The sequence below is a fragment of the Odocoileus virginianus genome, chromosome 4 (assembly GCF_023699985.2).
Source record: "Odocoileus virginianus isolate 20LAN1187 ecotype Illinois chromosome 4, Ovbor_1.2, whole genome shotgun sequence".
NCBI lineage: Eukaryota > Metazoa > Chordata > Mammalia > Artiodactyla > Cervidae > Odocoileus > Odocoileus virginianus.
The window spans coordinates 70083200-70155288 of record NC_069677.1 but is presented as its reverse complement, the minus strand read 5'-3'; the positions used below and the strand labels follow the sequence as shown (position 1 = coordinate 70155288).

The window sequence follows — 72089 nt, the reverse complement described above, 5'->3', positions numbered from 1 at the left end:
TCTAGATTCTGTTGAGTCACCCCTCACCCCACTTGGTTATTGGGAGCTAAGGCCAATGTTAGGAACCTACAGAGCCACACCATAAACTTGACTCATTTCTTGGGCACCACTTACAACATTTTTTTATTCATTTTTTAATTGAAGGATAATTGCTTTATAGAATTTTGTTGTTTGCTGTCAAACCTCAACATGAATCAGCCATAGGTATACATATATCCCCTCCCTTTTGAACCTCCCTCCCATCTCCCTTCCCCATCTCACCCCTCTCGGTTGATACAGAGCCCCTGTTTGAGTTTCCTGAGCCATACAGCAAATTCCCATTGTTGGCCACCACTTTTTGAAGTCTGTAGATGTTTGGATTATTGTTGATGAATTTTTTTGCTGGTATCATTATTCATTAATTTCATAAGATATGAGAGAAGGAGACTAGGTTTAGATTCTTTTTGCTATGTTTACTTTGAAGCCATGACATACTTTACTTTTACATTGTAAAAGTACATTGGCTGATTACTTTGAGATTTTGAAGTGTTAATATTAGGCATTTTTTCCCCCCACATGCACTTTTCTCTTCTAGGAAGTATAGGAAGACCTCTTTTTACTTCTTTAGTTCTGACAATTCCCCAGATACAGTAAAGAATGGTGATAAGCTAAGAATAGAAAACAAAACAAAAAACCCCCACAAATTAACTATAGCTAAAAACCAATATTAAACAAAGCAAACAACACCCTACAATTTTTTATTGAGTCCCACAACTGAGACCAAAGTCAAGATTTTCACAAATGGTATTATCCAGTTTGAGGTGAGTGATAGTTTCATTTTTCAGTTGAGTACAATGAGATTTAGAGACTTTGAGTCACCTTTAAGCTCAAGGTCACACAGCTAATGAACATGAGAGCTATGCTTTAAATGCAGGTCTGTGAAGCTCTATACCCAAAGTTCCCTGCCGTACTCCTCTAAGAAAGAGCCTAGAAGAATCCTGTACTCTTTGGTTGGAGGAAGTGCTGAAAGGAGCTCAGACAGCATCTTCACCAGACAAAGAGAAGACAGAGGAAGTCAGTTTGTTGGTAAAAATATCCTATTTGAGATAGTTCCCCATATAACAGATTCCCCCCAAAAATTTAAAGCATAATCATCTTTTAGATTGGGTTTCCAGAAGGAGGCCTAACAGAATTATAGCTGAGAGGGACTTAGAGATGTTTACATAAGTTGCAGGAGACCAATAACTTGTTGCTGTGGAACAAATCAGTGTCTTCAAACAACAATTGCTTGTTCTCATTCACACACCTATGAGTAGGCTGAGGTTCAGCCATTCTAGGCTGAACTCTCCTGGGCCTTACTCTAGGTTGCAGGTTGGGTTGAGGTTTCCTTCAGGTGTCATCTTCCTTGTATCAGTGGACTGACTAGATTATGTTCTTTTCATGGTAATGGTAGAAGTGCAAGAGAGCGTACCCATGCAAGAAAGTAAGTGTGTTTTTGCTTGTGTCACATTTGCTAACATCCAGTGGCCAAAGCAAATCATATGGCTGTGTAACAGGGAAGAGCAAAATCTGACTTCATGTTGGGTCTGTTTCTTTGACTTTAACCTTTTGCTTTTGTTGTTATAATCATACGTAATAGTCTATTTCAGGGAACACTGCCTCTCTGCCTGCACGTTAAACTAAAGTTCCTTTGTGCAGCTCACAGGGAGGCAACTTGACCCTGCTCACCTGTGAATGACTGCAGAAAAGAAGAAATGAACATATCCTCTCCCTGATGCTGGCCAAGCCAGGCAAAACTTATGACTTTTTTACTTTACTTCCCCACTTCCTCCCCCTCCCTGTTCTATAAAAGAGATTGGCATCCAGACTCTGATAAGATGTTCTTTTTTTGGAACGCTTGTCCACCATTTTCTTGGTCTGCTGGCTTTCCGAATAAAGCTGTGATTCCTTGCCTCAACACCTTGTGTCCCAATTTATTGGCCTGTCTTGTGGCAAGCAGAGTGAGCTTGGACTCACTAACAACTGAGTTCAAGGTCAAGGTCCTCCAGTGGGAGGAACCACAAAGTTCCTGGACAAAGAGGATGAATGCAAAGAGGAGTGAAGAATTGGGTCAATAATTTAATTTACCACAGGGATGAGGAAGATTTCTTTTTAAAAGTGGACAAGCGAAACAGTCTGAAGGTCCTGAAATAAAAAAGTATTAAATTGAGAAGATTCTATCATGTTTGAGAAGGTTATTTCTGGGAAGGCACAGGTTAGACTCTGTGGGTAACTCAGGGTGAGAATGAAGTTAAATGTTGAGGACAGAAATGGGGTCTTAAATAAAAGTCAGAAATGACCCATTTGTACAAAACAGGTATAAAAGAGTCTCTGTCTCCCTCATTTCTTGTTTTTAGGAAAAAGGTTTCAGCCTCCTAGACCTTTCCTGAGTTCCAAAGAGCAGATTCCAACAGTTACTGATTAGAGGAATGAGGGGATTCAGAAACAATGGAAAGGCAGTTTACAAACCATAGTGCAGCCATGGGTCAGGGTCCTAGTTCCTCCTCAAAGGATATAGATAACAGCCTGATATATATCTCTGAGTTCTTCTATAGTAACTAAGGCCCCCATCCAGGTGGAGGATGGTAACGTCAGGCTGAGCACAAAAATGTGGACCCCAGACTGGTTGGCTGACAATTGTGATTCCTGTAACACTACTCTGTTATTTCATCACCAACCAATCAGAGGAAGGTCAAATATACAGCAGCCCTCTCCTCAAATTTTGCATATAGAAACTCTTTCCTCTGAACCATCAGCGAGTTTGGGCTTTTTGAGCCCAAGTCACCTGTTCTTCTTGCTTGTTGGTGTTCAGTCTGTAAGTCGTGTCCGACTGTTTGTGACCCTATGGATGGCTTCCCCGTCCTTCACCATCTCTTGGAATTTGCTCAAACTCATGTCCATTGAGCTGAGGATGCCATCCAACCATCTCATCCTCTGTTGGCCCATTCTCCTTCTGCCTTCAATCTTTCCCAGCATCAGGGTCTTTTCCAGTGAGCTGGCTCTTCACATCTGGTGGCCAAAATATTGGAGCTTCAGCTTCAGCATCAGTCCTTCCAATGAATATTCAGGGTTGATTTCCTTTAGGATTGACTGGTTTAATTGATTGATCAAATTAGGATTGCTCTCCTTGCTGCCCAAGGGACTCTCAAGTCTTCTCCAACCTTCCTTATGGTCCAACTCTCACATCCAGACATGCCTACTGGAAAGACCATAGCCTTGACTATATGGACTTTTGTCAGCAAAGTGATGTCTCTGCTTTTTAATATGCTGTCTGGGTTTGTCATAGCTTTTCTTCCAAGGGGCAAGCATTTTTGAATTTCATGGCTGCATTCACTGTCCACAGTGATTTTGGAGCCCAAGAAAATAAAGTCTTTCACTGTTTCCATTGTTTTCCCATCTATTTGCCATGAAGTGATGGAACTGGATGCCATGATCTTCATTTTTTGAATGTTGAGTTTTAAGCCAGCTTTTTCACTCTCCTCTTTCACCTCATCAAGAGGCTGTTTAATTCCTTTTCACTTTCTGTCATTAGAATGTTATCATCTGCATGATATTTGATATATAATTCCAGCTTGTGATTCATCCAGAGTGGCATTTTGCATGATCTACTCTGCATAGAAGTTAAATAAGCTCAGTGACAATATACAGCCTTGACATACTCCTTTCCCAATTTTGAACCAGTCCATTATTCCATGTCCAGTACTAATTGTTGCCTCTTGACCTGCATACATGTTTTCTCAGGAGGCAGGTAAGGTGGTCTGGTATTCCCATCTCTTTAAGACTTTTCCACAGTTTGTTGTGATATACACAAATGCTTTAGCATAGTCAAAGAAGCAGAAGTAGATTTTTTTTTCTGGAGTTTGCTTGCTTCTAGGATCCAATGGATCCTCTGGTTCTTCTGTCTTTTCTAAATCCAGCTTGTACATCTGGAAGTTCTCAGTTCATGTGTTGAAGCCTAGCTTGAAGGATTTTGTGAATTACCTTGCTAGCATGTTAAATGAGCACAATGGTATGGTAGTTTGAACCTTGCTTGGCCCTTGCCATAAACCTTTCTCTGCTCCAGATTCCTACGTTTTGGTTTGTTTGCCCTTAGTGTGCATTGGGCACATAGATTTGGGTTTGACAGTGCGTTGTCTTGGGATCCTATTCACCTCATACATTATATTTCTAGGCTGCAGCCCTCAGGAGAAAGAATTTGTTTCTTTTTCTTTGTTAATTTTTTTGGCCCTTTACTCAGTGTCTGGCACATGATATGCATCCCACTGTTCTTTATCAAACTCATGAGGGAATGAATGAATGAAATATGGCAGCTAGGTCGGGGAACATTTTAAGCTGTTGCTGTTTTCTGTGGCTTGCATAAAAAATGTGAATAATTAGGCAATACCACGTTGGGGTTAAACCAGAATCCAGACTAAACATGGATTCCAAGTGTGACTCTACTCTTAGATTGGAGCCCTCACAATTTGCTGAGCATTGGTTAAGAATTAACCCTGGAGAAAATGTGTGGGGAAGGTGTGGCCTCAGAGTGATCCAGAGAACAGTTTCCAGAGAACAGGAAGTGAACAGCAAATACTTTTCCAGGTTGAAGAAAGAACCGTCCAGAGACCTCCCTTCACAAACCAGACGGCAGCCCCCAGCTGGCTGTCTGAGGAGTACTGAAATTGGAAATGCTCAGTAGCCAAGCCGACTTGCCCTCCTTCACATCTACAGGAGGTCCCGGATTCCATGGTTTCTAATTACCTCCCAGCTGAGCCTTTGTGAGCCAACACCGCTGGCAGAGCCGAAGCTACTGCAACATTTTCTCTATTAATTTGACATTGCCTCAAGTCATTTTTATTTTATGGATGTAAAGACATCATGCTAGCTAAATCAATATTTAGGCCCTGGGAGTGTTTTTTTTTTTTTTTTTTGGTATAGGATGGTGGTGGGAAGGTAGAGGAGAGGTGTTTTAAAAAACCATTTCTTTTTCTCACTCATACTTTCAGATACCACTGGTGGTGATGTACCCTCGCTTACCTTTTTGGAGTGCAGATGATGACTAGCAAAATTTTACATGTGCATGAACTTTTGCCTCAGCAGGGGTCTCCTCATGAGGGCCCCTGGGCCATGTTATGGTATCTTGTCCATATCTCAAGAGCAAAAGAAGCTATTACAATGCTTTTAAAGCAAGAGGGGCTGGGGGTTGATGACGTGATCAGATTTATAATTTGAAAAGGGATCTATTGAGAGATCATTGCAGAAGTTTAGGTGAAAGAAAATGGTAACTTAGACTCCAGTGGTGATGGTAGAGATGAGAAGAGGGCTGCACTTGAGCGAATTTAAGAAACGAATTCACCAGAAGCTGGTAAAAGTTTGAAATTTGGGGAGATATCAGGGAAGAAAGCTAGTTTTTATCTAAAAGGGTGATGATTCTCTTCACCGAAATGGGTTTGCTTTTGGACTGTGAAATACTATGTAGCCATTCATGGGATAAGGTAAATCAGTCTTTCAAAAATTCCCGATGCAGACAAATGTCCATAACATATTATTGAGCAAATTAGATAATAATAATAGTAGAAACAATTTCTTACAATTTGTTGATATGTATCTACCTATCTATCTATTACCTATCTATTTTAGATGCTTTGAAGGGTTTTGTGAATATAGGTACCATGCTAATTACACTGGTCATCTCTTGGGTATGGGTAAAGTGATTGGGGACTTTCTCTTTAATGTACATTAATTTTGTCTGATGTTTTGGTGATAAACATGTTGTAATTTGACAATATTCCAATAGCTTCCCAGCAGGGAAGTCAGAATGACTGGGAGCTGAGGATAAGTACTTTTGGGGACCTAGCAGAGGGGCTTACAGCTTGAAGGCAGAATGCAGACCATCAGCCTCAGCTCAGGAGCCAGTGAGAGGAAGGGCAGCTTTGGAAGAGATCCCTTATGCTTTTCTTGTGCCAAAAAAACTTAGGATGTGAATGACCATGTCCCACGGCATGTCACCCGGGGCAGTGCAGCAGAGTTGTACAGATGTTGCTCTGCAGCTAGTCTGTGGGGTGGCAGAGGCAGGAAGGGTGGTCATGGACCTCCAGTGCATAAAATGTTCAAAAAAGGGAATAAAAGTCTGAGCAGGCAGAGGTGAAAACTTGAAAGGTTTCTGCAGTTTATTTTTCTGAAGCTCTAGCCATCTGTACATGGAGCCACAAACCACGCAGACATCTGTACCCATCAGTGAGACTGATGCTTGTCAAGGACGCCTGCAGTCAGTCCAAATGTGAGCAGGTTTAATCCTCTAATTATAGATGACTCCAGTAGCAACAGGCACTCTGAGCCCCCAGCCAGGATCACAAGAGATGCAATCCTGGCTCCTCCAGGTAAATCCTGCGATTACCCAGCATAGGAAGAAGTTGGTATCTGAAGGGTTCTTTATGGGAAGCCCGTGTGGGCACTGGCTTTCTGAAGCTGGGCTTCACAGGCCTGTGTGGTGCCCACCAGTAGCTCAGTCTTCTTTTCACCACACAACCCATGCAGTGCTGTTCAACCTGCCAGCCAATTTGCACTGTGAGTTGCAATTAATACTCTTAGTTACATCCCTGAGTGTTTGGTGCCACATAGCACAGTGTGGTCTATTGGATCTGAATCCAGCCTCATCAATTACCCAGTTGCATGAGTTTTGAAAAGCTGCTTTGTGCCTCAGTTTCCCCATATGCAGAATAGTAATAATACTAGCATCTACCTCATATGGTGGCTGTGAATACTGAGACTCTTAGGGTTGCATCTACAAATAGTAAGCACTCAATAAATACTAATAATTTTTGTAATATTCTTAACCATGTTAGATGTCCAATGTCCTCAGAGTAAATTAATTCCACATTCATCACTGCCTATGTTATCAGTATTTGAGTGAGGGTCCTCTAGGATTTTGGAATTGAGAGAAATTTTTTTTTTCCTGAGGATGAAACAAAAAGATGAATACATAATATATTGCAACAAAGTCACCTCAAAGTGACAGAATGGGTTCTAGACAAGCAGAGCTCAACTGTAACTATTCATCATTCATTTAAGCATGAAATGACTTGTGAGTGCTGATGGTGTCACAGGCACCAGGTTGGGTGCTACATGAAAACTGGGACTTGTTGCTTGCCTTTTTGGAGTTTACCAATGTGTGAGGGAAAGTGGGAAATAAGCAAGAGTAAGCAATCAGTTGGAGAAAGAAATAGCAACCCATTTCAGTATTCTTGCCTGGAGGATTCCATGGACAGGGAAACCTGGCAGTCTATGCAGTTTCAAGAGAGTTGGACTTGACTGAGCGACTAAACAACAAGCGATGAAGACTGATGCTGTAACAAATTGTGTTAGGTGCTAGAAAGTAAAGAAACAGGATTTGGATATGTAGTATTCTACCATATGACTATACCATATGCTGGGCGATTATGAACAACACTACTATGAATATTCATGTATGTGTGTTCATTCATATATGACCGAGAGATTTGATAAGTTTTAGTTTTCTAGGAATTTGTCCATTTAGTACCGAGATCAGGATGATTGGGAGCAGACACCCTAGATGTATGCGATAAAGGAGAGTTACATACATTCTCTACAATTCTCTGCAGAGAATTTTAAGATGATCATGAAATCAGTGAAACTGTCAGCTATTCCAACCCCCCTCTCAATCTTTTGTTGGTTGTTAGTAAAAAAAAAAATAGCTGAGATTTCGGTTGCATTTTAATAATATATATATATGAGTTTCAAACTGGCACTTTTACAAAACTTATTCTTTAAAAATCACTATTTTCTATCTGGACATTAATTTGGAGGATTCTCAGTGATAGGGTTGGCTCTTAACACACTTGCACCCAGCTACACACCTTTGTTTTGAGAGTCAGGTTGTAATGGCTGGGAATCATTTGAGAGTGCCTGCTTTGCGTGTAGGTTGTTTTTCCAACCTGTGTGGTATACTACATGTTCCTGGATCTAAATAATTAACAACCATAGTGCAGTGACTGGAAAGACAAAAAAATGGAACTGGGGTTACATAAATTCTGTCATTCTGTGACCACTTGAATTTGATAAACCTCTTTACAGATGTTTCAAAGCAGCTAGATTGGTTCCCAAGAACAAAGGCATAAACAGTATTGCTGTTTCTGGACTTTATTGTGAAGTTATATTTTTATGAATTTTGACCATGCTTATTGTGTTTAAGGCTTTTCCTAAATGTGTATCAGTTTCTTCATATGAAATGTAGTTTTCAAAATTAAAATTAATAAAAAGTATCTTCTGCTCAACTCTAAGTTAAGAGAAATTGGCAAATCTGGGTTGACTGCCCATGCCCTAAATATGTTAGCAAGATAAGTTTTGATGAAGTCATTGACAAACATTTGGAAGACAGGCTCAAAAATAAAAATTATATTGTTTGTGTTTATTATTGTGATGGATCAGTATGTAAGTATAAGTATTTTCCCTTTAAAAATACATTGAGGCAATGAAAAAGTATCGCTCTAGGGACTTCCCTGGTTAAGTCCAGAGGTTAGGACTCCATGCTTCCATTGCAAGGACACGGGTTTGATCCTTGGTCAGTGAACTATTCTTCAAGGTGTATGATGTGGCCAGAAAAGAAGAAAAAGTCTACTCCATTACTTTCTTCATCTTTTATGATAATATTTATTTTATTAAAACAGCTTTTCTTGGTATGAGTCTGTGTGTGTACATTAGCATATGGAATTCAATAAAAGAAAATTTTACTGTCTCTGTTTTTTTTTCTGGCCATTATTATTATTATTTGTTTGATTACATCTGTAGGTTTTGAAAACAATATCGTTGAACAGAAGTTAAGGGTGTTAAAACCCCTCTGCTCTGCATAGCAAGCATGCCAGGTGTGCCACCATGTTCATTTCATTTACTTTTTCAAATTAACAGACATGAAGTTGTTCATAAATTTTTCTTATCTGTTTGACATCTTCAACATCTGAACTGATTTCCTTTCCATTCCTGCTGTTAGTTGTCTGTGTTATCTCTTATTCTAGAGGATCAATTTTGACTGTTTTTCCTTTCTCTTTTTTGTTTGCTTTAGGTCTCACTGATTTCTCATATTCCTTTTCTGCCCTTCTTTCCCTAACTTTTTGAGATGATGCTTAACTGATTAATCTTTTTCTTTACTAATAAATGAATTTTAATGCTATTACTTGCTATAGGTTTCAGTGTTATAGTATTTTCACCGTCATTTAGCTCTGTTTTCAAATTTCCATTATTAATTCTTCTGTTATCTGTTCAGTTCCGCTCAGCTCAGTTGCTCAGTCATGTCCAACTCTTTGCGACCCTGCAAAGAGTCCCTGCATGGACTGCAGCATGCCAGGCCTTCCTGTCCATCTCCACCTCCCAGAGCTTACTCAAACTTATGTCCATCGAGTTGGTGATGCCATCCAACCATCTCATCCTCTGTCATCCCCTTCTCCTCCTGCCTTCAATCTTTCCCAGCATCAGGTCTTTTCAAATGAGTCAATTCTTTGTATCAGATCGCTAAATGTTGGAGTTTCAGCTTCAGCATCAGTCCTTCCAATGAATATTCAGGACTGATCTCCTTTAGGATGGACTGGTTGGATCTCCTTGCAGTCCAAGGGACTCTCAAGAGTCTTCTCCAACACCACAGTTCAAAAGCATCAATTTGCTTTCTTTAGAGTCCAATTATCACAACCATATATAACTACTGGAAAAACCATAGCTGTGACTAGACGGACCTTTGTTGGCAAAGTAACGTCTCTGCTTTTTAATATGCTGTCTAGGTTGGTCATAACTTTTCTTCCAAGGAGCAAGCATTTTTTAATTTCATGGCTGCAGTCACCATCTGCAGTGATTTTGGAGCCCAGAAAAATAAAGTCTGTCGCTGTTTCCACTGTTTCCCATCTATTTGCCATGAAGTGATGGGACCAGATGCCATGATCTTAGTTTTCTGAATGTTGAGCTTTAAGCCAGTTTTTTTCACTCTCTTCTTTCACTTTCATCAAGAGGCTCTTTAGTTCTTCTTAGCTTTCTGCCATAAGTATGGTGTTATCTGCATATCTGAGGTTATTGATATTTCTCCTGGCAATCTTGATTCCAGTTTGTGCTTCATCCAATCCAGCATTTCTCATGACGTACTCTGCATATAAGTTAAATAAGCAGGGTGACGATATACAGCCTTGACTTACCAGTCTATTGCTCAATGTCCAGTTCTAACTGTTGCTTCTTGACCTGCATTCAGATTTCTCAGGAGGCAGGTAAGGTGGTCTGGTATACCCATTTCTTGAAGAATTTTCCACAGTTGTTGTGATCCACACAGTCAAGGCTTTGGCATAGTCAATAAAGCAGGAGTAGATGTTTTTCTGGAACTCTCTTGCTTTTTCGATGATCCAGTGGATGTTGGCAATTTGATCTCTGGTTCCTCTGCCTTTTCTAAAACCAGCTTGAATATTTGGAAGTTCACAGTTCACGTATTGCTGAAGCCTGGCTTGGAGAATTTTGAGCATTACTTTACTAGAGTGTGAGATGAGTGCAATTGTGTGGAAGTTTGGGCATTCTTTGGGATTGCCTTTCTTTGGAATTGGAATGAAAACTGACCTGAGGTTAATGGTGACCTCCTGCAAGAGGGCTTTAACTATACCCAGATCTACTGCACCCAGGGCCCCTGCCCCTGCAGCAGTTCCCTGCTGACCTGTACCTTCTCAGGAGACACTCAGACACTGTTCTGTCTCAGTCTCTGAGGGGTCTCTGGGTCCTGGTGCACACAAGGTAAGTTTGAGCATCTCTGGTGGGCATGGGGTTTAATTCTAAAGGTGATTTCACCCCTCCTACCATCTTGCTGGGGCTTCTCTGCCCTTGGAAATGGGGTGTGTCCTCACAGCCACTTCAGTGCCCCTCCAGTTCTTGTCCTGAAGATCCCGGATGAGACCCCAAGATGATAGCTTACAGTGAATGATGTCGGATTCATGATCTCTGAAGAAGATTTAGCTTCAGGACCAGAGACCAGGCTTGATCACTCAAGAACTTTTGTATAGCAGAGTTGTATTAAAGTATAAAAAGAGATAGAGAAAGCTTCTGACATAGACATCAAAAGGGGGATGGAGAGTGCCTCTGTTATCTGTGGTGATCAATATACTTTACTTTTCAAGCATTTCAGAATTTAAGAATGCTTTAATATTGTTTCTGGTTTAATTGCATTGGATTAGAGAATATATTCTGACCTCAGTTTTCAGAAATATCTTGAAAGTTGCTTTATAGATCAGCATTTTCCATCAAACACTGAAAGAGGAGTATTGAAATCTTCACAACTTGTGGATATTGACTTTTCTACCTGTTAAATTTCATATTCTATACTTTAGGCCACCTTACAAATGCATATAAACTGAAAATCATTTTCCTTCATGAATTGAACCTTGTTATTGTTTTGAAGAGATTGTCCTTATCTCTAGGAATGATTTTGCCTTAAATTCTATTTTGTCTGATATTAATCCAGCTATACCATATTTCTGTTTATTAATATTTTCATACTGTCTTTTACTTTTGTTTTCTGTATTCTTTTATCTTGTTTTTATAAAAATTATATAGTTGGATTTTATATATTTTCTAATCATTTTTCTTTAGTTTAAACTTTGTCGGTTTATATTCACCAAAATTACTGATATATTGGAATTTTTATGCTATGTGTTTTCTATATCAATTTCATGTTTGTTTCTTTTTTTTCCTAAATTTTAGCTACTTTGTTATTCTACTCCCCCTCATTTTGGGGGGGGAGGATATTATATACTCTCTTTTTATTCTTTTAGAAGTTTCCCCAGAAATTATGGAATGAGTATTTAAATCTTGAAAGAGTTAAAAATTTTCCCCATCTTTCAAATAATGCCTTAACATTCTAAAATTCTGTTTATCATATCTCAACCCCCCTCCCCACACTGTGTGTCTTGTGGGATCTCAGTTTTCTGACCAGGGATTGAATCCAGGCCTCCACAGTGAACACAACAAATCCTAACCACTAAACCACTAGGGGACTCTCCATTCATCATACTTTTGGCTTATACATTATCACTATCTGGTAATAATGCCTTAAAAATGTTTAACTCTATAGGCATTTTTACTGCTTCATGGCATCAATGTTTACTTACAGTTCCCAGTAGTTCCACTCAATTCCATTTCATACTTTCTTGTGTCTCGGACCTTTAATCTGGGATTACTGCTCACAGCACATCTTTAACATGTTTTTCAGTGAGGGTCTACTGCTGATGAAATTTTTCTCTATTTTCTGAGATGTCTTTCTCTTCTCTCTTAAAAGATACTTTTGTTGGATAGACAATTTGAGGTTGCAGTTTTTTTCCCCCTTCAGGAATTTGAAAAGATATTCTCAGTTATCTTTTAGCTTTCATTCTTGTACTCAGAAGTCAATTGTTGGTCTCAGTGTCTCTCTTTTGAAGGTCAACTTTTCATTTTCACTTGTCAGATTTAAGATTTTATATGTATTTGTTTTCTTCAAATTTTCTATGATTTTTCTAAGGAGTGAATTTCCTTTCATTTATCCTGCTTGAGATTCCTAGATTAAACTCTTGAATCAGTTCTTAAAATTCCTAGCCATTTTCTCTTTACAAATTACCTCTGTCCCTTTCCCCTTTTTTCTTCTGAGTTTACAATTTTGGCTATTATATTTTTATATCTAGAAGCCCTATTTCATTCTTTTCTAGATCACTTGTGATATTTTTATAGTCTTCTGTTTTCTTCAGATATGTTCAAAATTGTCATTTATATATTTAAGAATAATAAATAACTGTAGTAAGAATCTTAGCAAATTGTGTCTATTAGTTGCAAAATTTGAAGTTTGTATGTATCTATTTCTGCTCTCTGTGGGTTCTCTTAGTTTTTATATGTATTGTCTTATATTCTTATATGCCTGGTAATTTCTGATTGATTGCTGGACATTGTTTTTCAAAACTTATTTGTGGGATTTCCCTACTATGTAGAATAGGTGTGCCCTCCTCAAGAGAAGCCTTATGCTAGCTACTTCCAGGGACCTAGGTACTCTACTCTTTGGGACCACCAAGTTCAAGGATTTCTGAGGGTTCTGAGGGTTTCTGACTCACCCAGAAAATGGGAGAGTTGGAGTCCAATTGTGCATGAGGGTCTATAGGAAATACTGTTAATGTCTCACTTAACTCCTTCCAATCCCTATCACTGGTTCTGTGTGTTTATCCCCCAGTGTTGTTATGCTTTTCTGCTAATAGCTAGTACCTAGAACATTATTCAGAGGATTGCCATTGGACCTTGGACTATTGGATCCACCATGCCCACTGAGCTAGCAGGAATTTTCTGGGAGTTCATACCCTCGGGGTTGCCCATAACTAACAACTGATTGGTACAGAAATAACTGGGCTTCCCAGGTGGCACTAGTGGTAAAGAACCCACCTGCCAATGAAGGAGATGTTTGAGATGCGAGTTCTGTCCCTGAGTTGGGAAGATCCCTTGGAGGAGGGCATGGCAACCCACTCCAGTATTCTTGCCTGGAGAATCCCATGGACAGAGGAGCCTGGCAGGCTCATGGAGTTGCAAAGAGTCGGACACAACTGAAGCAACTTAGCATGCACATTTGCCCAGAAATAACTGGTTTACATCCCCTCAAGAAAGCCTATAGCCAATGAATAATTGGTGCAGGAGTACAAAAGCCAAGCTCCCTTGCCTGGAGATGAGAAAACCTGTGATATGCAATTTATACTTTAGAACTCCCTACAAATCAGGCTGAAGCTGGGACTCACCTGAATTTTCTTACCCTAGGTTGGCTTCTTTTTTTCTCTATCCTACCTCTTAGTTATCAGTTTTTTCCTGAGAGTAATTTCTTAACAAATCAGCTTCATGGAATCCTTGGCTCAGTGTCTTCTTGAAGAACCTGACTGCAGATAAGTCTTTTTTTTAAAAAAAGTTATTTATTTTTAATTGAAAGATAATTGCTTTATAGTATTGTGTTTGTTTCTGTCAAACAGTAACATGAATCAGCCGTAGGTATATATACATCCCCTCCCTCTTGAACCTCCATCCCACCTCCCTCCCCATCCCACCCCTCTAGCTGGAGAAATCAACATTCTTGACTTCAGACTATGCTACAAAGCTACAGTCCTTAAGAGAGTATGGTACTGGCACAAAAATAGAAATATAGACCAATGGAACAAGATAGAAAGCCCAGAGATAAACCCATGGGTACCTTATTTTTGACAAAGGAGGCAAGAATATACAATGGGGCAAAGATAGCCTCTTTAATAAGTGGTGCTGGGAAAACTGGACAGCTAAGTGTAAAAGAATGAAATTAGAAAACTTCCCAACATTATACATGATAATAAACTCAAAATGGATTAAAGACCTAAATTTAAGTGCAGATAAGTCTTGTCTACAGCTAAGACCTACCAGAGAGAGCTTCTTTGATCCCCTTCTGATCTGATTATCTAGGTAGCTCTTTCTACCATTCCCAGCAGGCAGGTCTAGCTAGATCTGATTTTCTTTCCCTAAAGGTATATCTCTTTGGGATCCCAAATTAATATAAGGAGAATCTCAAACAAAAGTCTTTACCCTGAGTGAAATATTGACTTTGGTTTTTCTCTGTCTCTTTCTTGACAGACAGACATTGACCAAGAGAACAAGTATTAATCTTTCTCGTATCTGCAATTGCCTTCATGATGCTCCAGCATGCTGCTTACCTGGTTGATTACAGCTGCAGTACATTACTCTTGTAGTTTCATGGGAACTCTGACTGAGTCCTGGCCAACAAAGAATTGGCCAGAAATGATAGATGTCTCTTCACACTCTGACCCCTTAATAAACCTACATTGGTCTTCCATGTATTTGCTTTTCTGTTGTCACCAGATGGATACAGAGGACTTAATGGAGGACTCTGAGGCTCTCAAAGTGATGAGTGAAAAAATATTGATTCCTTGAATAGCTATGTGGAGCAGAATTGTCTCCACAATCTTTGTCATCAGATTGTGATAGCAACAAGAAAACTTCTTTGGTTAAATTACTGAAAATTGGATTTCTTTTTTACAATTATTGAACCATGAATCATACACATTTTTTTTTCCTTGCTGGGGGCACTGGTGATTATCTTTGTACCACCTTGTTTCTATCTCACAATATATCTACTCAACTCTAGCTTTTTGATTTATTAAATTATTTATTTAAAAACATTTATTGGGTGCTAGCCACTGTTTTTGGAGAAGAACACTCCAGTATTCTTGCCTGGAAAATTTTGTGGCCAGAGGAGCCTGGTTGGCTGCTGTTCATGGGGTCACAGAGTTGAAAACAACTGAAGCGACTTAGCATGCATGCATGCATTGGAGAAGGAAATGGCAACCCACTCCAGTGTTCTTGCCTGGAGAATCCCAGGGACAGAGGAGCCTGGTGGGCTGCCGTCTGTGGGGTCGCACAGAGTCGGACACGACTGAAGAGACTTAGCAGGAGCAGCAGCAGCAGCAGCCACTATTCTAGGCACTAGTGATGCAACAGTAAATGAAAAAGTGTCCCTCTTCTCAAGGAACTTCCATTCTATGTGGTCATTTCTTTGCCGTGGTGGGGAATCTTTCTTATTATTCTTATAATAAGACTTACCTGTTTCTTATAAGATGAGATCTTCCTTTTCTCTTTTCTAATATTTACTTTTCTAATTATTTACCCATTTCTTATAAGGTGAGATCTTCCTTTTCTCTTTTCTAATATTTACTTTTCTAATTATTTACTTCTATCTCATACCTTTTCCCTTTTCAATTTAATCTACTTTAATCACTTCATGGCATCTGGTCCCATCACCTCATGGGAAATAGATGGGGAGACGGTAGAAACAGTGTCAGACTTTATTTTTTTGGGCTCCAAAATCACTGCAGGTGGTGATTGCAGCCATGAAATTAAAAAACGCTTACTCCTTGGAAGGAAAGTGATGACCAACCTAGATAGCATATTAAAAAGCAGAGACATTACTTTGCCAACAAAGGTCTGTCTGGTCAAGGCTATGGTTTTTCCAGTGGTCATGTATGGATGTGAGAGTTGGACTGTGAAGAAAGCTGAGCGCCAAAAAATTGATGGTTTTGAACTGTGGTGTTGGAGAAGACTCTTGAGAGTCCCTTGGACTGCAAGGAGATCAGTCCTGGGTGTTCATTGGAAGGACTGATGCTGAAGCTGAAACGCCAATATTTTGGCCACCTCATGCAAAGAGTTGACTCATTGGAAAAGACCCTGATGCTGGGAGGGATTGGGGGCAGGAGGAGAAGGGGATGCCAGAGGATGAGATGGTTGGATGGCATCACCGACTTGATGGGCATGAGTTTCAGTAAACTCTGGGAGTTTGTGATAGATAGGAAGGCCTGGCGTGCTGCGAATCATGGGGTCGCAAAGAGTTGGACATGACTGAGTGACTGAACTGAATCACTTTGTTGTGTCTGACTCTTTATGACACCATGGACTGTACCTGCCAGGCTCCTCTGTCCATGGAATTCTCCAGGCAAGAATGGGTTGCCATTCTTTTCTCCAGGGGATCTTCCCAACCCAGGGATCAAACCCGGGTCTCTCACATTGCAGTTTCTTTATTGTCTGAATCACCAGGGAGGTCTCTTTAAATTATGGAGGAAGGCTAATTTCAAAACAGTCAAACTGTTTCCTCCATTTTACTTCACTAAAGATGAATCCATATCAAATGTACTCCGTTTTGAATTTTTCCTATGCCCGTCACTATGTGATTATGTGGCCTCTGAATTTTAACCATTTTTGTCTTTGCTATGTGGTTTTAACACAATTCACAGTTCCATAGGCTTTTAAAAATTTATTTGTTCACTCATTTGGCTGTGTGTGGGATCTTTCATTGTGGCAAAGGGACTCTCTAGTTGCAGCACGTGGGCTTAGGTTTCTCCATGGTAAGTGGGATCTTAGTTCTTCGACCAGGGATCAAACCCATGTCTCCTGCACTGTAAGGCAGGTTCCTAATCACTGGACCAACAGGGAAGTCCTAGTTTCATAGGCTTTGACATTAGACAGTACCACCAGCCTTGTACAACTCATTTATTATTAATTTTTCTCATTTAAATGGACTTTATTTTTTAGAGAAGTTTCAGGTTTATAGCAATATTGAGCAGAAACCACAGAGTTCTCATATACTCCCTGTCCCACTAGTTTCCCCACTGATTGTTAATAACATTCTGAACAATAGTATACTTTTCACAATTGATGGATCCATATTGATACATCAATATCACCCAAAGTCCATAGTTTACATTAGGGTGTGCCCTTGGTGTTGTACATTCTGTGGATTTTAATCAGTGTATAATGACATGTACCACATACAGTATCAAATGGAAGAGTTTCACTGTCCTAAAAGTCCTGTGTGCTCTGCCTGTTCACTCTTACCTCCTCTTCTTCAGCAACTACTAATCATTTTACTGTTTCCTGAGTTTTGCCTTCTTTGGAATGTCATATAGTTGGAATCATATAGTATGTATGTATCATATATTATGTATGGCTTCTTCTACTTAGGAATGACCTTTAAGTTTCCCTCATGTCTCTCATGGCTTGATATCTCATTTCCTTTTAGCACTGAATAATATTTCATTATCTGGATGTACCACAGTTTATTTATCCATTCACATATTGAAGGACATCTTGGTTGCTCCCAAGTTTTGGTAATTATGAATAAAGCGTCTATAAACATCCATGTGCAGATTTTTGTGTAGACATAAGTTTTCAACTCATTTGGACAAATACCAAGAAGTATAATTTTTGAATCTTATGATAAGAGGATGTTTAGTTTTGTAAGGAATTGTCAAACTGTCTTCCAAAGTGGCTATACCATTTTGTATTCCCATCACCAATGAATGAAAGTTCATATTGCTCCACATACTCATCAGCACTTGGTGTTATCAGTATTCTAGATTTTGGGCATTCCAACAGGCATGTAGTGGTATCTCATTGTTGTTTTGATTTGCATTACCTACTTTGCCAACAAAGGTACGTCTAGTCAAGGCTGTGGTTTTTCCAGTGGTCATGTATGGATGTGAGAGTTGGACTGTGAAGAAAACTGAGCACCGAAAAATTGATGCTTTTGAACTGTGATGTTAGAGAAGACTCTTGAGAGTCCCTTGGACTGCAAGGAGATCCAACCAGTCCATCCTAAAGGAGATCAGTCCTGGGTGTTCATTGGAAGGACTGATGCTGAAGCTGAAACTCCAATACTTTGGCCAACTCATGCGAAGAGTTGACTCATTGGAAAAGACCCTGATGCTGGGAGGGATTGTGGGCAGGAGGAAAAGGCGTCAACAGAGGATGAGATGGCTGGATGGCATCACTGACTCGATGGACATGAGTTTGAATAAACTCCCGGAGTTGGTGATGGACAGGGAGGCCTGGTGTGCTGTGATTCGTAGGGTCGCAAAAAGTCAGACATGAACGAGCGTCATGTCATAAATTCATGAACTGAACTGAACTGAACTGAATGTCGTATGAGGGCTTCCTTGGTGGCTTAGACAGTAAAGAATCTGCCTGAAGTGCAGGAGACTTGGGTTCAATCCCTGGACCAGGAAGATCTTCTGGAGAAGGGAATGGCAAACTACTCAAGTATTCTTGCCTGGGAAATCCCATGGACAGAAGAGCCTAGTGAGCATAGTCCATGGGTTGTGAAGAGTCAGACTCGACTGAGTGACTAAGACAATGACATGTGATGTTGGAACATCTTTTCATATGATTAGTTGCTTGCAGATATCTTTGGCAAGGGCTTTCCAGGTGGCTCTAGTGGTAAAGAACCAGCCTGCCAATGCAGGAGATGTAAGAGACATTGGTTTGATTCCTGGGTCAGGAAGATCCCCTGGAGGAGGACATGGCAACCCACTCCAGTATTCTTGCCTGAGAATCCCATGGACAGAGGAATCTGGCGGCCTGTAGTCCATAGGGTCACACAGAGTTGGACACGCTAGGTTGAAGCAACTTGGCACATGCACACACATATCTTTGGCAAAGTGTTAAGGTCCTTTGCTCATTTAAAAAATAGTTTGTAGAACAAATAATTTCACAATTTGTATGGAAATACAAAAAACCTCGAATAGCCAAAGTAATCCTGAGAAAGAAGAATGGAACTGGAGGAATCAATCTGCCTGACTTCAGACTCTACTACAAAGCCACAGTCATCAAGACAGTATGGTACTGGCACAAAGACAGAAATATAGATCAATGGAACAGAATAGAAAGCCCAGAGATAAGTCCACGAACCTATGGTCACCTTATCTTCGACAAAGGAGGCAAGGATATACAATGGAAAAAAGATAACCTCTTTAACAAGTGGTGCTGGGAAAACTGGTCAACCACCTGTAAAAGAATGAAACTAGAACACTTTCTAACACCATACACAAAAATAAACTCAAAATGGATTAAAGATCTAAATGTAAGACCAGAAACTATAAGACTCCTAGAGGAGAACATAGGCAAAACACTCTCCGACATAAATCACAGCAGGATCCTCTATGACCCACATCCCAGAATTTCAGAAATAAAAGAAAAAATAAACAAATGGGACCTAATGAAACTTAAAAGCTTTTGCACAACAAAGGAAACTATAAACAAGGTGAAAAGACAGCCCTCAGATTGGGAGAAAATAATAGCAAATGAAGCAACAGACAAAGGATTAATCTCAAAAATATACAAGCAACTCCTCCAGCTCAACTCCAGAAAAATAAATGACCCAATCAAAAAATGGGCCAAAGAACTCAACAGACATTTCTCCAAGGAAGACATACAGATGGCTAACAAACACATGAAAAGATGCTCAACATCACTCATTATCAGAGAAATGCAAATCAAAGCCACAATGAGGTACCATTATACACCAGTCAGGATGGCTGCTATCCAAAAATCTACAAGCAATAAATGCTGGAGAGGGTGTGGAGAAAAGGGAACCCTCTTACACTGTTGGTGGGAATGCAAATTAGTACAGCCACTATGGAAAACAGTGTGGAGATTTCTTAAAAAGCTGGAAATAGAACTGCCATATGACCCAGCAATCCCACTTCTGGGCATACACACCAAGGAAACCAGATCTGAAAGAGCCACATGCACCCCAATGTTCATCGCAGCACTGTTTATAATAGCCAGGACATGGAAGCAACCCAGATGCCCATCAGCAGACGAATGGATGAGGAAGCTGTGGTACATATACACCATGGAATATTACTCAGCCATTAAAAAGAATTCATTTGAATCACTTCTAATGAGATGGATGAAACTGGAGCCCATTATACAGAGCGAAGTAAGCCAGAAAGATAAAGACCATTACAGTATACTAACACATATATATGGACTTTAGAAAGATGGTAACGATAACCCTATATGCAAAACAGAAAAAGAGACTCAGATGTATGGAACAGACTTGTGGACTCTGGGAGAAGGCGAGGGTGGGATGTTTCAGGAGAACAGCATTGAAACATGTGTATTATCTAGGGTGAAACGGATAACCAGCTCAGGTTGGGTACATGAGACAAGTGCTAGGGCCTGGTGCACTGGGAAGACCCAGAGGGATCGGGTGGAGAGGGAGGTGGGAGGGGGGACTGGGATGGGGAATACATGAAATCCATGGCTAATTCATATCAATGTATAACAAAAACTACTGTAATGATGTAAAGTAATTAGCCTCCAACTAATAAAAATTTAAAAAAAAAAAAAAAAATAAAACAGTCATTCCAAAATACAATTTCTTACTTGTTTGTCCAAAAAAAATAATAATTTGCATTCCTGTTAAAACAGAATAACTACAACATAAATAGTAATACTTTTGTACAACTGACTATAAGTTCACCAATTAAACAAAACTACTCACCTAAGTACAGCTATTAAAGGTGCATATATTGAATCTCCATCATAAACATACATATGATCCCAGCTACATTCTGTAGCAAAATGATTGAATCTTAATCTTAATACTGCATTTGGACTGAAAAAAATTAAAATATTTTAAAATTAATATGTAATATGTAAAGCATGATCTGAAGAAATCTTACAATATTTTATTAAAAATCTATTTACAGAAATTTAGCTATAAATCCCTAAGTCATCAGCATAAAAGATTGATAAGCAGTCATATACAATTTGTAAAAAAGACATACAACTTCAAAATCTATTAACCAGCCATAGGCATGCATCATCCTTTTCTAAAAATTTAGTCAACAGGAAATGTGCTATGTCTTAATTAAGGTAGAGATATATAAACTGTAAACTTCACTGAAACTTTATTTACCTGTACACTTAATACAGATGTATTTCATTATATGCAAATTGTACTTAAATAAAGTTGATTTTTAAATTCAAAAAAAAAAAAAAAATAGTTTGTTTAAACTTTAAAGTTTATTTTATTTAAACTATTTTAAGGAATAATTTGTCATTATGATATATTGTTGAATTTTAAGATTTCTTTGTGTATTTTGGATAACAGTTCTTTGTCAGGTATGTCTTTGGCAAGTATTTTCTCCTGGGCAGTGGCTTTTCCTCTTTCTTTTGATGTCATCTTTCACAGATTTTTTTTTTTCTACCTATAGCACTTTTATCATCAAATATGTGGGTTTTTCACACCAAACAATTCGCTGCAGAGAGCAGCTGATTGTTACACAGTTTAATTTAATTCTGGCATAACTATCCAGGGCTAGTGCAGACTCTATAGGTTAAGGGCTCCATCCCAGAAGACTGCCCCCACCTTCAAACTCCAATCACAAGTCCAGGTCACCTGTACTTCTGGCTATAAATTTAGGGGGTTCCCTCCTGAAGTTTGGTAATTTTCTAGAACAGCTCACAGAACCTAGGAAAGTGTTTTACTTCTCATTATCCGTTTATCATAAAGAACACAACTCAGGAACCCCCTACTGGAAACAATGGGCAAAGGATGGTGAAGTGGTCCCTGGAGCTTCCGTGTTCTCTCTGTGTACGCCACCCTCCCTGCACTTCAGCGTGTTCACTGGCTAAGACGGTCTCCAAATCCTGTAGCTTAGGGTTTTTATGGAGGTTCTATTTTACATGCACAGTTGATTACATCACTGGCCATTGATGATCAACTCAATCTTCAGCCCTTCTTTCCTCCCCAGAAGGAAGAGGGTGGGGCTAAAAATTCCAAACCTCTAATCACATGGTTTGGGCTTTCCTGCTGGCTAAGTGGTAAAGAACTCGCCTGCCAATGCAGGAGATGTTGGTTTGATCCTGGAGAATGAAATGGCAACCCACTCTAGTATTCTTGCCTGAGAAATCCCACGGATAGAAGAGCCTGGTGGGCTCCAGTCCACGGGGTTGTAAAGAGTTAGACACGACTTAGCATCCAGACAACGATGTGAAATATGTTCTTTAAAGAAAAGTAATTTAATTTTATTAAAGTTTTATTAGTGCTTTGTCTGTTTTGGTTAGTTTTCTGGGGAAATGGACTCTAGGAAAAGCAGAGTGCTTGGGTGGCAGACAATGCTTAGTCCTGCCCAGAGTGACAGGGGCACCTGACTGACCTCTTTATAGCACACAGAAAAAAATTGTAGCTGAAATCAAAGATAGTCAGCAGAGACTGAAATTTCCAGAATGTTTGGGAAAGAGTGATTTTTTTTTCCCTCCAAAGTACAAAAACCCTAGCAAGAGTTCAGATGGACTCTGTGGCCCTCTTTACCACTCTGGTAATGGGCAGCCCAGGGTAAACTCTTCTGGGCAAATGCAGTGTCTTGAGAGAATATACTCAGTATGATGTACACACAGCTCTGATTTCAGCCTCTGCTCCTGACCTGATGGGTGTGTCCCATGAGTGAGGTTGGGTTTTGCTGCTGAAACCTTCACCTAGATATGGTTGAGCCATCCATTTCTAGGAAAGTTGGATATCTTTTATTTGGAATTCTATAACCTTCCTAAAAAGGAGTAGATATTTGATGAATCACTCTAAATTTTCCTTTTCTCCTGAAGCTCCTCCTTATTACTAGCTATAAGACCAGGGGGTTGGGTGGGGAAGCGGGTGAGGGAGAGAGAACACGAAAGAGAACACTCACTTATCAAGAGGTTTGGACCATGGCCGATTTGAAATATTACTAACCTTGCATTTTCAAATTTGATGCACAACAACCAAGATGCTAATACTTTCCTTAGTTTAGAAAAAAAAAATCCTTTCACCCATCTCTTCTAGCCGAAGATTAGGAAAGAGGCTTTAAGAAGATTTAAAAAAAAAAAAAAACCCAACTTCTGAGCAGCGGAAAAAATGGTTTGTGATTCAGGGGCTTCGGGCAATTCATCATGGAAATTGGGTTTCTTAGCAGACATCGTGTGAATCCTTTCGTCCCTGTCAACTTTTTAATACATTACATTGAGAATGTAAATCGTGTTGGTGAGGGGGAGTGGAGGAAAAAAGGGAGCGAGAGAAAAGAGAAAGCTTCCTCATTTTGGATTTAGAAGGAAGGAAGCATGAGGCCTGTAATTCATATTAACTAAATAATAAAAAAATCTGTATAAATATATAGATATGCAGGTCTATCTGAGGAGGGAGTGAGGAGAAGTGAGTGAGACAGAGTAAAATTGAAATCGTTTTATCCTTTTGAAGGGCCTTTAATGGATGCTTCTTATAATTTATTTTTATTTCCTTTAGTTTTTATTCCTCTAGGTTTGTTTCTTTAGTTTTGTGAACCAACTTGTTTCCATCACCCATACAAAAGCAGAAGACAGAGGCATGAGGTCAGTAGTTCTACGACTGAGGGAAACAGAAAAAGGGAACAGAATTTAATGCCTTATTAATAGGGAATATTGCTGAGAGAGCTCAAGCTTCTGCCCTGTCTCTAACCACAGGACTGGGCAGAGCCCTTGACTGGCCTCTTTACTACCCTCATAGCCCAACTTCATTGCTTGTTCTGAAGATGTTTTGTTCCCTCTAACTAAGTGGTTCATGTCTACTCGGGGCTGTTGGGGATAAGATTAGTAGGTGATTGCTTGCTGGCTCTGTAGAATGTTCTTCTCCTTCTCCTTTCCTCAACATCATTTGCTGTCATTTTGCCCCCTATGTGGGTTTATCATCAAAATTCATTGTGCTGTTGTTCAGTTGCTAAGATGTGTCTGACTCTTTGCGACCCCATGGATTGCAGCACGCCAGGCATCCCTGTCCTCCACCATCTCCTGGAGTTTTCTCAACTGACATCCATTGAGTCGGTGATGATCTAACCATTTCATCATGTCACCCCTTCTCCTCATTGTTGAGGTCCTTCTTTGTTCTTCTTTCTAGCTTTCTTGGGTGATGGCATGTCTCTCTGATCCTCTCAAACCTGAAGAAGCTTCGGTCCAGTGATTTTTCTCTATGGATGTTGTGTGTGTGTGGGGGGGTGGTGTTCAGCAACATTGGGCATCACCTGAGAGAGGACAGGATGGGTCTTCCAGGGCCATTTTCCTGTTGACATTTCTGATAAAAGGGAAAGATAAAAGGGAGAAGTTTGATTCCATTGCTTCTTTCTTCTGATGCTCCCAGCATCCAGTTCAGACTCATATACACAGACAACTATGCATTGCTTAGCCAGCAGCCTAGTCACCTCTTGAATGGAGTTGGGGACTGGCTTCCTATTGATTTTGTTCTATACAATCAAGTAGGAAGATGGGGCAGGGGGCTGGGAATCTCATTTTTGCCTTACTTAGGCCTCACATATTTTAAGCTAATACTCTTTTCTTCTTGACACTGAGGAAAAAGAAAAAAAAAATCTTCCTAAGAACTGATATGACTCCTATGGGGCAACTGATCAGTAACTTGTGGAAAAGGAGAGACACCACCTGATGTTCAGGGATCATAATAGAATTGAATGGAGACTTTTAATCATTCTTATGTATATGGAAAATGGACTGTTTGAATTCACTTTAAAAAAATTAATTTAAACATTTTATATTTGTCAATGTAATGTATTTAGACATGACTAAATTAAGAAAGACAGAAGCCTCCTAAGCATTGCCCAGTCCTCGCACATTCTTTCTTTTTTTAAGGTTTTTTTTTTTTTTGATGTGGACTATTTTTAAAGTCTTTATGGAATTTATTGCAATATTGCTTCCACTTTATGTTTTGGTTTTTTGGTTACAAGGCATCTTATTCCTGGACTAGGGATTGAAACTGCAACCCCTGCTTTGGAAGGTGGAGTTCTAACCACTGGACTACCCACTCTTGAAGATGTTTTTTCTGATATTTTCCTCCATAAACCTAAATGCTGTGATCATTGTCTTCTTTATCCATGACAGAGATCTAATCACTCCTGTGTTGGTACTTGAAGACTCAGACCTGTTTTCCCTACATCACCACCCCTCACTCTTCCAGAACAGTTCTAACGGTCAGTGTTTATTATGATAAATATACAGATATAGCTTACAACTGAGCAAAGCAGGATGCTATTGCTCTCCGTTCCTTGGTCATCTTTTGAGTCCCACCAGTTCTCACTGCTCACAAGGCTGCTGAGGGAGATGGTTCTGGAATTTCCTTTCCCCTTACTTCTGGGCTGGCTCTTCTCTTCTCTGGATCTCCATGTCTTCCTTTTGGCTTTATATTTTTTGGTTTACACCTGCAACTAGACAAAATACATCCTCTAATGGAGTATGTAAATGAAAAACATTTGCGCTCTGTCTGGTATTTTTATTTTACTGTATGATTCACAGGTGTTATTTATAGACCCTAGGCTGAAAACCTTTTCTTCTAAGACTTTTTAAAGCATTATCCTCTCTTATCTGGCATCCAGCTTTGTTATTGGGAAGTGGGATGCCTTTTGAATCTTTATTCCTTTGAATGTACTATGCCTTGTTTTTAGGATGTCCTATTTAACCCAATATTCTAAAACATTATGATGAGGTGTACTTTTTAAAGCCCTCATTGTGAAAAAAAAAAAGCCCTCATTGTGCTGGGTACTCAGTAGACTTTAAATCTGGAAACTAAAGTCCTTCAGCTCTTATATACTGTCTCTGAGAATATCTTCTAGTCTCTTTACTTTGTTCTGGTAGATACCCTGGTTTTCTCAATAGTTTCTCTCATATTTAAAGTCTTTAATCTACTTTCTTGGAGACTTTCTTCATTTTATATTTATTCCTTTCATTGATTTTTAAATTTTTGGTTGTCATTTTTTCCTATTTCCTTTCCCCACTCCCCAAAATCCCAAACATCTTGTTAGTTCTTTGTCCCTTTATACCTTTTATATCTCTGAGATTACTCTTTTCAAGTTTTCTTTTAGGCCCAGTTCTCTTTTGTTTTGGTTCTTGAGGTTCCACCCCCTCTCCTTTGTTTCCCCATCCTTGTTTTGGTGTCTCTGTTTTGGACTGGAGAAAATAACTAAGGCTGATTAGAAGCCCCATGTGGGTGGCAGCAAGGCTTCTTGACTGGCGGTTCTTTCTGGGATGTAATAAATGGTGAGCCAGCCACATTGTAGGGGAGCCTCTAAACATCAATAATGGGATCTCCTCTTAGGAAGTGTTGTTAATTTCCTCTAGAGAATAATCTTCCTGTTTCTTGCCAAGACACATGTATTCCTGGCTGCCTGCTCCTGAGAGTGAGGTAGGGTCTGGTGGCCTCACAGCTTAGTATATAGGCCTCCATCTAATCCTTTGTGTTCAGCTTAATCCCTGACCTCAGATCTGAAACCTCTGCTTTATCTTCTCCAGAGAATAAACCTTCCGTCTCCTGTAGAGGTGAGAGATCTGCTTGATTCCCTTGGTGCCTGGGATGGCTGGGGGGTGGGGTTAGGGTGGAAGGGGTGGCAACTTCAAAGATCCAACTGTTCTTATATAGATATTCACAAGTTCATGGTACACCTCACCCTGGCTTCCAGAGTACTTAGTGCTTCGGGGCCCAGGTCTTCCTCTGATGGCAGGACCGAGTGGTTTGCTTGCCATCGGTGTAGCTCCCCTGCAGGCACAAGGATTTTACTTACTTTGTTCCTTTGGGGCAGTCACCACCCACTGGTCTCTTTCTGGCTTCCAAAAACTGCAGAAACGAATCCTCCACTCTCTCCTATTTTGCCATCCTTCTGGTCTTGTTGATTAGTGCTTTTTGATTCCTTTAATTTAGAGAATGAGGGGAGTGGGGGAGATGGATGTGTGTGGTTGGCCCACCATGTTGGACCAGATGAGAACCAGCTCATTCTCACCTAAATCTCTGCTCAGTTTGTCTCTGACAAGACTGGTGAGTGAGGACACTGGGAACCACAGTGACATGGGCCTCAGTTTCAGGGACTTTCCCGATGCTCCGAGCCCTGGGAGCAGAGCCTGGGAGCAGGCGAGACACTGGGTGAGTCAGCATCTTCTACTTGTGGACCTTAGTGCTCAGTCCAAGGCCAAGACCACCTGGCAGAATATTTGTAGATGAACTGAAGAGCTTGGCAGAGATAAGCAATCTCAAGACTTGCCTTTCTTTCCGTCAGTAGGGTTTCTCTACATCCAGGGCCTTCCCAGAGCTGTGATTAAAAACAAACAATAGCAACAAACCCTATCATTGGAGAACTTTGTATTCTCTACAGCTTGTTCAAGGCTTCAAATGAAAAGCTTAAAAACTATCTCAGGAAGTTCTCAGGCTGAAACCTTCCAAACCACACCCTCCACCCCCCTCCTCTACCACCTCAACTGGGAAAGTAAAGAGGGGAGGGGAAAAGAAAAATAAGGGAAGAAGAGATTGTGGTGGCTCCCAGCAGCCTTCATCCAGAGTAGCATCTTGATTTCATAAGCACCATTTTAGCATAAATTATCTCATTTTTAGCTTGTCAATTTGGATAATCTTGGCCCCAGAATGGATTCAGGGGGTCTTAAATGATCTGGTTTGGCTCTTCACAGAGTCTGAATTTGCAGATAATTGCCAGAGCTCTTTTGGCTGGGTAAACTTGTTATCAATTGCCTTTTTAAAAGTCAGCACTAAAATAATCATTCCCGTGAGCAAAACCCATTACAAACCTTCACTTTGAGAGCATAAACACATTTCCGTGCTGGGGAACAAATGTGTAAGATTTCATCACTGCTACATCTGGGAAGGCTTGTGAGAGCTCAAATATACATTAAGAAAGTCCCTGGGTGACTAAGCCTCAGGCCTAAGCTGGGGATCAGACACCTTCAGGGGGCCCTGACTGCAGTCTCTGGGCGCCTCTCATGTGCATCCCCTGCTGGGCAGAGATGCTGTGGCCTCCTGTGTTAGCATCATCTTAAGGACATCACTGTCTCATCTGTCACAGCACTGCCCCAAGTCAATTCCTTCCTTATGGCCAGTTGGCCTCACCTTCTTTGTCATAAGAACACCTCCTTATTTATAAAAGAACAAACTTCAGGGTTAGTCTGAAAGAGCAGCCATGGGATGATGGAAAATAGTGGCTAAACAGGCTGAAGTCTGGGTTCTGGCCTCCTCTCAGTGACCTTGGGCAACTCAGCTGAGCGAGGCCTGATTTTCCCCCCCTACCAAGGGTATTAATATCTGTTCCAGTGTTTCTCAGCATTGTTGTAAAAATTAAACTTTAAAGCTGTAAAAATTGCTCCATAAATAGAAAAATATAATGTTAATACATTTTTATGTAAAAGGACAATATATTAATTTTCCTTTTCATGGTACAATCACAGGAGTGTCCATTCTGGTTTTCTCATTTCTAATTTTTATATTGTTAAATACATAATATTGATTGATATAAATATAATTTATTATTATTATTTCAAGGCAGGCATGGACCTAATCCTGAACCAAAATTTTATTTCTTGAGTCTTAAGGCTACCTAGAATATGTGTAGTATGCATATCAATAGCTTTTGTAGTCATCTTAAAATTTCTGATGCTCAAGTTTATACCCTTTTTCTTGGTTTTGGCCTGAGTACTTGTGGGTGATGAGTACTTTCTTATACGGTGGGGTAATTTGATTTAGAGAATGTAAAGGCAGCCCATGCTATGTGTCTTCATGATCTCCTCTGAGGAGAGACTGTATTTACTGCATTTGCTGTGCTCTTGGTATTTGTTTACCATTTAGCAGAAGCTGGGATTGATCCCACAGCAACCCCCAACCTCTATCCTATTTCCAGCAGTTGTCCCAGACCCCCCTTCTCTCATAACTGTTATCCCCCCAAAATACTCTCAGAAGATCACTCCACCTCCTTCCCCCCCAAGAGGGAAGTCCCTCAACTCCCTCATGTCTGCAAAGGCCCTGGAAAGGGGCAGTGAGAAGGCAGAGTGGCTGGAATGGCGCTGAGACAAAAGGTCAAAAGGCCGGGGCCTCATTGGTCCCAGGCAGGTCTGTGGCCGAAGCTCAAGGTGATGGGAACCCTCTTGAAGCTTTGAGCAGAGAAGTGCTATTTTCTGGCTTATGTTTGATGATATCACACTGGCTGCTCTACCAAGAATGGAGATGCCAGAAGAGATCAAAGGCAAAAACAGTGGATCCATTTGGAGGCCAGCACAGTAATTCAGGTGAGAGGATGGTGGCTATCTCTAGTCCCGTCTGCATACCCAGTAGCCTGCTGCACGTACTCACTTGAATGTCCCATTGATAACATGAAGTCATTCAATCCCGAGTAAGACTGTTTCCCATCTGCCCCATGTTATGTCCCTTGTCTCCGTGGGGGAAGCTTTGCCTTCTGGGCTTTTTCAGCCCAGATGCCTCCTTGGTTCCACCCCCTCTCTCACCTCCAGTTAGCAGCACAAGCCTATGGATTCCACTTCCTGGGTATTGTTTCATTCTGTGCCTTCTTCCTATTCTGTGCCCACTGCCTTGAGTCTTTCCACAGGACAGTTGCAGGAGTTTCCTTTCTGGTTTCCTCATTTCCAATGTCAGACTCCCTTCAGCTCCACTCCATCCTCCAGACTCTCAGCTAAGAGATCTTTCTGTGGCCTGAAAGTAACTGATCTCCCCTGGATCACTGTTGATCAAGCCCTGCCTGTGCCGTGAAACTTGATATGTTGTCATGTTCACGCCCCAAACTCAGCCTTACTCTGAAAGCCTTGAGGAATAATGGAACATTTACAGAAGGTTTCACAGGGAGTGGAGGTGATGGTCACACCAACTTAGCTGAGCAAATTGTCCTAATAATTGCGTGTGAATGCCTAGCTCTGTCTCTCCATTCCTCTTGCTACTCATTTCAGGCTACGTCAAACCCCTCCAAACCGGTAACAAACAACAGCAAACTTAGAAACCAGAGCTCCAGAGCTGTTCGTTTTCCACCTCCTCAGCACCTCCCACCCCTCAGCCTGAAGGGGGTCGGGTTTCTGTGCACAGCAAATCTAATCAGGTTAAAAAAAAGATGAAACAAAATGCTCTGATGGTTTTCTTCCACTCCCTGTTTAGGATCAGATTTAGCCTGGCCCAGGAGTTCCTGTCTACCCTTTCTTCTTGCTCCCTACATACCAGAAGTACTGAGTGAAGGAAATGAACTCCAGGAACAAGCCAAGTTCTCCTTGTCTAGACCTGGATGTGCTGCTGGTGCTTTCCCAGAATTCTTCTTCCATCTACTTGTTCTTCTGAATGCCGCTCTGTTGTCCCATCATCTGGGATGTTTTCTCTTACCCCCAGCTGAGTTAGGGTCTCGAACCTGTGTAATCGTGTGTTATTCTAGCTCACCCATGAGCTCGGTGAGAACAGGAATAGTGTCGCCCTCAGGGGCTCCTGTGCCTGGCATAGGACAGGCCACAGGTCTCCACTGATACAGACCCAGACAGTAGATGATCGCTCTAACACTGGACACATTCAAGCAGAGAACATGTTCTAAAAGGCTAAAATGGGCTTGAATTTAAAAAAAAATGCCATCTCTGTCATTGTAAAAAGTGAGCATGGTTTGCCCTTTGGCACCTAGTGAGACAGGATGATGGGCAGAGCTGGGAAGCTGGAAGTGACTGATTTGTGATGTTGCACCTGCTGACCTCAGCAAGGATGGGATGGTGTGGCCTGAGGCAACCAGTCTCAGCAATGCCATAGAAGGCTGCCTGGTAAAGCGTGAGCTGTGATGGCTTGGGGTCATTTGTTTGGGCAGGAGAAAGTGGTTTTAAAGCATTGACTTGTGATTGTGAAATTATATGTATTGTGTCATTTGTTTGTCATTTCTTACTCTATATAATAGAAAGTAAAACCAACAGACAGCATCCAGAGAGTGTTGGGACTGAATTAACTTTTCTTTCCTCCTACCTTGGTCTTTCAGAGTTAAGAACTGGTAAACTCTGGAAGTATTGTTGATCAAGAACAGATTAGGTATGAGATATTTTTGTGTTAAGTCCCTCCCATACGCTGCAAATGTGGGAAATGATGAAAACTCAAGTGAACCATTGTTGGTTCCACTGAAGACCTTTGTATTCTTGGAAATACTTGGTGCACCACACTTCTTTTGGTGTTGTTGTTTGTTTAACACATTTTATTTATAATTTTTTTTACTGAAATTGTTGATTTACAATGTTGTATTAGTTTCCGATGTACAGAAAAGTGATTCAGTTATTTATATGTATATGTTCTTTTTTGTATTCTTTTCCATTATAGTTTATCATAGGATACTGAATGTAGTTACCTGTTCTATACAGCAGGATCTTGTTGCTTATCCATTCTATGTATAATAGTTTACATTTGCTAGCCTCAAACTCCCAACCTATCCCTCCTGTACCCCCACTGTAGTTCTTCATAGCCTTTTTGCAGATTTCTTATCTCCCCAAATTATGCATGCTTTAGTTTCCTCTTTACATCTTCCTTATATACATATCCTCATTTAGGACTGGTCACATAATTTGTGGGGCTCTATATAAGTGAAAATGTGGAGCCCTTTGTTCAAAAATTATTAAGAATGTTAAGATGTCTGCAATGGAGCAGCAAACCAAGAATTGTGCCCTTTTAAGTCCAGGCTCCATATGACTCCACGTACTGTATGGCTACAAAGTCAGTCTCTGTCATTTCACACATTTACTGAAAGAATGCTATTTGTGAGACTCTGGGCTCAGCACTAGAGAAAGAGCTGGAATTAGACATGGTCCTGCTCTCTAATAATGTTTATAATAATAAATATAGTGATGATAATGGCAATTAGGACAAAACTAGCAAATATTTATTGAGCACTTAGGTATCAGGTACTGTGCTAAGTGCTTTATATGAATCACTTCCATTATGCTTTGCACTTTTCGCAGATGTGGAAACTGGCTCAGAGAAGCTAAATGAATGTTCAGTGTTAGCAACTTGGTGGTGGAGTTGGATCTTAGAACCGGGTTTGTCTCTTTTCTAAGTTTTTGTCCTTTTTTCCCCACCTCCCACCTTTGCTCAAACTATTACCCTCACTCTGGCTACCTAGGTTTCCCTGGAGGATTCTATTTTCCTTCAAGGCTGCTTGCCCCTTCCCAGCCTCTCGAGCCTACTTTGTCTGAGCCCTTGGTTTCCTTTCCTCCCTTGGTGAGTCCTGCTGCAGGGCATGTCTGTCCTGATCAACGTGTATGTACTGTAACCTTAACACCCCACCTCCCCCGCCCCCCTGCTCAATGTGTCCCAGGCTTTGCCTTTTTCCAGATCCTGGATGCCCTGTAAATGGTGGCTTCACTGGTTGAGTCTGCTGCCTCACCCAGCTATACCAGTGAATGGTAATTCACTTCCTCCAGGGTTCTCTTCTCAGAAAGAAAGTATTAGTCACTCAGTCGTGTCTGACTCTTTATGACCCCATAGACTATAGCCCACCAGGCTCCTCTGTCCATGGGATTCTCCAGGTAAGAGTACTGAAGTGGGTAGCCATTCCCTTCTCCAGGGGATTTTCACAATCCAGGTATTGAATCCAGGTCTTCCACATTGCAGGCAGATTCTTTACCATCTGAACCACTAAGGAAGCCCATCCAAGCCACATCCGAACTTCTTCAAAACCTCTCTGTCTGCCTTCAGTGAGAGATGGACCCTGTTGGTGTTCCCAGATGTATGCCTTTTGGTCCCTGGGGGCTGCCCTTTGCTCTTCTTTGTGAACTCCAAGGATGTGTCCCCATGAGGAGGTCACTTTGCATTTATACGTAAAAATCCATATTTAAATATTGGGATAAAATATTCCATGGCAAGAGATACAGATTTTTTACAAAAGACTTCTGGAGCACTTTATGTCAGGAACAGCTTAAAATGTGCAGGTTGCATGGGTGACAAAGGATGTAAATTTCAAATAATATCTAGCCAGCAGCTACTGCTGGAAACACCTAACTAGAGGGCAGATGTCTCTAGGAGAAAGCAACTTTCATTGAAGAATAGTCTGAGTCAAGGACTTTTCACACTTAAGTGGCATGATTTTACTTCTTTCTCTGCTTCATCCAAATGATAAAGAAGAATGAGAGGGAACTAGAGAGGAGACACTTCTCCCTCTTTCTGATGGTTCAAACTCATGGCTGAGAAAGAAGTCTGGAACTCAGAGAATTCACCGGCAGCTGCAGAGCCTGGCTCAGGGGGGGCTTGATGTCTACTGTTCTGAATCCTCCACCATGTTTCCCAGGCCTTGATGGGACTCGATTCCATGATAAAATATGAGGTGAGTCACAATATCTCCTCTGCCGTTGTGGCCACACTACCCCTTCCTCAGGTGTGGCCACCTATCTGGTAAACCTGAGAACCCTGAGCTGCTCATAACCTAGGCTTGGTCCATTCCCAATAGGAAGTGTGTAAGAATTCTCAGGTTAGTTTAGAATGCCTCTTTATGATCTTGCTGGCTGTATATTGCTTCTGTCTGATCACCCGCGGTTCTGATCTGTGCCTATTCTGATCTCTGGGTCCTGCTTGTTCTTCAGTATCTTCTGGACACATCTGGATCTCTGCCTGCTCTGACCTTCAGTCCTTCTTATCAAAACAGTGCCAAGGGTCAGGCTCTGCTGTAGTTAATGGCAAGAATGACCTAGAAATGCATCAGGAGACATTGGAATTGATTTGTTAAATATCTTTAAAAAATTAAAAAAAATTTATTTGGCTGTTCTGATCTTAGTTGTGGCATGTGGGATCTTTGGTTGTGGCCTGTGGGATCTAGTTCCCTGATCAGGAATGGAAGCCGGGTCCCCTGCATTGGGATTGTGAAGTCTTAGCTACTGGACCACTAAGAAAGTCCCTTGTTAAATATCTCAATCAATGATTATATCATTAATCTGTGCTACATTTAGTTGTTTCATATGTATAATTACAGAGAAGGATGGAGAATTTGGAGTCCATATCTCCATCCCAGTGAGCCTACTGATCAAGGCACCCTACTGGCAGTGTTAATAGGCCAAAGTCCAGCCTTTTGTATATAATTGCTTATACAACAAATGTTTGGAGATATTGTTGATATTATGGCTTCTGCTTTCTGTTCAAGCCACTTACTCCACATTTACCCCAGTCACTGCTTTTCTCCCAGTTCTCCGTTTCTTTGATTTCTTCTCTTTTGTTTACTCACAGATCAGACTCCCTAAAATACCACCTCCCTGCCTGTCCCCACCATTACTCCTCATCAATATCAGCTTTATGTAGAATTGTAGCCTAAGAGATGGAGCCAGGCTTTCCAGCCTGTGGTTAGGTCTTGTAAGTGTCCAAACCAATCACATATATTTCTAGAATAGAAACTCAGCCCCCAAGAGCTTCCAGGAACCCTCAGGATTTCCCCAGGGCCTGCTGTTTGTCGTTAGGCATCTATGGGTTCCAAGTCTTTTCTAAAAAAGAGTTAAATGCAGCCCAAGAGGTTGAATGACTTTCATGGTTGAGAGAGCAAAGCATAGGAGGACCAGAGGTTCTCTCCAAAGGAAGAGATGCTCACACATCACAGGGAGGAGACTGTTGATTTCCCACTCGAGATTCTGCTGCTGACACTGGCCATCAGCAGGCAGCAGGGACCCTGTTTGTCTAGGCATTAATCACAAAGCATTGGGAATACCCTGAAGGTGCCAGTTTTCAGAGTTTTTTCATTAGAACGGAACCCTCTTGAGTCACCGCTCTGGTCTGCCAGTTGTCTTCACCTTTTTGTTGTTCAGTCGCTAAGTTGTGTCGAACTCTTTGGGATCCCATGGACTGTAGCATGTCAGGGTTCCCATTCCTTCACCATCTCCCGGAGTTTGCTCCAACTCATGTCCATAGAGTCGATGATGCCATCCAACCATCTCATCCTCTGTCCCCTCCTTCTCCTGCCTTCAATCTTTCACAGCATCAGAGTCTTTTCCAAAGAGTTGGCTTTCACATCAGGTGGCCACTGCTCTGGTTGGGCCAGTTATCTCTACCTACCATAACCCATAAATCCCACAACTCCTGCCTTTCTGTCTTGGTTATGCAATCTCCTTTTTTGAGTGTCTGCTCCCTAACTCAGATAATTCAAATCTAACAGGACTGGTGCAGGCTCTGCCTGGGAGTATCTCCCAGAGTAGCTTGGGCCACATTGCCTACTCCTGGTTCCACATTTCTACAGCAGGTCAGTCTGTCCGATATGACCATTGTGCTGAGTGAGAGGGCATTGTGAAGCAAAGGAAAGGGCCATAAATTCCTAATGATTCTGCAATAAATAACTTGGCGGTTTAAAATAACACAGATTGGGACTTCCCTGGTGATTCAGTGGTTGAGAATCTGCCTTCCAATGCAGGGGACCTGGGTTTGACCTCTGGTCGGGGAATAAATATCCCACTTGCCACGGGACAAGTAAGTTGGCATGCCACAGCAACTCAGCCTGTGAGCTTTAGAGCCCATGCTCTGTAACAAGAGAAGTCTGCATGCTGCAACTGGAGAAAGCCCATGTGCCCACAATGAAGAGCCTGGTGTTGCAATGAAGACCCAGTTCAGCCAAAAAAACCAACCAACCAACCAACCAACCAACCAAACAAACAAACAAAAAAAACCCAACCCCACAAATTTATTGAGTTCTGGAGGGCAGAAGTCTAAAATCAAGGTATTGGTAGGGCTGTGCTCCTTCTGAAGGCTTTAGAGAAGAATCTGTTTCCAGTTTATGGAGGTCACCTGTGCAGGGAATCCCAAATTTGATGAATTTTACCACCAAAGTGTTGAGTTTTAAATTGGAGGTCACTGGTATCTTGAATTGACAGGTGTAATTTTCCCCTACTGAGGGAAAGTGGGGGCTCCGAAGCTAGGTTAAAAAAAAGGGTAAATGAAGAGTATTATAGTACTATTCACCTGACTTCCCTTATTGTTGTGACTTTAAAAATACCTGCTACATGAACACTTCCAAACTGATTTCCAGAAAGACTGTACTAATTGGTGCTTTCTGGAGTTGTAAATGTCTTTTTATTTTGGACTCTTGCCAACAATAATTACTATTATTCTTTTTTCTTTATTTTTGGCAATTTAATAGGGGAAAATGATACTTCATAGTTTTATAATTAGTATTTCTCTTTTATGTTTCTGGAAAACATGGTACCTCTTTGTCATTGTCAGAGGGGACTAGTTTTTTTTTTCCCCCAGATTCTGATCTCTCATTCTTCCTTGGCAACAGGACTATAGCACAGCACATGGGTGCCCAGGTGCACTGTATTTCCTGAATTCTTCACAGGTAGGTATTGACATTTGGTTTAATTCTCTCCAATGGATGTGAGTGGATGTGTGCCACATCTGGTTCTGACCCATGAACCCTCCCATGATAGCAAACAGAGTGTCATGGCTGCCATGAGTCGGAGACGGTGGGCTCTCATGTCAGTAGAGGGGAGGGTCATCTGCCCTGGGCTATTTCATGAGCAGGATTTACCTTCTGTTTTGTTTGAGCCATTGCAGTTTACTTTATACAGTTCTAACACATTTGAATCTTTATTTATTTCTACTCAAGTTGTTCTCCCTCATTGAACTGTAAGCAGAGTCCTTGCTTAGTCATCTCTGTTGCCCTATGGCACAGGGTAGGCTTTCAATAAGTACAAATTAAATGAAAGAATGAATGATATTTCCTTGAAAAAGACTTTTGTTGCTTCTCCTAGTTCAGTTCTCAGAGACCTTGTTTGTTCTCATTTCCAGGGAAAAAAATGGAAAACCATACATGTAAATTACATGTTAACACTCAAAGCAGTTTCAGGGGATATTTTCCGGTTATAAAACATGGCCCATTTGCTTGCCTGGTGAGCCAGAGATGAAAAGGTGCCAATTGTACTGTCACTTGACCTTTTAGATGATGAGGAAGAGAATGGCTCTGGAAGACTGTTTATTGTGATGTGACCATTACCACTTCAAACTGAGTTCATGTGAAACTTCAGGCCTCCTGCCTGGGGAAGAGTAATTTTTTAATCCCACACTAGAAGTTAAATGGGCCCAGTGAGATCCAAAGAGCTTAACAAATCCTCTGCTTTGTCACAGTGAAGACCTTTGCCTAATGCAAGGTCTTATCCTGCAGATTGCTTGGGGCCAGAAGATAGCCTGGTTAATCTAAGCTGCTCTTACCTCCCTACAGTGTTCACTGAACCTGGGTTTTTTTGTCTGTGAATAAAATGGACCAGATTTGGGTTGGTTGCCATGGTGACTGTATCAGGAGCCTCTGGGCTCTCTATCTTCCTCTGCTGACATCTCCTGTGCAGTGAACCCCCTGTGGTATGTGGGTGCCTCCATCCATAAACTTATGGAATCACCTTCCCAAGAATGTAAGTTTGTTATGAAAAGATGGCCAGTTTGTAAGGGAACTGCTTTCCTGGTTACCCCTTCTGGGACATGGCTCTCTGATTGCAGTTTGTCTATATTATGATTTTAGGAACCTTTATTAATTAGCTTTCCGACCAAATTCCTCCTGGACCAGAAATGGTCTAACTTCCTCATCTACTTCAGCCAGGACCAGTCAATGCATTTTATTTTTTTAATTAATTATTTTAATTGGAGGCTAATTACTTTACAATATTGTGGTGGTTTTTGCCATACATTCACATGAATCAGTCATGGGTATACGTGTGTCCCCCCATCCCCACTCCCCCCTACCTCCCTCCCCATCCCATCCCTCTGGGTTGTCCCAGTGCACCAGCTTTGAGTGCCCTGTTTCATGCATCAAACTTGGACTGGTCATCTATTTCATATATGGTAATATACATGTTTCCGTGCTATTCTCTCAAGTCATCCCACCCTCCCCTTCTCCTAGAGTCCAAAAGTCTGTTCTTTACATCTGTGTCTCTTTTGCTGTCTTGCATATGGTGTCATCATTACCATCTTTCTAAATTCCATATATATGCCTTAATATACTATATTGGTGTTTTTCTTTCTGACTTACTTCACTCTGTATAATAGGCTCCATTTTCATCCACCTCATTAGAACTGACTCAAATGTGTTCTTTTTCATAGCTGAGTAATATTCCATTGTGTATATGTACCACAATAATCAATGCATTTTAATTTGGAATTTGTTATCCCTTAGTAGGTTTGGAACTATAAGTCCAGTTACATGGAGGAAAATTTCTTCCTTTTTAAAAAAAATTTAAAAAAATTAATTAACTTTTGGCTGTGCTGGGTCTTTGTTGCTGCACAAAGGCTTTTCACTGCAGTGGCTTCTCTTGTGGAGCATGCCTTAGTTGTCCTGTAGCACGTGGGATCTTCCCAGGCCAGGGATTGACCCCTGTCCCCTACATTGGCAGGTGGATTCTAAACCACTGGACCATCAGGGAAGTTCCCCTTCCTTTTTTTTTTTTGATTAATTGATAGTGTTTTACTATAATTAGATTTCAAGGAGAAAAAAGATATACAGCAACATGATTTTTCCAAATATTGAAGAATGTGAAGTGATTATGATGGGTACTTATGGGAGGCTTCAGGTAACTGAAATTTGGTAAATCCCTGAATTTTGCAAGTAGAACTTCCATTTTGATTTCAAATGAAAAAGCTGTGTCCTTATTTATGACAGATTCAGATCAGTAGATAAACTCAAACTTTTTTTATTTATTTAAAAAATTTAAAAGAGTATGGTTGCTTTACAACATTCTGTCAGTTTCTGCTCTATGGCAAAGTGAATCATATATACATATATATATATGTATATACATACGTATATCTCCCCTTTTAAGATTTCCTCCCCATTTAGGTAACCACAGAACACTGAGTTCCTTGTGCTATACAGTAGGTTCTCATTAGTTATCTATTTTATACTTAGTAGTGTATATGTGTCAATCCCAATCTTCCAGTTCATCCCACCTCCTTCCCCCCCTTGGTATCTGTGAGTTTCATAAAAAGGAATGATAGTGTAATTTGCAGAGAAATGGATAGACCTAGATACTGTCATACAGAGTGAAGTCAGAAAGAGAAAGGCAAATATTGTATAATATTGTTTAAATATGTGGAATCTAGAAAAACAGTACAGATGAACTTGCAAAGCAGAAATAGAGACACAGGTGTAGAAAATTTCTTCCTCTTTGGTGCATCTCTGCACCTGTCCCAGGGTTAGAAATGCGGCTTGTTTCCATGTCTTCTTCTTCTTTTTTTAAAAAATTAGGGCTCATTTTCTTTTTTTTTTTTCATTTATTTTCATTAGTTGGAGGCTAATTACATGTAACTCCATGGCTGATTCATGTCAATGTATGACAAAACCCACTTCAATATTGCAAAGTAATTAGCCTTGTCTTCTTCTTAAGGACCAACTTGCTGTTTACCAAGGACTCTTTTAAGGGTTTATGGGGTTCCTGGCTCAACTTTCTTAAGCTGGTGGATGGCCTCGCTCAAAATGATGGTCAGAGGAAGGTGGAATTGGCTCACTGATCTAGATTATGTGTCAAAGAGATCTTTCCAAATAGTAGCCATGTTTCTATATAGCTGAATGTCTATATAACATTAATTAAATAGTAACCAGTTATGTGCCATAGACTGTCTCATATTCACTTCTCTTTTACACCTGATTTCTTGAATCTGTATGTTTAAATCCAAACTTAGTCTCCTCTGGTCTGGACTATAATAACAAACTAGCTGCTCCATCTATATCCACTTGTATCCCTCCAGTACATTCCCCACACAGCAGCCAAGGGGCTTCTCGAGTTTCATATCTGATCTTGTCACAGGCTGAGAGCCTCCTGCTGCTGCCGGGATGAGGATGTTGCTGGCAGGGCTCCGACTCTTTCCAGTTTGTGTTGCCCACTCTTGTCCTTGTTCTTTATGCTCTGCCCACAATGACCTGCTTTTGATTGATCTCTGCAGGGGGTTCACTTGTGCCACAGGGCTTTTGCCCAGGATTCCCTCTGCTGGATTCTCTTTCTTTCTTTTGTAACTTTTTATTTTACATTGGTGTGTAGCCGATTAACAATGTTGAGATAGTTCCAGGTGCACAGTGGAGTGACCCAGCCATATATGTATATGTATTCTTTCTCCCACAAACTCCCCTCCCATCCAGGTTGTCACATGATATTGAGCAAAACTCTTCCCTGTGCTATACAGCAGGACCTTGTTGGTTATCTATTTTAAATATAGCAGTGTGTATATGTCGATTTCAAACTCCCTAACTATCTCTTTTCCCCCACCCCTTTCCCCTTTGGTGACAAAGTTCATTCTCAAAGTCTGTGAGTGGGTTTCTGTTTTGTAAATAAGTTCATTTGCATCATTTCTTTATGGATTCTGCATGTAAGGGATGTCATTTGATATTTCTCCTTCTCCAACTTAATTTACTCACTATGAACAATCTCTAGGTCCATCCATGTTGCTGCAAATGCATTGTTTCATTCTTTTAAATGGCTGAGTAATATTCCATGGTATAAATGTACCACATCTTCAATATCCATTCCTCTATTGATAGACATTTAGATGGCTTCCACTGCTTGACTATTGTAAACAGTGCTTCAGGGAACATTGGGGTGCATGTATCCTTTCAGACAAAGTTTCTCTTTGGATATAAACCCAAGAATGGGATTGCAGGGTCATCAGTTTAGTTCAGTCACTCAGTTGTGTCCGACTCTTTGTGACCCCTTGGACTGCAGCATGCCAGGCCTTCCTGTCCATCACCAATTCCTGAAGCTCACTCAAACTCATGTCCATTGAGTTGGTGATGACATCCAACCATCTTATCCTCTGTTGTATCCTTCTCCTCTCACCTTTAATCTTTCCCAGCATCAGGGTCTTTTCCAATGAGTCAGTTCTTCACATCAGGTGACCAAAGTATTGGAGTTTCAGCTACAGTATCAGTCCTTTCAGAGAATATCCAGGACTGATTTCCTTTAGGATGGACTGGTTGGATCTTCTTGCAGTCCAAGGGACTCTCAAGAGTCTTCTCCAACACCACAGTTCAAAAGCATCAATTCTTCGGTGCTCAGCTTTCTTTATAGTCCACCTCCACATGCATACATGACTACTGAAAACCCTTAGTTTTGACTAGATGGACTTTGTTGACAAAGTAATGTCTCTGCTTTTTAATATACTGTCTACATTGGTCATAACTTTTCTTCCAAGGAGCAAGCATCTTTTAATTTCACGGCTGAAATCACCATCTGTAGTGATTTTGGAGCCCCCCAAAATAAAGTCTCTCACTGTTTTCATTGTTTCCCCAACTATTTGCCATAAAGTGATGGGACTGGATGCCTTGATCTTAGTTTTCTGAATGTTGAGCTTTAACCCAACTTTTTCACTCTCCTCTTTCACTTTCATCAAGAGGCTCTTCAGTTCCTCTTCATTTCTGCCATAAGGGTGGTATCATCTGCATATCTGAGGTTATTGATATTTCTCCTGGCAATCTTGATTCCAGCTTGTGCTTCACCCAGCCCAGCATTTTGCATGATGTATTCTGCATATAAATTCCATTCTATTGTTTTCCTCTATTTCTTTGCACTGATCACTGAGGAAAACTTTCTTATCTCTCCTTGCTATTCTTTGGAACTCTGCAGTCAAGTGAGTATATCTTTCCTTTTCTTTCTTTGCCTTTCACTTCTCTCCTTTGTCAACTATTTGTAAGGCCTCCGCAGACAATCATTTTGCCTTTTTGCATTTCTTTTTCTTGGGGATGGTCTTGATCACTGCCTCCTGTACAATGTCATGAACCTCCATCCATAGTCCTTCAGGCACTCTGTCTATCAGATCTGATCCCTTGAATCTATTTGTCACTTCCACTTTATAATCCTAAGTGATTTGACTTAGGTCATACCTGAATGGTCTAGTGGTTTTCATTACTTTCTTCAATTTAAGTCTGAATTTGGCAATAAGGAGTTCATGATCTGAACCACAGTGAGCTCCCAGTCTTGTTTTTGCTGACTGTGTAGAGCATCTCCATCTTTGGCTGCAAAGAATATAATTAATCTGATTTCTGTATTGACCATTTGGTGATGTCCATATGTAGAGTCATCTCTTGTGTCTTTGGAAGAGGGTGTTCTCTTGGCAAAACTCTGTTAGCTTTTGCCCTGCTTCATTTTGTACTCCAAGGCCAAATTTGCCTGTTACGCCAGGTATCTTCAATGAACATTGGGGTGCATGTACCCTTTCAGACCATGTTTTGCTCTAACTTGAAGCCCAGGAATGGGATTTCAGGGTCATATGGTAGCTCTATTTTTAGTTTTTTAAGGAACCTCCATACTGTTCTCCATAATGGCCGCACAAACTTATATTCCCACCAACAGTGTAGAACGGTTCTCTTCTCTCCGCATCCTCTCCTCTTGCTTCTTTCTTTATCTAGTTTACTCATCAGCGATGCTTCTCTGACTTCCTATACTAGGTTGGGTTTCCCGGTTAGATGTTCTCATTGCATTTAGGTTAATAGGTATCCCTCATAGGACTGGTCGCTGAAAGCAATCACATGAATTGTGTAATTACTTCCTCTATGTCCATCTTCCTTACTAGACTATGAAGTCTGTAAGAAGAAGGTCTGGGTGTGCAACTGTTCATCATTGTATCTCTGCACCTAGCACCATGCCTGAAATGCAGTAGGAGCTCAATAAATGTTCCTTTTTGTTCCACTTGCATTTTTTGTATGTTTATTATGTGTTTGACATGTTAAAGTCTTTGCATACTTTACTTATTTTTACATACCCTATTTTGTCATAATAGTAACACTTTGACATAAAGTCAGCTATGTTATATCATGACTAAAGATAGTAATCATAATAATTACTAGTATGCCTTATTTCACAAATGGGAAACAGAGACTCATTAGAGAGTGCTATTTGTACAAGGCCAGATGGTTTTAGCAGCAGCAGCAGAACTGGGACCCAAGCTTACCCAGGAATGCATAGTGCCAAAACCTACTCTCTTCAGGTAATGGAGTCCACCAGGAATAGGCCAACAGGGAAGAGGGCAGGGAAATTAATATGTTAATAAATGTTTCTTGAATGAATACATGAATCTTCACAATCACTGGCAAAGTATAGACAATTATACTTATTTTAGAGATGAACAAGTTTAGGGTAAAATCTCTCAATCCCCATTAGCCCCTGGTGAAAAGGTCTAGGAAGTTTTAAATCTGATGTTCAGTCCCAAGGACCAATATTTAATAATTGCCATTTCCATTGTGTTTATGAGATTCAAAGGGGCTTGGAGGGATTCGGGGGCCTCTGATAGGCAGTCTCAGCTGCCATCAGGGATTGCAGGCATTTGGGAATGTGCAGAAGGAAGTTATCAGAAGTGATGAAGGCCTAACCTTCTCCTCCAGGAAAGTAATGAAGTTTCAACCCAACCCCTCTGCCTGATCCAGCACCTCATATAAAACATACCTTTTGCATTCATCTGTATCCTCCACTCCTGCCTTCCAAAATTTCCCAGTGGGAATAGGTATCCCTCCACTGAGCTCCCATGGTACCCTGTGGTTATTGCTGTCTGAGCACTGTAACTTCAGTTGCTGATGCTAAGACGTGTCAGTCGTGTCCGACCCTGTGCGACCCCATAGACAGCAGTCCACCAGGCTCCCCTGTCCCTGGGATTCTCCAGGCAAGAACACTGGAGTGGGTCACCATTTCCTTCTCCAATGCATGAAAGTGAAAAGTGAAAGTGAAGCCACTCAGTCGTGTCCAGCTCTTTGTGACCCCATGGACTGCAGACCACCAGGCTCCCCCGTCCCTGGGATTCTCCAGGCAAGAGTACTGGAGTGGGGTGCCATTGCCTTACTTTTCCATATATTTTTATACAATTACTTTTGTGACTCTCTTGCTATTCTGCAAACTTCCCCTTTCACACCCACATTTCTGTGACTCAGCTCCTGGCACACAGTGCCTGGAATGGATTCTAGTGGCTCTTTACCACAGTGCACATTCAATTCCCATGGGTTAATGCATCCCAGTTCCCAATTGTCAATGCACCGCAGTGCCTAGGCTTTGAGTCAATGGGTTTGGGGTGGGGCCCAGATGCTGGCAAGTTTTAAAATCTCACAGATGATTGTGATGTGCAGCCAAGTTTGTGAATCTCTGGGCTATATTCTCAAAAATCATTTATTGCAATGAACTAGTGGGATCATCTTTCTTTGTGTGTGTGTGTGTGTGTGTGTGTGTGTGTGTGTGTGTGTGTGTGTTGTGCATGTGGGCAGCGCTAGATCTAAGGAAGAATTGGCCTTGGTCCCTGTGCTGCTTCCTGCTCTCCAAGTGAACTTTGTGGATCCTAAGGATCAGGATAGACCTGGGAGGCTGGAGGGTTTCCAGGGACAAACCTGAGGGCCATCAAGGTTGTTCACAGAGAGCTATTCTTGGCTCTAACTCCATGCTGAGCCCAAGGGCAGCCAGTCAGCAATTTATTTGCTTCCTACAGCCAATGCAGTGTGCAGTGACAGGAACATTTCCCCCTGATTCTGCATGCTGTTTGGAAGTCCAAATCAATTAATATTTCTTGGGTTTTGCAGCATTGATTTTTATTCACTTATTAATTCATTAACTCCCTCAATAAGTATTGACTGATTATGGATGTCTGAGGGTGACATGAAGGAAAGGTTATACAGGTGCTCTGAAGAGCTTAGAATCTAGCTGGATAGATGGTATATGCATATAAGACATCAGCACTGTACATTTTGCCCCTGAGCAGGGGTTGTTTGAGCAGGACAACCTGGTTGATTGCCTGGTACCCTATTTACTAGTCATGGACCCTGGAAAAGTTGCTTTACTTCTCTAAGCCTTACTGTCCTCATGCAAACATTTCTCTTTTGTAAATGATAATAACAACAACATCACAGGTCTGCTGTGTGGATTAAATGAAGTCATTCTTGTAAAGCATTTAGCACAGTACCTGGTGCATAGTGAAAATTCAGGCACCTGTTAGCTGTTGTTATAGAAAAGATAGCAACCTGGGTTAGTAAGTGAGTGAAATTGAGAGTGAAGGATATAAAAGAATTTAGAGAAAAGAGAGTTTGATGTGGTTATGGGGAGTTGGGAAAGAAAGCCTTAATAAGAAAGTAGAAATTTGGCTGGTTCTTGGGATGAGTTTAATCCAGAAAAGTAGTAAGAAGTAAAGCCTTGCTGGGAGTGGGGGGTTGGGAGATCTGGCTAGGGGTGAGTTCACTTGTCATTTGAAATGTGGCAGAAAAGTTCTTTATCAGCCCACACCCTCGCCTCTGGTCCCAGGTTGCTTGGGAGGCTGATATATTAATTGGTTGTGTCTGCTAGTCCCCTTCTAACCCTGTATTCAGCAAGTGTGTTGCTTTATCGTCATGGACCAAACATTCCAAAATGCCAGTTGCAAAGCTGGGAAGGCTAAATTTAGCATAAGAGTCCTGGGTATTTAGAACTTCAAGTGAAATTCTAGATTCTGAGATTGGGTTAATACTACTTTGGCCCTTTAACTGCAGTTAACATTTTCCTTGAAAAATTCCAACATTTAAAAGCTTCTATTTGACAACCAGCTTGCCAATATTTATGTTCCACTCCATTAGCATCACCAGGGCTGACTCTCCACTTTTAAAGATATGCATTTGGCTGGAAGAAATCACTGCTGTTTGCTCATTTCACATGCTCCTACAAACACACACACGCGCGCGCGCGCGCGCATGCACACACACACACACACACAGAGCTACACGGCATGCCCCCCGTCTATGTGTCCACAAACTCAGTCCCTTGGGAAAGTTGTCCTGAGTGATGTCTTTTCTGTGTTTGACTTTATTTCTCTATTTCCTTCAAGTCTTGCTTTCTCCTTATTCAGCTATGAGCCTTCTGAAAAACTGAAGGGCAATATATTATGATGCTCTAATGTTTGTTTTCAGAGCTAATTATTTTAAGTATGTTTTGCTGTGATAAGATCCCTAATAAATATCCCAAGTATTTTAGGATTAGGACTGCTAGTATTGCCTTGTACCTCAAAGACACAAACATGGTCTTTGAGGACCATGAGGGAAAAGAAACAAGAACTTAAAAAATTCAGTCTATTTAAACTTTAAAAAAGAACTTCATTTTAACCCCAGTCTATGGATTTAAAAAATGTAAACTTTATTGCAGCAAGCTACCAAATATGAATTTGGGTCTGCTTCTTCTACTAATTCAGAACCCATCAGAAAATACATATTTAATTAGGTCAGTGATTCTTAATCCTTTTAAGGGGTATGTGTGAATGAGTGGGTAGTCTTTAAGAATCTGATGAAAGCCTTCTTCAGAAAAATGTATGTAAACACATTACATCCATTTTCTGTCTACAATCTAGTTTGCTGCATTGCAAACATATCTTTCACATAGTTAAAATGTTAAAACAATAAAAAGACTTATGATATCTCATTTTGCATGCAAAAATTAATAGCCACTTCCTAAAATTTCTTAGTAAGTCAAAATGTGCATATATAAGTAAAACATAATTTAGATCAGAAATGACTTTCATAAGAACATTGCCTAAGTTTTGTTAGAACAAGTTGAATATAGAGCATGGCTTTTTTAATGTGATAATGCAAATATCAATCACATACCATCAGTTTAGACTTTCATTTTGTGGTGATAAAAGTAGCAAATTCTAACTTGCAATGATACTTGTTGGCAAAAGAGTTAGAGTTTTCACAGGTTATGCTTGTGTCAAGGAACACCAAATTCTCTAAAACACTTTGTGTTGAATTCATGCAAGATTATTTTGTCTTCAATCAATGAGGTCAACTTTGTCAATGTCTGAATCATAAACGTTGTCTTGGTCAGTAAGGAAAGAATCAGGACCATACATTTTGATTTTAAGGTCATCCAACATAAATATTCTTTGAGGGTTTCTTTGCTCATTTGTACCTGTGCAAGAGACAGCAAAGCCTTTTCACTCTTAACTCTGGCACCCTATTGCCCTTTCTCCAACAATACAAGGAACACACATGTCTTTCTCCACACAGCTCTTCCACAATGGTAGCATGCTCAGGAGACTTGAATTTTTTCAGCAGCATTTATAATGGTGTCTGCTGGACACTGAGTCAAGGGTTATAGCTCATTCAGATGACCACAGATGTCAATCAAGTTGCTCAAATCATGAATGAGCTCTTCTGTGTCAAGTCAGTCTGAGACTGTGCTTTGCTGGTCACTTAAGAAAGGTAAAGCCTTCTGCCTGAAGTTAATCAATTGCTTCAAAACTTGTACTTTAGAAAGCCAGTGAACTTCAGCCTTTAATTTCTTGACAAATCCTATTGTGAGGGCATGTTTCAAGGTCCTGACTCAGAGTTGAAGCAGACCTGACTTATTTCAGAATTACTGTTCCCATCACATGGCTGCATAAAACAAGAGGTCAATCTGATGTGTGGAGTTGTTTCCAGTAACATAGGAAAGCTGAGGCTTTGTGAAACAGCTGTGTGTCCATCTCTATCTATGGCACCAACATTTTTCTTCCAAAGTTTGGCTTGGCAAAGAAAATTTAAATTATTTCAAAGTTGTCCTAAGCATCTGATGCTTCTGAGAGGGCTTTCCAAATAGACATCTGCATGTAATAGGAAAATGAGAAGTTGGCTCTCTCGGAACCATCCACATACACATTTGCATGCTGAAGGGCCTCAGAGTCCCCTGAGACCTTTTAGAACAAGAAAATCTGGTGACTCTTGGTAGGACAATACTTTTTGTCAAAGGCACTGCTTCAGTGTTTTTTTCTTCTCAGACTACATATCCACTTGATGCTTTAGGGCAAATCACTCCAAGATCTGCCCAGTTTCAAGGCTTCTTTTGCATGGTCATGAGAAAAGCATTATTTCAGGATGCTCTAAGTCTGTTTTATTGAGTTAGAATAAATTTCTCTGGTTCTTTTCTTTTTTTTTTCCTTTGAGTTTACTTATCTTCTCATGAAAACAATCCATTCTGGATCAGACATTCCCAAGGTAGACTGATGCCAATTATTCCTTTGATTTTGCTAGTTTTATGCTTCTACTAAGCAAGAAAGTCACTATACAAGAAGGGCTATGTTTTGGTTTTCCATTATATTTGGGATGAAACCCAAGGAAACATTTTCTTCTATTTTATTTATTTTTTGATGCTTTCCAACCTAACCCAGGCCATATACTAAGGATTGATGCTCATAATCATAATAGAAGTTTACATCTAAAATACATATCAACAGGAAAGAACTTCAGTGATGATGACTAATTTGTTACCTGATGAAGTAGAGTAGTATCTATGTCACTCTACACTTGTGTGGTATGAAACAATTTCTTCAGAACAAAATCTGACAGTTTTTTTCCAGAGACAATTTTCAAGCTATTTAGAAGGAGCACAAAGTGACAAATCTCCTTTCTGTTTCACTAATTCTTTAAAACCCATTAAAAGCCTCATGAACTCTTAATCTAGAGAAAGACCAGTTTTGCTGAGAAAATTCCAAAAAGACTGAAACTAAAACAAGAAGGAAAGGTATATTGCTTCCAGTTTGGTTGAAATAAAACCCAGGAATTCATTTTTAGGCTCCCAAACTCAGTGAATTAGTCCATCTTTGGCCCTCTTGCTCCTAATAAGTTCCCATGGAAATATATGTGTACCACTCTAGAGCACTTTCTAGGTTCTGTTGAATTTTCGTTTGATTCCTGAATTAGACCGGGAACATTTTGAGGGCAGGAACAGAAATTTTTTTCTATACTGTTAGGAGTAACATTTTGCATAGTACTTAGCACATGATGAGTTCAGGTAAATGCTTGAGGAGTGAGCAACCATCAAATGTTCTCAAATTAATCATTTAACAATATAATTTAGATGCTCTAAGCACACAGTTTATCACCAGTATCTGAAACATCTGACAGTTGTAAACTGTACTTGCCTTTGGCCTCTGGTCTGGGGTTAATCAGCCTCACCATTTTGGATATGTTGAGAATCTTTTTTTTTCCTTAGAATGTCTTTATTTAACCTTAGTTTTTTTTCCACCAAAATATTTATTAATTGAAGTATACTTGATTTACAATGTTGTGTTCATCACTGCTATACAGCAAAGTGATTCCGTTATACATATGCCTATACACTTAAAAAAAATTCTTTTCCCCTATGGATTAACACACGATATTGAATATAGTTCTTTGTGCTATGCAGTAGGATCTTGCTGTCTATCCATTCTATATATAAAAGGTTACCTCTGCTAACCCCAGCCTCTCACTCTATTCCTCCCTCAGCCCACTCCCCCTGGCAACCACTAGCCTGTTCTCTACTTCTGTGATTCTGTATCATAGGTAGATTTATTTTTGTCATATTTTAGATTCCACATATAAATGATATCATATGGTATTTGTCTTTCTCTTCTTGGCTTCACTTAGTATGATAATCTCTAGTTATATTAACAGTCCGTAATACGAGCCCCAATCCCTCCTAAGAAAGATGACCAGGGTTAGTCATATGTGATGCCTCATAAGGAGATGATGGTTAAATGTGTAGGCATTGCTCCCAGACTGCCAGGGTTCAAAGTGGGAGGCTTCTTGCCCGGTTTAGAACATACGAGCAGGGATTTTTATTATCATATATGAAACAGGTCTCCAGTCCAGGTTGGATGCATGAGACAGGGTGCTCAGGGCTGGTGCACTGGGATGACCCTGAGGGATGGGATGGGGAGGGAGGTGGGAGGGGGGTTCAGGATGGGGAACACATGTACACCCATGGCTGATTCATATCAATGTATGGCAAAAACCACTACAATATTGTAAAGTAATTATCCTCCAACTAAAATAAATTAAAAAATAAAAAATAGAACATGTGAGCAGGGATTTTATCATCAGTGCTCAAATTGCTACTGAGATGCTCAGTACCTAGGTCCTTGTGGCTGCTCAAAGGCAGCGCCTCAGCTGCTTACGAGGCCAGTGCTCTCCATAGAAATGCCTGGGTCCCATCCGACTTCTTTCAACTCTGCTCAGTGGCCTGGCCAAACTCTAACACTGGGGCAGGCACTGGCTGAGGCTCTCGGCAGCACTGAGCACCCAGTGGAGCCTCCACAGCCTGGTGGGCAGGGGAGGGTAAGCTGACAAACCTGAGAAGCTCTTCTCTGAGACTGTTTTCCCCCTGGCTTTGATATCTGACCATTGTCACTTTCATGGCATATTTTACCTGCACAGTGAAGCACCTTTTCATAATTTTCTTAAAACAGTCATGTTAATATATTACATGAAAGGAAAACCTCAGAAAGTTGTGACTTTTGGAGCACTCTTGCTATTTCTTCTTGCCACCCCCAGGGGTAGCAGCTTCTAGCCTTTGGGGACATGAGTGAAAGAAAAGTGAAAGTTGCTCAGTCATGTCTGACTTGCAGGTGGATTTTTTACCAGCTGAGCCACAAGGGAAGCCCAAAAATACTGGAGTGGGTAGCCTATCCTTCTCCAGGGTATCTTCCCTACCCAGGTCTTCTACATTGCAGGTGGATTCTTTACCAGCTGAGCTATCAAGGAAGCCCAAAAGAGTTTCAGCTTTCAGAACATAAGCCTGAGGCAGAAACTTTTCAGTTGACTTCAGTTTTCTGCCCTGAGACAAGAGAACAACAGCAACAACAAAAAAAAATCAGCCTCTTTTTTTTTTTTTTTTTGGTGGAATGAGGAGGAAAGATACAATGCAAATAAGCCACAGATGGCTCAATAATTTTTCTGCCACATACTATTGTTGAATATCCTTAACTGGACATCAGATATTCCCCCAAAAGTCTAGAGCATCAGGAATCACTCAGTGTTAGCTCCATACCATACATCTTCACAGTCAGGGCCTTTAGTAAGTAATTTTCTTTTTTACCATATCTTAAATATGCTGGGAGTAACTAATGTTAGAAAGCATTTCTCTTTTTTGAAATATCACTACTAAAGAAAAATATAAAATATCAGGAGAAGGCAGATGCTAACTTTCCTAAAATGTAACTTTTGAGTCCTACTTGATTTATTCTAATTTTAGTTACTAAATAATGGACAATTTTCTGGATCATATCCCTAAATTTATATTCAAAACATACACAGAGATTCTATTTCTTTTAGAAGTGTCAAGCCAGCTGTGTTTAAACCAGGAAAGGGTTAACTGATTTCAATACTTTCATTACAGTTAGGTGTTTGGAAGGATATGTTTCTCTTTAATGTCCACGGATTCCCGTGGGATGGACTTTCTCAACCACAGAAGCTAGATGTTGGCCCCAGACTATAGCTGGTGACAAAATGTACCCCCTAGGATCATTGCTTTTATTTTGGCAGGAAGGGGGCTTGTCTGATGAGCACACATCTGGAAGAGAAAACGCAGCTGTGGGAATGGAAGATGGAGCTGCCCATGAGGGGAGCAGATCATCAGTGCAACCTGAGCACCTCCCACCGCCTGCATCAGACCTTTGCGATTCTGGGCACACACATTTCATGGGCATCTGAATGATAGATTCGAAACAGTGCAACCTAGAGACTCCAATTTCACTTTATGCACAAAATGCAAAGTAATGCAACTCCCCTCAAATGAAAAGCAGCGATGAAAGCCGAAAGTGCCTATCAGGGAATGGAGGACTCTGGGAATCGGGAAATGAGCAGCGCTCTGCGTTTTCGCGGCGCCACAGGGCGGCGCCATCTTGGCTGGTCTATGGCGTCAACCTTTTGAGACCGTTCAGTTGTTTCCAGGCACCTGAACTTCCCTGCGTGGTTTTTGGTGACTATTGTCCTGTTATTTTAACATTCAGTTGTTATAATTTAGCGAAGTCATCCAAGCATTCATTAGGTGATGTTTGTACAAGTGATGAAAAAGGTACCAGAAAGATCAATAACTTCGGAATAGAAGTTAGAGGTGATAAAATATGGCCAGGCGGCCCCAACAACTGCAATGATATGCTATTAATACTAAAACAAGCCCTCTGCGAGGTATTAGAGCTAATGCTAAGAAAATAAAAAACAGCATTAGAGTACATTATTCTACAATGTTAGTGGATTTATGTGCCCCTAGAATATGTCTCCCATTTTACATTTATTTCTAAGAGGAATTAGTTTTGAATTATCAGAGCCCTTCAAGAGCTCCTCTCCTGCATAAATCTGAGAGCTTGTGTTGGTTTACTGTTCTTCCTTTTTCTTATTAGGTGGTTTCATCTTTCATCCCAGTGACTAGCAGGGTGTCTGAAGTATAGCAGGGCTTGGTCAAGGTCTGTGGAATACATGAGAAATAACCAACATGTATAGAATATTTTATACATGCTCAGAAACTGGTTAACAGTATGCACGTGCTATCTCTGTTAATGCTCAAACAATCCTAATAAGTAAGCATTATCATCGACAGTTTTACAGGTGAGGAAAGTAGGTTCAGTGGTTAAGTAACATGGCCCAAGGTCACACAAGTAATTGTAGGCAGAGTCAGCTCTGAACCAGTCACACTAACTTACACTGCCTCCCAAATGCATTGGAGGGAGAAGGGATTGTAGTTAAATCCATAACTATCTTATATAGTAAGTGATTTCTGGATGCTGATGAGTATTCTTTGGGTAGCTTACTGCATGGTGACTTTTTCTTAACAGCTGATGAGCAAAAGTAAACCCAGAGACAAGTTTGAGGGCTCTTCATGGGATTCCCTGGTCAAGAATACTGGAGTGGGTTTCCATTTCCTTCTCCGTGGGAGCTTCCTGATCCAGGGATGGAACCTGGGTGGCAGGTAGGTTCTTTACCACTGTAAAACCCTATATGTGCTGGAGGGAAGTGTAATATATACCACTGTGTAGTTCCCAGACCAGCATTACTCAGAAACTTGTTTAGAAATACAACTTCTCAGGCCCTTTCCCAGACCTACTAAACCAGGAATTCTGCGATGAGGCCAACAAATATGTTTTATAAGCTCTTTGGTTGATTCTGATACACAATCAAGTTTGAGAGCTACTGACCTGTACAATAGAAGGAAAAGTACCTTGTTTGGACATGAAATTCCTGGGCACAATTGGAGAGGGAGGCAGTGATGAGTGGAAAATGTCGAGGGTGAGAGTGGAGAAACAGAACTCTGAATCTGACAGCATTCAGGTCTCTGGATGGGGTGAGGTGGCCAGGATTGGAGCCTGAAAGAAATAGAGATGTCTGAAATTTCATTTCTCGTTCTGTAGTATATCATCTTAGTTTGTTCAAATGCTTAATGATGTCTGATTCACAGACCAAGACTTAAGGGAATGTTTTTTTTGTAAACATCAGAGAAAGAGATTGACTTCTATTCTCCACCAACACACATTAGTCAAAGAAATGACTCACTGATAGAACTAATTCAGCAAAAACAGAAGCATAGAGCCAGGAAGCACCCTGAGAAGATAGATTGTACAGAGTTTCATGGAAATCTTAAAGAGGACATGAGAGTTACTCTTATCTTGCCCTTTAAGGGTTGTGTTGATCTCAGCTTGCATGGGTCAGAGAATGAGCTAATGAAGTTGAGGTTCTGGTCTTTATATTTCTGGGGTTGGGATGTGTTCTGGTGCCCAAATGCTGACTTGTAACTCTCAGAACTGCTCAGGGACTAGCCAATGTGTATGAAAGTATAGAGTGTCAGTATTTACATAATATTCAGTAATTGGTAGCCATACTAGGTCTGGTGCTGGTCTGTGGCCTGTTAGGACTGTAGCAATAGGTGAGTAGCAGGTGAGCAAACAAAGATTCATCTGTATTTACAGCCACTCCCTATCACTCACATTATTGCCTGAGTGGTCGGATTAGACTGCCTGTCAGATCAGAGGCAGCATTAGATTCTCATGGGAACATGAACTCTCCTGTGAACTGTGTATATGAGGGATCTAGGTTGTGTGCTCCTTATGAGAATCATCCTGAAACTTTCCCTTTCTCAACCCTGCCCTGGTTCATGGAAAAATTTTTTCTTCCATGAAACCAGTCCCTGGTGCCAAAAAGATGGGAACTGCTGCTGTAGGATGGGTGTGATAACTGACTTCTGCAGACAGAAGATGAATAGTCACATCCCTGGGGGCTGTAGCTGATGTCAGTGACAAACTGGAGGAGAAGAGGGCTTCTCTGTTCCCAAAGCTCTCTCCCAAAAACACACACATACACTTTTTTTTTCTTCTTTTTTTTGTAGATGAGGAAGGAGTTAAGTTCTGTCTCTGGGCTGAGAAGTTTCTGAGCAGAGTCTACATGTGAGGTCATAGAAGCCCAGGATGGAAAGGTGGTCCTGAGAATGTGAGCCCCTGGGATTCACAGGAAAGGCTTTGGAATTCTAATGGGTATGCTTTGCAGGGTGGTGCTCTGGTTAATTTTAGCTAAATCTCAAGGGACAGGGAGATCCCAGCTGATTCTAGATTTCAAGAGTGTTCAACATAAGTAACATGGTGAATCAGGGTGCTCTTTCAACCATGATTGGGGAATTTATCTTGAAATAGCTATGTCTCCTGTTTCCTCAGATTAGTTAACATTTATTAAATGTCTGTTTATCTGGGTATTGTGTGAAGTCTTCCATTATTTCATTTGATATTCATAAAAACAATATGAAGAGGTGCTCTAAGTATTTTCTTATTTTATAGATGAGGAAATCAACTCACCTAGAGGTAGAGAACTGGATTCAAACTGAGGTCTTCAGACTCTCAGCCTGAGACCATTTCTCTTAAATGCCACTTTAGCTATATTACACACCTATGAGAGGGAGGGTGGGTGGTGGAAACCCAGTGGTAAAAATGAACACAACTTCAGAACAATTTGAGAAGGATAGATTTATCTAGAAGTCACGAAGAAAGAAATTAGAGGATTTCAGGCAAAGTAAAAAGAGAAGAGATAGGGTCTGGGTACTTCCTCTACCATCCTATTTGTGCTTCATAATGTGATAGTGTGTTTCAGTAGACTGATACACATCAATGAATAATGGATTTCATGTGATTGGCATGGATTTCATGTGCTTCCCTAGAGAGCTGTGTTGAGAAGGATTCTGAGGCTCAATTCTGGCTCCCTGATAAAGTTCTGTCATTAGTGAGTTGTGTCTGCCACAGGTGAGGAGGGGGAAGATGTGCTGTTTATATGTCCCTCTCAAACATAACCAGCAACCTTTCTTTTCGGCTTCCCTTTCTCCAAACAAAGTTAGTTCCATGAATGGGAGGTTGAGATTAGCAGAAGTAAGCTTTTATATATAGAATGGATAAACAACAAGGTCCTACTGTATAGCACAGGGAATGATATTCAATATCCTGTAATAAACCATAAAGGCTTCCCTGGTAACTCAGACAGTAAAGAATCTGCCTGCAATGCAGGAGACCCAGGTTCAATCCCTGAGTGGGGAAGATCCCCTGGAGAAGGGAATGGCTGCCCACTCCAGTATTCTTGCCTGGATAATTCCATGGACAGAGGAGGCTGGTGGGCTATAGTCCATGGGATCGCAGCAGAGTCAGACATGACTGAGTGACTAACCATAAACCACGATGGAAAAGAATATGAAGAAAGAATGTATATATATGTAGAATTGAATCACTTTGCTATACAGCAGAAATTAACACAACCTTATAAATCAGATATACTGCAAAAATATATAAATATTTTAAAATATATAAAAATATTAAAACTGAGAAAAAATTAGCTCCATGTCCTTTTACCTTTTACCCAGAAATCTTTGAAGCTTTTTGGGGTATTTTTTTTCTCATACATTCTCATTTCATAAAAATGCCTATTTTTATGGTTTATTTTTATGCCTATTTTTAAATAGGTCTTCATGCCCATTTATAAATAAAAATGACATGTTCATCTTTTTGGGGGGGAAAAGACTACCTGAGTAAGAAAGTGGGAAACTGAGTCACACACCTTGTGTTCTTCATAGCAGCTCTTACCACGGCTGGGCTCTACCACACAGCCTTACCCCTGCCTTCTGAAAAGTCTGCTCTTAAGAATCTGTTTATTTCTTAGAGTATGCTGACTCTAACTAGTGTGCTGACTAATTTGGTTCTGAGAATTTTTAAGAATCTTTCAAAATCCCAGAGTGGTGGGAAATGCCCTGGGGTGTTGCAAATTCAGAGTTGGGGATTATTGTTGGAAAGCTAAAGCTCTGACTGTGTCTATAACAACCAGTGGAAAAGTGCCGCTTCGGTTGTCTTGTCTGTTGAATAGCTGATGGTGGTTATTTTTGCATCATAGAGAGTAAGTGGATCAGACAGATAGCAAGCAGGCAGACAGATGCGCTTGTGTTTACATGACACCAAAATATTTGTCTTAAAGACAATATGCCAGAACAACAGAATTGAGCCTGACTGGTTTTATATATTTCCCTGATTTAGCTGTTTAACTCAGCCTCAGACAGGCAGTTTAGAGTGGTGAGGAGATTGCGTGCTTTCGAACAGTTAGAGCTGTATTGGAATCTTGCTTCTGTTCCTTTCGAGCCCTGTGACTTGGTGTCTTAATTTGGAAGATGAGATCAATGGTGTGCTGATACCCATTCTCGCTTTGAGTGTGTAAGTGTGAATGTGAGAGTTAAGAGGAAAAATGTATATAAAACCACATGCAGAATAGTAAGTGCTAGTTCTCTATCTGCTTTCTCTTCTCCCATAGCAGAAGTGCTAATGGTACCAACGGCTACTCTAATTAAAGATGTGGGGAACAGAGTTCCTAAGAGCCCAGACATGGTGAAGGACCGGGAGCATCCTGGAAACAGAGGCAATTTCTGTGGAAACACAACAAGTTATTGGAATCTTGGCCCCTGATCCAGAGAGTCTGGATGTCCAGCTAAGGCATGGGGCAGAATACCTCCGGGTTTAAATCTACTCCTCAATGAGGGAAGGCTGTCTCTCTCCTCACAGCCAAGGAAGGAGGAGAAAAAAGAAGGAGCGCAAGGTTGTGTGGACCAAGAGAAAGACAAACCTTTGCAGAGCAAGGACCTGGCAGAGGAAGAAACACTGCACCTTCAACTTCTCCATGTACTATGCCAAGAAGGAAATAGCAGGCTCTTCAGGTCTGGAAGTCCAGGAAGAATAAGTGTCTTCCTGCAAACTGAAGGAGGAAAAGCTGGGAAGCCCAGAGAAAAATCTGATTAGGAAAGAAGTCATCTTCAAGGTTTAAGAAATGAAGAAAACACAAGTGGGAAGTGCAGCAGTTGTAAGTTGCTAGTTACGGCTGCAAATATTAGTCCCCAAGTCGTCAGCGACTCCTTGTATCTTTATGATAATTAATCACTGTGTGTGTGTGTGTGTGTGTGTGTGTGTGTGTGTGTGTGTGTGTATGTGTATCTCAGACCCTGTGTTAGTTTCCCAGGGCTGCCATAACAAAGTATCACAAATAACTGGATGGCTTAAAACACTGAAATTTACAATTTACTGTCTTACACTTCTGGAGGCTTAAAGTCCAAGATCAAGGTGTTGGCAAGGCCAGGCTGTCTGAAAACTTGTCAGGGAGATTTCTTCCTTGTCTCTCCCTAGCCTCTAGTATTTATTAGCAGTTCTGGCATTTGTTGATTTACCAGTGGGTCAGTCTCTACCCCCTGTGTTTGTGTCCCTGTTTCTTTCTTATAAGGACCTTAGTCACGTTGGATGGGAGTCCACCCTAATGACCTCATCTTAACTTGGTGGCATCAGCAAAGTCCTGATTTCCAAAGAAGGTCACAATCACAGGTACTGGGGTTAGAACCATAACCTATCTTTTGGGGGGACACATTCAATGCAAAATAGACCGTTTGAGAGTCTAATGAAAACTATGATCTTGCTACTAAAAAATGCACATGTGTACAGAATATAATATTTTGCAAATGATTGTAAAGAATTCACAGAACTCTGAAACCTGTTGTCTACTCTATAGGACTTGCTACTCAAAGTGTGATCCAGCAGCATCAGCACTCAGCTTCTGTTTTTGGTTTTTTTTTTTAAGATTTTTTTTTTATGTGGACCATTCAAAAAAATTCTTTAGTGAATTTGTTACAATATTGTTTCTGTTTTATGCTTTGGTTATTTGGCCATGAGGCACCTGGGATCTTAGTTTGCTCATCAAGAACCTAACCCACACCTCTGCATTGGGAGGCCGCGTCTTAACCACTAGACTGCCAAGAGAAGTTCACCAGGAGCTTTTTTGAAATGCAAACTTTCAGATCGCAACCTAGCCCTACTGTGTCAGGATCTGAATTTTGATGAGATTCCTCTGTGATCTGTGTGCATCTGATACACCCTGCCCGAGGGTCCACATGCAGCCTCCGATGAAGAAATGTTCCTTTTTCTTTGTTGTCCCATTTCTGGTTTCTAGCTAGTAGAATCAGGCTCACCTGCCCAAATATTGTTTCCCGCTATTCAACACGTCTTCTTCCATCACAGCTGGGTGTGTTCTGTCTGTGCCTTTGGTTGACCAGATCCACCCCTCCTTCCTTGTGTGGAGCACCTGTTATCACTAGCAAATATCCCAAGACAGGATGTTGTCTTGTGTGACCCGAGAGAGGATGTTGTCTTTGTTTAACTGACAAAATTATATTGAGCAACAACTGTGTGCTGGGTCCTGAATAAAGAAGCACAGTCTGTAGTCCACCTCTGTCTCCTCTCCGCCCATGTTAATCGGCTTGTTCTTTATAGTCCACACTAAGAGACTCCCACCCTTCCTGACCCTCCCTTCAGAACCAGAGCAGCCACTTTGTTTCCCACAGTGGCGTGGAATGCTCACTGCTGTTTTACAGGTGCAGTTGGTGCTTGTGGAGCAGATTTACCTTTTTTTTTTTTGTTCCCCAGCAAGAGAAACACCATTAGAAGTTGCTTACAAATTTGTTCTAGAGTCATCAGTTCATTCTGGGCATTAGAAACAACCTGTAGAGGTTTGGAGACCCAGCAGGACCTGATGATCAGGGAGATGGTGAGTGGTTTAGAGGACTTGGGTTTAGTAGCCTGAGATGAGCTCTTATCTCCCTGTCACAGCCTAGTTAGTGATGTGGGGAGGAGGAGGACTCAGCTGAATTCCAAAGCTCAGGTCATGATGTATCTATTGCTGTACCACACAGTCTGTTTAAATGAACACACATAGATGATACTATGAGAAGTAATGTGATCTCTGATGGTGTACTTGCACTTGACTATGGAATCAAGGACAGATCATGTATGGTGGGGAACACCAGACCCCAGATTCAAGCGTCAACTCTGTTACTCAGAAAGCTTCACTTTGCTGGTCTTTACTCTTCCTAGAGTTGCTATAAGGGGAAAATGAATCAGGCCATGTGAATCTCCTAGAACAGGGCCTGGCTCCTGGAAAAGGCTCAATGCACATTAGCCATCATTCCTATTACTAGTCTTTCTGTTGGTCTTATGACAACCACCATGGATCTGCAAACAAGCCACTTCTACAATACATATTTTGTTCACTCCTCATGGAAGCTTATGAAATAAGATGAAAGGAATGAGAGAAACTGGCTCAAATCCACTTTCCCCGGGGGAACCCTCAGTACCCACCCTATCCCGTCTCATCTCAGACACTCTAACAATCTCTCTCCAGACCCACGAGGAACCTCTAAGTCTCTTTAGGGACATGCTGTCATAAACATTCACTTCTCTGACAGACTGAGGTTATCTGAGGACTTGTAGAGGGCCTGGAATGGGTCTGATTAATTTTGTATTATCCTCAGCATCTACCCCAAGTTTTATCTTACTTATTTAGTGAATGCCTAAATAAGCAAACTTTTAAACTCTTATCCCTGATTAGGATCATATTATAGCAGAGAGAAGAGAAAAATTAAGCAAGCTTTCTCAGATCTCATCCAAAGTCTTATCTGTTCTTCCTGAATGTGTAGCTAAACCTTCCTTACAAAGCCTTACCTGACTGTTCCTCTAGTTTTAAAAGTGCTCTCCCAGAGGCTGACTTGGAAGGCCCCGGGCTGATTCCCCAACCTGTAATAAAGTGTATGTATAAAGATAGCAGTGTTGTTATACAATTTAATTAGTACATCATTCAGACATTTGGACCAATGCCTGGCTCTTTTTTTGTGTGTTCATTTAGCTTTTAGTCTAACTCCCATATGAAATAAACAAAAAGGCTAATTGCTTTTGGATTTTAGCACTGGGTGAAATACCTGGTTTCATTATGTGAATTATATTTTAGAAATGAATTAAGGGTTCTGTGGGTAAATGAAAAATTCCAAGATGACAGCTATAGTACTTAAAGCAAGGCAACAGGAAGGTTGGGGCTCCCAGAGGCAGCACATGACTCCATCTGACACGTTCCTAGTTTTCATAGCAGCATGTTATGTTTGTGTACCAATGAGAACATTGTCTCAGGATGGTAAGACTTTGTATCTCATCACATTCTAACTGTGGTGTGCTGGTCAACGTTTAAGAACCGGTTCTTCTGGAATTAGGTAAAAGCCCTGATGTTATGCTTTCACTAGTTTCCAGGGTATAAATAGTCCATATTGGCTAATATCCAACTACTAATGAGGAGTCTGGAAGAGATGCAGACACTTGGCTCTCATCAGCCCCTGTGAACTGTTTCCTGCATCTGCTACAAGGTGGAGGTGGGCCTGGGGCCTGGAGTGGGTTTTCTGAAACTTCTGCAAGATGTCCAGAAACTTCTGCAAGGGAGGTGGCACCCCTGTACTGAGCATCTCTGGGGACATCAAAAGGGGATGTCCCTCTCCAACTCCCTGGACACTGAGGGAGGAATAAGAAAAAAACTTCCATCTTACATTTTCAAGTGTGCTTGGGGTAGTGTGGTGTAGGACATGTGCACGGCCTTCATCATCCAGGAGACTGTTTGCTGCCACCTATGTCCACTTCCATTTAATGGAGGACTGAATGGAGAACTGAGAATGAAACTGGTCTTGAAAGCATTTGGCACATTGCATGGCTCTCAGTAAATGACTGTTATTATCTGGGGACTGAGGTGGTAGCGCTCACAATAGGAGATGGGACTTACCTCCACCTAATGCTCATTGCATCTTTGTATGCCATTGGTGTTTTGGTTAGTGCTGAATTTTAGAGAATTCAAGCCCAGGCCCTGTGTTTGGGGGCTGGCTGCCTGCACGAGATCTCTGTGGAGTGTGGTTTGGATTAGTCAATGAACCTGCCTCTCTCATTTCTCATGACAAAAGCTACATGATTATTGTATGCCAATCAGAGTTTTGGAATCCAGTGGCGTGGCAGCAGGTGTGCAGACCACCTGGGGGAAACAAGAGTTTCTCAGGTGGTCCTCCAGGCATGGAAGGCCCTCCAGGGGGCTAGAAATTTGACTGTGTTAGTCCTAGCAAACCAGCACTGTCAGCTCATAAGAAAAGATTACAGCATATGAATCAACAGTGAAGTTGGGAGACCCACCTAAAGTCTCAAAGAGAATTTGTGAAAGTGATAGTAATTAGTATGGTTTGTCTCTTCTCCTGTGCCAGGTATTGTGCTGAGCCCTTTTCAGCTATTATTTCATTTAGTCCTCACAATACCCTAATCAACTTGAGCTTATTGCTCAAGATCACATTATAGAATTGGTGCTGGGATGTATATTCAGACGGTTTGACCCCAAAATCCAAGCTGTTTACCTCTATAGAATAAGTCCCCTACGTGCAAACCTTCAAGTTGTGAACTTTCTAGGATGTGAACATGTGTTTGCAAGTCCAGTCCTGTAAGCTAGCTCATGTGTCTGGTGTATATTGTCATATGCTTCTACAAGTGCTTCTGCTTTTGTGTACGTTACTGTACAGTTGTTGTGCAACATGAACAGCTTACCAATGAAGATCTGATGGTATTGGAGGCCCAGAGAAAGGATGAAGAGAGATAAGAGGAAGAAATAACTGAAGAACCACAGAGATTCACAATGCAGGAAATGGTAAGGGGGAATTTCTTTATTTGAGGAGACACCAGTTAGTTTTTGAGGTGCAGGACCCAAACATAGAATGGTCCATGAAGGTTGCAGCAGCTGTTCAGAATGCAATCCAGTGTTACTGTGTCATCTACAGTTAGAACCATACATGGAACAATGGATTGGTTCCAAATTTGGAAGGGAGTACATCAAGGCTGTATATTGTCACCCTGCTTATTTAACTTATATGCAGAGTACATCATGTGGCATGCTGGGCTGGATGAAGCACAAGCAAGAATCAATTTCCTGGGAGAAATATCAATAACCTCAGATATGCAGATGACATCACCCTTATGGCAGAAAGCGAAGAGGAACTAAAGAGCTTCTTGATGAAATTGAAGGAGGAGAGTGAAAAAGCTGGCTTAAAACTCAACATTCAAAAAACAAAGATCATGGCATCAGGTCCCATCACTTCAAGGCAAATAGATGGGGAAACAATGGAAACAGTGAGAGACTTTATAATTTCTTGGGCTCCAAAATCACTGCAGATGGTAACTGTAGCCATGAAATTAAAAGATGCATGCTCCTTGGAAGAAAAGCTATGACCAATCTAGACAGCATATTAAGAAGCAGACACATTACTTTGCCAACAAACGTCCACCTAGTCAAAGCTATGGTTTCTCCAGTAGTCATATATGGATGTGAGGTGTGGACCATACAAAGGCTGAGCGCCAAAGAATTGATACTTTTGAACTGTGGTGTTGGAGAAGACTCTTGAGAGTCCCTTGGACTGCAAGGAGATCAAACCAGTCAGAGGAAGTGAGTCTTGACTATTCATTTGGAAGGACTGATGTTGAAACTGAAGCTCCAATACTTGGGCCACCTGATGTGAACAACTGACTCATTTGAAAAGAACCTGATGCTGGGAAAGATTAAAGGCAGGAGGGAGAAGGGGGTAACAGAGGATGAGATGGTTGGATGGCATCACTGACTTGAATTTGAACAAGCTCTGGGAGATGGTGAAGGATAGGGAAGCCTGGCATGCTGCAGTCCATGGGGTGGCAAAGGGTTGTATAAGACTGGATAACAAGTGATGAGAAAACCCAGAGATATCACCCAGACATCACTGGATTGTTTTTTCAAGAGGGTAGATTGAATGGAATCTAGCAAGTAACTATAACCTGTGCCATCAACTTCAGATGTGAGTGAAATTGAAGCTTGCCTTCCATCTCCTACTGCTGATGGTCTTACAGCTCTACCATCTCCCATCTCCTCTCCCTCCTCCAGTCAGTAACTGCTTGCCCATTCACTCAGTGCCAGCCCTTGTATGCGAGTTCTTATATTGTATGTACTAGTGTACTTTTCAAGACACTCTACTGTAAGATTAAAAAGGTTTTATTTTTTGTGTGTTGTGTATTATTTACGTGAAAAGTATTATAAATCTATCACAGTACAGTGCTATACAGTTGATTGTGTTATTTGGGTACCTAGGCTAACTTTGTTGAACTTATGAACAAATTGGACTTAACAAACATACAGTGCTCTGTGAGCAGTAGTTGTTCCTATGTAGGGGACTTACTGTATTGCACCATGTTTCTATCTAAACCTGGAAAATGGACATTATGATTCATTTGAACACTGCACAGTTTCAAACCATGCACATACTTATATTCTTCATGGAACTTGCCTACCCACTGCCCCAGAAAGTCAGGCTCCGAATACGCCCCTTCTGGCCCAACTCTGGGAAGGGTATTCAGATAACTCTTCCTCCACTCCATCTGCCAAGCCAGTTAAAAGTCCCATCTCACTCCCATGTGTTACACTGGGGGAGTATGTGTCCCATTAGTTTCCTAAGAGGGTCCATGAATTTGAGTCCAGAAACCTCCAAAAATGAGAGCTGCCCATGATGAAAGGAGCTAAAAATTCAAGTGGATGATTTTCTAGTGAAACACTCCACTGAATTAGTGAGTGTTTGCATAGCACAGGAAGCTCTGTGATAACTTAAAAGGGAAGGAAATTCAAAAAAGAGGGGATATATGTATATGTATGGCTGATTTGCTTTTCTGTACATCAGAAACTAACACAACATTGTAAAGCAACTACAGTCCAATAAAGAAAAAATGATTGTGGCTGAGAGAAACCTAGAGCTTCCCTAGGTGGGAAAAAACAGTGTGTTTTGCATGTGGGAAGGGTCATGAACCACAAGGGACTGGAGGACAAGTGCAGCAGACATCTGTCAAATGTCCCGGTGACTTCCACATCCGGGTATTTTTACCCTTCTATAATCTTCTCTCCCTGAGTGTGAACTAGACCCAGTAACTTGCTTCCAAACAGGTTGATCCAGCAGAAGAGATGGGATGTCACTTCTGAGGTTAGGTTATAAGAGGACTGCCTTCCAGTTGCTGACTTTCTTGGTCTTTTCCTCTCAGAGCTCCCACTTCAGGGAAGCAAGCACTGTGTTGCCACGGCTGCCCACATGATGAACATGTGTGACCATCAGGCAGCAAGGACCTTAGGTTTGTGACCTGAGTGAGCTTTAGGAGCAGATCCCCCCCTGTGGAGAAATGACTCTAGCTGTAGCCAGTACCCCTGTGGTGGATGGAACATCCTTAGCACAGAGCAGCCTCTAGTTTCCACTGTCCAGTTCTGAGCAGGGTCTGGTTATGATCCCAGGGGACTGAGAGAGAGGAAAAGGAAAGCAAGGGGACATCTGACCAGATGCGCCTTGGAAAATACTCTGGCAACTTGTAGGAGGAAAGGGATCTGGACCTTCTTTCATCTTCAGACAATTGACTGTCCTATCTGTTATACACACAAGTGCCTGACTGAGACTTTTCTATAAGGCCGTGCACTGCACTTTGAGAACTGTCTGCAGGAACTGTGCTGCTTGACTGGCCACCAGAAAACAACCCAATCATTCAAAATGGGCTTGGGATGACCATGCACCATTATGTGATACTTGCTGGATAAAAAAATCGTAGAATTTCCTCCCCTGAAAATTGCAAGCTTTTAAGCTAAGGGAACCTTTCTATAATTAGCAACTATTTCAAATAGAGGACTCAAAAAATTGAATTTTCTTTCAAAGTAGCTTTACAGTACTAAGTGGATGAGGTAGGGCATTACTTATAACCGGTATACCCTTAAAGCTAAATTTTAAATGGGGACTGCCACTCAGAAAGCACTACAATTAAACTTCTTTAACCATGTTCTAGAACCCAGGCTTGTTGCAAAGTCTGCCTGGCTGTATGACTAATTAATCAATGTATCAAAGTTTCACCATACAGAATTCAACTTTGCAACACACGTTGCTTCCAAATTATTATTTCTCTTTGTCAAAACTGATATCAAAAGTTATTTCCAAACATGTCACACCCTCTGGTTGGTGGGCCAGCTGATGTTTTTTTCTGTGTTGTAGGAGAGAGTGTATGTGTATGGGGGGTGTTTGGGAGAGCTAGGAGGAAGTTGTCAATGAGATAACAGGGAATCTTAGACTTCGGTAAAAGAAAATCAACAGTAAAATTTTTCTGCAATAAGAGAGATTCTCAGCTGAACTCCTGCAATCCTCTCCTGGCCTTTGAAATATGATTTCCTGATCCTGACATTGACCAGCTGTAGGTTGGGCAGGTCATTAAAACTCTGTGAGATGTGGTTTCTTTATCTAAAAAGTGAAGGGACAAGGCAAGTTCAGCTTTTCTCAAAATGTGTTCTGTAGAAACAATGGCTTCTCTAGATATTTTCTGAAAGAAAATCCCTTGTTTAAATAAAGGTGGGAAATGCTTCTTACCAAAGTCTCCTCTTGCAGATTCATAATACACATATATACTTTAAGGAATAGGAGAAGTTGTGCACTAAATCTTTTAATGTTGTTTAACCCAGTGTTTCCCACACATTTTTTGACTAGAATTCCTTTTAGGCATCAGTTCAGTTCAGTTCAGTCACTCAGTCATGTCTGACTCTTTGCAACTCCGTGAATCGCAGCATGCCAGGCCTCCCTGTCCATCACCAACTCTGGGAGTTCACTCAAACTCATGTCCATCGAGTCAGTGATGCCATCCAGCCATCTCATCACCCATTGTCGTCCCCTTCTCCTCCTGCCCCCAATCCCTCCCAGCATCAGGGTCTTTTCCAATGAGTCAACTCTTTGCATGAGGTGGCCAAAGTATTGGAGTTCCAGCTTTAGCATCAGTCCTTCCAATGAACACCCAGGACTGACCTCCTTTAGGATGGACTGGTTGGATCTCCTTGCAGTCCAAGGGACTCTCAAGAGTCTTCTCCAACACCACAGTTCAAAAGCATCAATTCTTCTGTGCTCAGCTTTCTTCACAGTCCAACTCTCACATCCATACATGACCAATGGAAAAACCATAGCCTTGACTAGATGGACCTTTGTTGGCAAAGTAATGTCTCTGATTTTTAATATGCTATCTAGGTTGGTCATAACTTTCCTTCCAAGGAGTAAGCATCTTTTAATTTCATGGCTGCAATCACCATCTGCAGTGATTTTGGAGCCCAGAAAAATAAAGTCGGCCACTGTTTCCACTGTTTCCTCATCTATTTCCCATGAAGTGATGGGACCAGATGCCATGATCTTAGTTTTCTGAATGTTGGACTTTAGCACCTATTAATATTGCACAGAATTAGTGTTAGAAAGGATGTGGGTTCCTGGACTAATTGCCAGAGGACTTTCCAGGGCTGGTGTTTGAGTGACAGAAATACTTGTAAGTAGAGGTATGATAGGGTGAGCCGAGTGAGAATTTGTGGAAGGGCAGTTACTGAAAGAGACTGAAAACAAACTTCAATGTCAGACTTCACAGGTGCACTTTGTCATTTGGACTGTCCCAGCTCCATCCTTTTCCTGAGACCAGCATGGAGGCTTTTGGTCACTTTGTGTGAATGTTGGGACTGGGAAGTAGATGGTAGGGAGAAGCAGCTGCAGGAGTCCTCAGTGCAGAGGCTTGGAATTCACACTCTCCTTCCCCACCTGGACCAGTAGAGATGAAGGTGTGCCATTTCTGTGCTTCCTGGGCTCTACTATACTAGCATTTTAAGCTTTCAGAAGCTTACTGGACATCTCTTGTCTTTGCTGTCCTCCAATGCATTTCCCCACTCACCTCCACCTCCACCTTGGTACTAACCCTTCCATTTGGTTTGGGGAAAACTTTCCCCCTTTCTGAACCCATGGATTCAGTCTCACTTCCCAAATTAGGGACATCATATGACCTAGTCCTGGCCAATCAGCATATTTCATTTGAGGATCACCATGTGAGCCATTCTGGTCCAATGGAACTCAGTTATAGGGAATTTTTAAAAAAAAATATTGGGGATAAAAAAGCTCTTTCTCAGTCCCTAGAATGTGAGGCTGGAGATGCTATAGACTCAGTCTAGAGAAACCAGCCAAAGGTACGAGTCAACACAGTGGCAAGAGGAGTAGAGTGAGGGGGGCCAGGTCTTGAACAAGGGCTAGCAAATGTGCTTAAGCCAGTGAAAAGTTGCTTTTAACTAGACACTTGACTTTAGTCAGTCATGTCAGACTCTTTGTGATCCCATGTACTGCAGCATGCCAGGCTTCCTTGTCCATCACTAATTCCCAGAGCTTGCTTAAAGTCATGTCCATCAAGTTGGTGATGCCATCCAGCCATCTCATCCTCTGTCATCCCCTTCTCCTCCTGCCTTCAATATTTCCCAGCATCAGAGTCTTTTGTAATGAGTCACCTCTTCACATCAGATGGCCAAAGTATTGGAGCTTCAGCTTCAACCTCAGTCCTTCCAATGAATATTCAGGACAGATTTCCTTTAGTACTGACTGGCTGGATCTCCTTGCAGTCCAAGGGTCCAAGACTCCAAGTCTTCTCCAACACCACAGTTCAAAAGTATCAGTTCTTTGGCACTCATCTTTCTTTATGGTCTAACTCTCACATCCATACGTGACTACTGGAAAAAACATAGCTTTAAGTAGATGGACCTTTGTTGGCAGAGTAATGTCTCTGCTTTTTAATATGCTGTCGAGGTTTGTCATAGCTTTTCTTCCAGGGAGCGAGTGTCTTTTTATTTCATGGATGCAGTCACCATCTACAGTGATTTTGGAGCCCCCAAAAATAAAGTCTCTCACTGTTCCCATTGTTTCCCCATCTATTTGCCATGAAGTGATGGGATCGTATGTCATAATCTTTGTTTTTTGAATGTTGAGTTTTAAGCCAGCTTTTTCACTCTCCTCCTTCAAGTTCATCAAGAGGCTCTTTAGTTCCTCTTTGCTTTCTACCATAAGGGTGGTGTCATCTGCGTATCTGTGGTTATTGATATTTCTCCTAGAAATCTTGATTCCAGCTTGTGCTTCATCCAGCGCAGCATTTCATATGATGTACTCTGCATATAAGTTAAATAAGCAGGGTGACACCATACAGCCTTGATGAATTCCTTTCCCAGTTTTGAACCAGTTCATTATTCATTGTCTGGTTCTAACTGTTGCTTCTTGCAATCTGCATACAGATTTCTCAGGAGGCAGGTCAGGTGGTCTGGTATTGCCATCTCTTTAAGAATTTTCCACAGTTTGTTGTGATCCACACAGTCAAAGGCTTTGGTCTAATCAATAAAGCAGAAGTAAATGTTTTTCTGGAATTCTCCTGCTTTCTCTATGATCCAACAGATGTTGGCAATTTGACCTCTGGTTCCTCTGTCTTTTCTAAATCCAACTTGAATCTGGAAGTTCTTGGTTCATGTTCTGTTGAAGCCTAACTTGGAGAATTTTGAGGACTACTTTGCTAGCATGTGAGATGAGTGCAATTTGCAGTATTTTGAACATTCTTTGGCATCACCTTCTTTGGGATTGGAATGAAAACTGAAATGAAAACCCTTTTCCAGTCCTGTGGCCACTGCTGAGTTTTCCAAATTTGCTGGCATATTGAGTACAGCACTTTTACAACATCATCTTTTAGGATTTGAGATAGCTCAGCTGGAATTCCACCATCTCCACTAGCTTTGTTCGTAATGATGTTCCCTAAGGTCCACTTGACTTTGCATTCCAGGATTTAGGTGAGTGATCACACCATCATTGTTATCTGGGTCATTGAGATATTTTTTGTATAGTTTGTCTATGTATTCTTGTCACCTCTTCTTAATATCTTTTGCTTCTGTTAGGTCCATACTTTTTCTGTCCTTTATAGTGCCTGTCTGTCTGCATGATATCCTTTGGTATCTCTAATTTTCTTGAAGAGATTGCTAGTCTTTCCTATTCTAATATTTTTCTCTATTTCTTTGCATTGATCACTGAGGAAGGTTTTCCCATCTCTCCTTGCTATTCTTTGGAACTCTGCATTCAGATGGGAATATCTTTCCTTTTCTCCTTTGCCTTTCACTTCTGTTCTTTTCTCAGCTATTTGTAAAGCCTCCTCAGACAACCATTTTTCCTCTTTGCATTTCTTTTTTTTGGGAACCATTTTGATCACTGCCTCCTATACAGTGTCACAAACCTCCATCCATAGTTTTTCAGGCACTCTGTCCATCAGATCTAATCCCTTGAATCTATTTGTCACCGCCACTGTATAATTGTAAGGGATTTGATTTAGGTCATAACTGAATGGTCTAGTGTTTTTCCCTACTTTCTTCAATTTAAGCCTGTATTTTGCAATATGGAGTTCATGATCTGAGCCACAGGCAGCTCCCAGTCTTGTTTTTGCTTACTGTTTATAGAGTTTCTCCATCTTCAGCTACAAAGAATATAATCAATCTGATTTTGGTATTGACCATTTGGTGATGTCTAAAACTAGAAACTTAGGGATTAAAAACAAAAAGAAATAGAGGGAGTATTAGGATTTTTGCTTTTGATGAAGATTGGCCTCTGACTTAATGGAGTCCAAACATAAGACAACTTCTCAACTTTCTTCCAGTACCTACAGATTTGTTGTTTCTCTGGGTAAAGGCTCTGTGAGAGTCTCAAAGTTAGAGAGAGAGAGAGAGAGAGAGAGAGAGAGAGAGAGAGAGAGAGAGAGAGAGAGAGGAAGAACAAGGGAAAAGAGAATTTCCCATGGGAAATTTCCTATGCTTTCCACTGTGCAGGGTATTAAGTCCTAAAACTCAGCATTTTTCCTCTTTTTAAAAGGTACTGTCCCAGTCAGTTTGCGCTGCTCTAGCTAAGTACTATAGACTGGTTGGCTTATAAAATCCAGAAATTAATTTCTTACAGTTCCGAAGGCTACAAATCTAAGATGAGAGTGCCAGCATGATCAGGTTCTGGTTCAGGTGCTCTTCTGGGTTTCAGGCTGTCAACTTCACATTGATGGAAAGAGCAAGCTAGCAGTTTGTCCTTTTCTTATAAAAGTACTAATCCCATTCACCAGGGCCCCATCCTCATCACTTAATGATTAGAAAGACCCACTTTCTAATACCATCACATTGGGAGTTAGACATCAACATCTTGGTATTTGAGGGAAACACAAACATTCAGTCCATAAGAGTAACTCTTCTTGACAGTTTAAGCAAGACAGTTCTGATCTATTAATAAAATTCTAGTTCTATTAAAAGGTCAGGAAAAAATTAAGACATACCTTCTTCTGAAATTATTGCTTCCATAAGCCTCTCTCTTCCCTGCCTCATCCACTCTGCTCATAACTTTGTTGATATTATTTACTATGTGATTTGCACCTTCAACTTTGATCCTGAATAGAATCCATTAAGAGTTTAAAAATCTTCCCTTTCAATAGAGAGATGTTGACTACTTTTTGTTTTTTTGTTTTAAGCCAGCACTGTTCTACATTTTACAGCTATTGATTCAGTAGTCCAGGGTGTATTTTACCATACAAAAGCGCAGTTATTCCCCATTCTGTTGCAAGAGAATTTGACACTTTACCCTGGATTACTTCACACTTCTTAGCAGCAGTACATTAGCATACAAGAAGACTCAGCCTTGATTGCAGCATGTTTGTGTATATGTGATTACTCAATTTTCTCTCAGTGTAAGTAAAAGCGATTGAACTGTTCTAGACACAAGATTTGTCTCTTGATTAGAGTCTGGCAGGACCCTTTACAACACTTTAAACAAGTTGTTCTATTATCATTGGTAGGTGATTATAATGCCACTGGCTATATTAAAAAATAATATGTGAGAACCCAGGTTTTCCCAGCTTGTTTTCTCTAGTTCTCTTTAGTCTGTGAGGCTCTGGTGCTGTGAGTGGAGGAAGAGCTGGAGGCTGGGCTGCCTCCAGGGCTCCTTGGCAGGGCAGGAGAGCCTGGATGCCATGTTCCATCTGGCAGCCAGCTGGAGCCTCCATGGCCCTTGGGGTCCAGCATCCTGGATTATGGACTAGAATTTTCCATAATTTAACACCTCATTTAAAATGTTTGTCTCTCTATAACCAGAACCTTCAAGTTAGTGCCTTTCTTCAGCATTCTCAAGGTCAGGTCACCTTGGCTCCAGTGTCTGGAAGGTTCCTCATCAAGTTCCCACCTCTTCCTAGGTAACAGCTCAATCCCTTATTAGGGCATTCAAAGCCCTCCTAGACTTACCCTTGCAAAGTCTCCAGCCTCACTGATTCCCCTAGTTCTGTTTCTCAACCATGCCAGATGCCATCGGGGGTCATGCACTTGAGGCTGCTTTGTATTCTTGTCCCCAGATATGTGATGTTTCTTTTCATTTTTTAAAAATTTGTTACTTTTCCTATATAATTTAGGTTGATATGTTCTATTTTCATTTTTATTTAACTCAATAAATTTTCTTTTCTTTTTCTTGGCCATGCTGTATGCGGGATCTTAGTTCTCCAACCACGGATCGAACCTGCACCCACTGCAGTAGAAGCATGGAGTTTTAATCACTATACCACCAGGTAAGTCCCTGATGTTTCCTTTCACCTTTCAAAATGCCCAGCATGAAGTCCTTCTTGACCCCACAACTGGTGCATTGTTTGACCCCTCCTACATTTGAACAGATTTCCACAGCAATTGTTTAATTAATTAACTAATGAATTCAAATATTATAGGCACCTCTTTCTTTAAACTGTTGGCTCTTGTGGAAGGCTATGTCTCATTTACCTCTCTATCACTTATCCTGATCATACAGGAACTCAGAAAATACATGTTGGATAATTGAATGCAGTGGAGAAATAGCACTACTGATAGTTCACGTTAGAAAAAAATCACCATGACAATGTTCTGTGTCTTGATGGGGCTTTTCCTTTACCAGGCATGTACATTTATCAAAACTCATGGAATAGTACACTTAAAATTCATGCAATTCACTCTATATAAATTTCACCTAGGGAGAAAAAG

General features: G+C 41.0%; 1 long non-coding RNA gene across 1 annotated transcript; it reads left to right on the top strand.

Annotated features, from left to right (window-relative positions):
* Positions 1-51710: 51710 nt before the first annotated feature.
* Positions 51711-54515, top strand: LOC110147844 (uncharacterized). The gene is made up of 3 exons (XR_002316983.2): positions 51711-51798; positions 52652-52785; positions 54196-54515. It is a non-coding gene; the product is annotated as an uncharacterized lncRNA (long non-coding RNA).
* The last annotated feature ends 17574 nt before the right edge of the window (positions 54516-72089 follow it).